Source organism: Eulemur rufifrons, chromosome 18 (genome assembly GCF_041146395.1).
Source record: "Eulemur rufifrons isolate Redbay chromosome 18, OSU_ERuf_1, whole genome shotgun sequence".
Classification (NCBI taxonomy): Eukaryota; Metazoa; Chordata; class Mammalia; order Primates; family Lemuridae; genus Eulemur; species Eulemur rufifrons.
The window spans coordinates 67,767,980-67,839,228 of NC_091000.1; the positions used below are offsets into that span (position 1 = coordinate 67,767,980).

General features: G+C 49.6%; 1 protein-coding gene across 1 annotated transcript; it reads left to right on the plus strand.

The window, feature by feature from the left end:
- Positions 1–19,291: 19,291 nt before the first annotated feature.
- PXDC1 (PX domain containing 1) lies at positions 19,292–49,266 on the plus strand. Its single transcript, XM_069493604.1, has 5 exons — positions 19,292–20,314; positions 32,955–33,046; positions 33,404–33,521; positions 43,094–43,205; positions 47,062–49,266. The coding sequence occupies exons 1-5, from the start codon at positions 20,059–20,061 to the stop codon at positions 47,177–47,179; spliced, it is 696 nt and encodes a 231-aa protein (XP_069349705.1). The 5' UTR covers positions 19,292–20,058; the 3' UTR covers positions 47,180–49,266.
- Positions 49,267–71,249: the final 21,983 nt, after the last annotated feature.

The following is a 71,249-nucleotide window of genomic DNA, read 5'->3' on the forward strand; positions in this document are numbered from 1 at the left end:
TTAAATGGCAGAGGCTGTGGGGGCTGGGAACCAGTGTTCCAAGTCCTAGTGCTGCCAGGGCGGCAGCGAGAACATCGCCACAGTCCACGGCAGGATCAATGCCACAGTCCACGGCAGGATGCCTTTCTGAGCCTTATATTGTCCGAATCTCAGCAGGTTTGCCAGGACAGGACAGCTGGCGTCCGCACCTGCGGGAAGCTTGACAGATAAAGTACCCTTGGCTGAATGAAGAATAAAGTACACAACACACACACACACACACACACACACGCACGCACACCATTTTATGGCAGGTAATTTTATGGCCTGATGTTGTATAAAAATAATGTGGTTTCAAAAATGGACAAGGATTTCAATTACGAGTAAAGAAATAAGAGTTGAAATGATTTTCCTGCTAGCGGCACTGAGATGACATAAACATATACTGCCTTTCTGGTCGAGAGGGGGCTGCGTTCTCAGCCGCGGGGACTCTCAGCGGCGGGGACTCTCAGCGGTTGGCCGGACACGCCGACACACGGCCCTGCTGCTTTCATCCCACTTTGCCTTCCTGGAAGGGACTTCATGCCGCTGCGAGAAAATTACACTTCAGTTGTGGGAAAAAGAAAACAACAACAAAAAAGTGGCTTTCTTGACTGGTTTTCAGTAGTGGGGAGGGTGCTGCGGGGTCGGAAACCGCGTCTTCCTGCATGGCTGGCAGTCGCCATGGACAGATCTATTTGTCTGGGAAGAAAAGAGCTGACACAAAGGCTGTCTCTGGAATTCCGCGCTGCGGCAGGCAGGCCCCTCGAGAGGCAGAATTCCATTAGAGGACGCCGGGCACCCACTGCCCCTCACAGCCACCGCCCCGCAGGCCCCTGAAAGGAAGTGTCAACCGCCCGCCGCCTTAGTGCTTGGCAGCCCGTCACCAGCAAGGAAAGACTTGGGCACAATGCAGTTCCCCGGGGTCTGCAGGACCCTCTCCTCCAGACACCCACAGTGGGGAGGCCACTCCGTATTGTCACCCCTTCCTGCCCTGCTGAAACATTTCTTCCTCCCATTCCTCTCTCTTAGACAATATTTTCACTAATGTTTCTTTGGTATTTTAAATAAACGTAATTAAATAAAGTCTTGAGTTTCAAGTTCCCTTAAGCAAAAAAGTTTAGCACCTCAAACTCAACTTAGCAAAAAACAAAGTAATCAAGCTCACGGGCATCCCCCCATTCCCTGCCATACTTCCTGCCTGGGACGGAGGTGTCATCACCATGAGGAACAAATCACGGCTGCTTTGATCCTTCCCCAGGTCGTCACATCTAGTTCATGCCAGATCATGGCATCAGTCCCTTTCCATGTGCCCGTGTGGGTCCCTCCTCCGTTTTCACAGGCACTTCCCCAGCCCGCAGCCCCAACTGCTCCTCTGCCTCCTCTCCTGGCCCAGCCAACCATGTCCCCACGGGCGCCTCCCCCACGCCCGCTAGGTATACACCAGGATGGGTCTGCTCATGCCACACCCATGCCCAACACAGGGTTGGATGCACACACACTCTACACACACAGCACACCCAACACATACAACACACACCACACACACAACACACCCAACACATACAACACACAGAACACACACACAACACACCTAACACACACACACCTCACACACAATACACCTAACACACACACAATACACACACATACTTACAGGCTCCTGTCAGCTTCTCTTTATATTCAGAGTAACGCTCCTAAACAGCCACCAGCCCGACATGCAAAGCTCCCACTGTTCCTCCAGCCCACTTCCCTAACCTTTTCTCCCTCAGTCCCCTGCTCCAAAGATGACACATTTGGCACTATTTGAAACAAACTTTTTCTTGCAGTGAAAAGAAGTTTTCAATGGAATATTTTCTGGTTGTGTTTATCTGTTCTGTAGGCAACCTATATGCACATAAGTACACATATATATACATGCATATGTAACATAACATATCTGTATATATGAAGAAAGGGAACTTGTCCAACTATGGACTCTCTGCCCTTGTAACTTTGGAGTGGAACAGGGGTGAGGCGCCTGTAGGATTTGGACCATGCCCTAGACCCACTAGCCCACTGTGGGCACCTCTGTTATAGCTCCTACCACAGCAGCTGTGATCCCTGATTACCTATCTGTGACTCCTTGGGGCCAGGGGTCACATCTTCATCTGCACATGTTCATTGGTCAGCACAGAGAGCAGACAGGGCTTGGATCCCCTATAGTCTCCTATGATGAAGTAGGATCTCAGAGCTCTTCTGTACTGGGGGCATGAGAGGGGTCAGCGTGTTATGGTGATGCTCAGGGATTTGGGTCCCAGCCACCATAAGCCTGCACTTGCAAATAGTTCTTAAAGGTAACTTGCAGGTAAGCTTCCAAAATGTTTCTTGAGTATATGTGGACTCCTTGAGCCAATCCACATCACTGTGGACTCTTTGAAAACATGAGGCAGGGGGAGGACTAGGGGACATGGCCAGGATCTTGTCATGGGATTTAAGGACTTAGGAAGGCCTAATTGCCCCCCAAATCCCTCCCCCTATTAAAGGGGGATCCCTTTGGCTGTGACTGTGGTTCTCAATGCCGGCTGCACGTTTGAATCATCTGGGCAGCTCCAGCTGCCACCTACATCTCTGGTCCTGTGGTCAGCGTTAGGGCCTGTGCATCGGTCTTTTGAAAGCTCCCTGGATGATTCTGTGAAGTAAAACGAAATCTAAGCCCCCCACTGACTGAAAAGACTCCCCTCTTGGGCAAGGGGACCCCAGAGAAACCAGAAAACCAAGTTCCCAGCCACGATGGGATGGGAGGTCAGACACGCCTCGTTACACCCCCTCCCTTGCTAACAGCCATCGGGCTATTTCCTGAGGGAGAAACAGAAACCAGTCTCCTGATCCAGACCAGCATTCTCTCCTGAGAGAGATCACCAACCACGGAGCAGTTTTAACCAGTCTACACAGCATGCACAGAGAGGATTTTTATGTCCTCTACTTCACCTTCTTCTTGTTTTCTTTTTTTCTAATTGTTTTTCTTTTTTCAGTGTTCTTTGGATATACTTCACCTTTTGAACATGGACCCAATAAAGGGGTATAAAGCTCGATCGCACAGGTGCATGTTTCTCCTTTTTTGAATATTCATGACTCCTCCTATAGCTTTTTAAATATGTATATTTGGCCATCCTGCTCAGTAGAAATTCCTGTTCCCGTTGTCCCTGCCTCAAAGCAGGTGTTCTGGCTTCTGTCTGGGCCTCTGCTTTCCAGGCAGTTGGAATGGCCACTTGTAGGCTGCAACTCTTTATGAGAAACAAAGTTCTTTCCAATTTAAGAACCTCATCATTTTTCAGTTACCAGTTCTAATGGGTGATAAGCGTTGAGAACCCTCGCTGACACACCAGGAGCCACGAAGCAGTCTCTCTCTTTTTGGTTCCCCACCAGCATTCACAAGATTGTTCTAAGAGAGTTCCTGTAACCAAGGTGCTAATGGTACCTGCTTCTATTTTCATTCTAAAATGATAAATAAATACAATAATTGTTTCAAGAGTGTCCCCTTAGAGCTTGTGGCTTCTGAGTATTCAGGAGTGAGCCCACATGGCCGCAGTGGCTCAGATTTTCCCACCCAATTTGCTGGGGACAGCTAGCCAGGGTGCGTCTGACAGCCACAAAATTTTGCATTCTTCTGGTTTTTTTTTTTGTGTGTATGTGTATATTTGATTTTTTTGTTTGTTTGTTTTGTCTTGCCCCCAAGATGAGGACTTGCTACATTGCCCAGGCTGGATTCAAACTCCTGGGCTCAAGTGATCCTCATGCCTCAGCCTCCTGAGTTGCTGGCATGCACCATGGCAACAGGCTTACATCATTCTTCATCTTAGTTTTATATAGTTTAACACACACCCAGAATCGGCCATTGGATAAGTAAACATGACATTTGGAATACTGACATTTAAGTCAAGTTTAAGAAGAAAATAACATAATTATTCTTCAAATAAGCCTCAAACATTTCACCAATTACATTCATTGAGTTGAAATTCTTAAAGGACACCAAAGTCTCTAGTATCTCAAAACCTTGTCTAAAAGAGAAAACACGCATGACTATTTTATCCAATTGCCATTATCCAGCAATGTTTATTGAAAATAAAACTTTACAAAAGAAACATTCTCTCTCTTATCATTTTCAAACAAAATGTAAAAATTAAAACCATTGAGTCCATGGTCCATTTTTGATGCCCTAAACATGATTCATTTCAAGTAGCATTTTAATATTTGCTGTTTTCCCAAACCAAATACAATATAACAGGGTGTTTTATGATCGGTTTTCCAATCAACTATGCTTCCTCATATAAAAGGAAGTAGTCAGAATCAACTTGGAGTCACTTATGTTAAACCTGACAAAATAGAGTCAGGGAAGGCCACGAAGGGAGGGTTCTCATGCATGATTGCCTGATAACAAGAAATATTACAAAAGACTCTGCCGAAACCACAACCTTGCACAAATGCCACCACAACCAAAAAATATCTCTATGAGGACATCTGCCCAGAAACTGCTTGTCCAACTTTGGACTGATGCCACCCTTGTTATTGATCCTTGTAGACAAGAATAATTATTTATTTCAAAAAAATTTATGTAACCTTCCTCATTTTACCTTTTAAAAATTTATGTTCCTTTGCCTCCCTGCATAAGTGTATCACGCACGTGTATTCTGCACTGCAATGCTTGTTCCTGAATAAACTCATTACCTTCAGAGGATCTTTGTTATTTAGGTTGACACTCAGATAAAATTAAAGTATGTTATAATAAATAGCACAAGCTACTCATTAAATGAGAAAAAGTGAAAATGCAGCAACCCAATTATGATCTTTAATATTAATATTATAGTAGAAACACTTCGTAAGACATCCTTTGATATATTGATTTAAAATAAGTTACTAAAATTAAAATGATGTTTAGTCAACAGCATGTAAAAATAATAACCTTTTTCACGTTAAAGGAGACTTTTCAGATCATACATTACATGAAAGGGGTGCATAGGTCAAAAACTTTTGGGAAATACTATCTTTTCCTTAACTTGGTTAGTTAACACAACCACACAGTAAGCTTGTTAAACAGAGAGACTTCTGGTTCCCACCCAGATCCACAAAACAGAGCCTCCAAGAAGGATACCAGCGTCTCTATTTTTAATAAGCACCCAGATGATTTTGATGATGAACCTGCTGTGGGAAACACCCAGCTTGTCAGAAAGCAGGTCTCGAGGCAAAAAGAAGTCAGAAAAGCAGGTTTGTTGGCTGGGAAAGGAAAGGGCTGGGCAGAGGGAGGCCAGATCTGAGCATGGTCCTTCCCTGGAAGAGCCTGGAAATCCGGGGTCAAGGTAGGAAGACTCGGAAGGGCTGGATCAAGGATCGGGAGAGGATTAAAGATGCACATTGCTGCAACATGGCGGCCCCAGTTACTGCATTACTTATCTCAGGTTTGTCTCTTCCTGTGTAGCCTCAGGCTCCTCATCTGTATAACGAGGGCTTAAAAAATCAGCCTTCTAGGATTGTGGTTAGGATTCTATGAAATCATCCAGGCACGCATTTAAACCCAAACCAGTTAAACATCAGTATAGAACCCAAAGAGAGGTTGAGAGTGGCTCGGAAGAGTGGCTTGACTCTGCTTTTGACCTGTCTCCGTGAAATTATTGTGTGTTTTGAGCTGTAACTTGTGTGTTGTCCAATTCTTTCAGGGATGGACAGTTGATTCATAAATCTCACCAATCTGGGATTCTGTGTCATTTCATTTGGCTGGTGTGTCAATAATTAAATACACTCTCCAAGCCTGGAAATTATTATTCTTTGAGGTGGCTAGTTGGTGAACTGGGTTAAACAATGCTGTTTTGAATGCAGTTTCTACGTGGTTTTCTGGGTGAAGATGAGTGTTCTAGAGAAAGGGAGTTTTATAACTCCAACTTCTACTGAGTAAGCACAGAACCCAGGTTGGGGGTTGGGGCTGCGTATGCCGAGATCGTTGATTTAATTCTCACCAAAAGCATTCTTTTGTTTAACATCTTTTGGCAATGTAATGTAATTGTTAGCTAGGCTTACAAATCGAAGGTACAGTTCTGAAGACCATAGAATAACTCGCTGGATGCAAACAGGCTGATAATGAGATTACAGGCTCAACTCAGACACCGCACAGGATAAAATACACATTCAAATACCCTCCCGTACCCTCAGGAAGCCAGAGATGGCCTCCCAGGGTGGCCCAAATAGATACTATGCAAATACAATGTGCATGTAGTAGGCAGGGAAGTGATGAAAAATAGAAAGAAAGTAATCTTGGAGACCTCCCTTTTCCTTAAAGAAAAGATGTGGCTGGATCTGAACTGCCCCGCTGAGAGGATGCCTCCTGGCTGGCTCTGCCCAGCATGCAGGGCTAGATCTCGAACATACTTGCTGCTGAGCCCTGCCCGACTGCTCACGATGCAAACACCAGAGATGCAGCAGCAAAGTCAAAAGGAAGGAGAAGAATGAAATGATTATTTTCATCTTTATCCCTTGTGGTTAGGCATGGGTACTCTCCACCTACTGTTAGACTTGGCTGTGTTTCTATATCTCTGCTTGCCTTGCATACACAGTGCTCTTTACTGCATAAAATTATTAGCATGTTATAGCAGAAATTCTTATAGCGGAAGTATGCTGCATGGTGATAATTCTTTTTATCAGAAGAATGACATTGGAAGTTGGGGGAATTCCTGTTCATGGAGTTGCATACCCATAGGTTCTCTCGTTGATGATTTCTTCCCTAGTCTATAGACTGACTAAAATCCAGAAATGTGTAAGTGAATTTTATAAAGAGAACATGAGATATCTGCTATGACAATCCAACATGCCATTCTAAATTTACTAGAAAGGTCTAAAACCAGTGCGTCTCAAATTGTGAACTCAATCTATAAGTGGGTTCATTGCCACAAAGAAAATATCTCTTAAAATGAGTGAGAACATCGAGGTAGTAATAAATGGTCTGATGTCTGGATGTGTAGAAGGAAACTCCAAACGTTATTGTCCAAGTGGCATTCCAAAGCAGGTACAGACAGCATGACCACCTGCTAAATGTTAAGCAACATTCAAAGAGGCTCCTGTGATTACAGTCGCTGTTGCTTACACTATGTTACAAATTTCTTCTACTTTGAAAACAAAACCGTGGTGGAATTAAAAATTGATATATGAACTTCTCAGAGGTACCAGATGATCAGCTTCTAGAATATCATCTTTCCTTTCCTGCAGTCCTCAAGAGCCTGGTAGTTCATGATCTCTTAGGCTAACAAATCTACATTTCAAAAAAAATAAACAAAATCCCTGACCACCCGGTCACTTTTCTAGGTAGAGAGTGATTGTTTACCTTTCATTAAGAAGCAGCCAAAGAGCACAGAAGAATTCTCCACTCATAGTGGTGCTTTCACTTGATTTGCTACCTGGTAATAAAAATCTGTTAATGAAGAAATGAATGTATCAGTGGTGAAAAGATGGGAAAAAAGTGAGCAAAGAGAGACTTTTACAGGGAGAGAAAGATGGTGTTGGATGAACATATTTTTTAAAAAATTAAATTGGAAAATAAAAAATTTACACATGCAAAAGAAAATATCTGCTTAAGTAAATAGTTACAGGTTTTACATCTAGATTTATAATCAGCAAACTGAGAAAGAAAAAAAAAAGACAACTTCTGTCAAGATGACTGATAAAGTCGCAGAGGCACGTAGGAGTTGCGTTTCCTTAGGAAGTGTGCTGGCTCAGAACATGTTGTCACAGGAACTTTTTTGAAGCATTGTTTTCCGGCCATGCTGTTGTTCCATGGAAAAGCCCGGGAGACCACCAGGCACTGGATCAGGAGGAGACAACAGCACCGTGCCCTGCACCTTCATGTCCCTCCTCCCAACTCTGCTCCAACCAAGAGGGCTGTGTGTTGTTCTCCCTTTGACACGAGGGTTCCGGAAATGCCTTCTGTTGGGAAGCATGGACTGCTCTTCCAAGCTGGAAGCCCATAAAGAGGAACCCGGCGACTGAGGAATAAAGGCTGGGAGGAAGAAGGGGTGGAAAGGCTTCCGGAAAACAGTGCTAGCTTCCTTGCAGTGAAGGGTCTGACTTGAGCTAATTTGGGATATGTGGAAGTATTTTACTCACGTTATTAAAATGCTTTTAATTCAATATTTATATGAAACTGTCAGATCGCTGGAAAAATGGCCTGAATAATATGCTCAGGCCTGTCTGTTTTTGTGTAAGTCTCTGATTTGAACCAGGAAATTCCCAGGCTCCGTGTTATGTTCCCCTCTCCAGTCTCCCTTCTTAGACCTCATGAAGAAAAAGGAACAGCCACAGAAATAGAGAAACAAAATCCATCAGATATGTCCAGTTCTGCTCAACATCCTTGGTCAGTAATTCCATTCATATTTTGGAAGCCACTTCAAATCAGCTTTGGAATGAAATAGTTACTAAAAATAATTGAACAGTTCACGTGTAGTTGCATTCCAGGAGGAATTACATTTCTTCGAACGTGGGACTCAAAATCATTGGAATTAATTCATTTGAAAACACTCTCTTCAATTCCATCTTCTCTCCATTTGAAATGTATGTACTACATGTCAAAACCTGTTTCTCTGAAAGGGGCCAAAAGCAGCAGAATTAATCACCAAGACCTATTATCATTGGATATAAAATTACATAAAGGCCTCTGAAGACTAGACAGTGCTCCGACTACATGAGGGTGTGGTCGCGGGCGTGAAGTACGTGGATGTCATGTGAGCCTTGGCTGCCTGCCCCAGGCATGCCCGCACGGCTGCCTGGGCGACCAGCTATCTCAGAGGGACTGTCTTTACGCAAAGCCACCTGACAATGTGGTCTGAGACAGGGCCATGTGGGTTCTGTCAAGGCAGCTACTTTGGGGTTGAGTTTGTCTCTTAAACGCAGCACAAGGGCAAACCAAGAAAACAGACTTACTTATTGTTAGACTAGGATTTGCTGACGCCGAACATGGAGTGGAGTTTTAAAAGCAGTATAATCAGAATCAAAAGAGATGCCAGTCTGCTGAACTTTAAAATAGGTTATTAACAAAAAGCAAAACCTGCAGAATAGTCTGCAAGTGCTTAGCTTCTAAACTACTTTGGCTTAGCCCAAAGTCTGTCATTAGAACCAGCATTGGTTTTCTAGATTATGTATTTTGAGGGGGTGGGGTAGTGGTATCAAGAAAGACCGTTAAACATAAACTTCCCCCCTCCCCCCCCACACGCTCCTCACTCCTCACTCAGAGGTCTAATATAAGCATCATAAGCAATTAAAAAATATTTTTAAAAAAGGAAGAAACAAATGTTCCAGCTATTCTTAGTTCTTTTTCAGTCATTGGCCTGAACTGGATGTTTTTGGAAAGCAATGTTTTCTCCATCTCCTTAAAAATTTGTTTACTTATTTTTTTCAATCTTGCCTTTGTGACTTTTGCTCTGGGCTGACTGAGGCCCGGTTGTTTTGCATGTTTGCATTAGAAAGGCCCTGGGAAAAGAAACTTCAATTATCCTCCTGTCCGGATAAGTGTCAGAACAATTCATCAGAACAACTGGTGCAAAGGTACTTAATTCTATAAAAGTCACTCCTGGAATCAAGACACTGGTGTTTGTCTCGCTGCCCAAGGCTTTTTCTGGTTTCAGTTCACCGCACCCTTTTCGCCTCAGCAGAATTTAAGCCCCGTGGGTGAAGTGTACACAGTCACAAGACAATGTATAGCAGAAATTTGACGATTAGCTGAAATACCTGGGAGGCGCAGACAGCTGGGGTAAGTAACTGGGGCTGTACTTGGGAATAAGCATTCAGACCAACTGGAGAGAAGGGAACATGAGAGCTGCCACTGATGCGGCCATGCCTGCCTTGAGTAAACCTGGGTGTGAAAATACTAATAGAATATAAAAGCCAAAAAGGAAATCAGGATGTGATTATCTGCTTTAGAAAGCAGGGTCACCTGAGACCCTAAAGTTCTCTTGGCTTGCGGTAAGATATCTTCAATACTACCTTGATGCAAATTTCCCCTCACTCCCTTAGACTGGCCCTCAGGAAGAATTGGAATTGTATCAGTCACCCAGAGAGAAATAAACCCAGGTTTCCCACCCCAGAATGATGCTCCTGCGATCCTAAAAGGAAGGCCACAGCAGGGTCAGGAAGCAAGAGGTATGCCCTGGAAAGAGAGGAAAAGGAAAGCCTAAAGTCACCTGGGGATGGGGGGAGGGTGGCAGGGAACATGGTGTCAGGGGTGCCCTTGACAGTGGTCAGGAAGGGACTTGGGCACGGAGAGGACTGACTGGCAGCCAGCGCGTACTGCTGTATGGCAGCCAAGCCAGGCCTGCTGCTGGCGCATCGTCGCAGGCGGTGAGAACCTGCTCTTCCTGTCTGTCCTCGCTGGGCCAGGACTCTCCATGCACACCTGCCTGTGGGTAGGATGCCGCTCTTTACCCAAACCCCTTCAGAGTGCCCCCCAATGGCCTCATATTACTGCCCCTGAGTAGCCCAACCCATTTATAATTGCCACCAAAGCAGAGTAGGTCCTTGCTTCTCAGCAACGCTGTTGGGGACAAATCCAAGCCCCTTTATGCAGGTGAGGTTAAGAAGTGAAATGCACCACTCATTACAAATTCATGTCCATGCTAATAAATGTATTGAAATGTAGTCCACCCACATGTTTTCAGGAAGGGAGGGGCAACGGAATCCAGCCTAGTCCTCTGAACCAAGGGCTCTTGCTCACCTACTCCTAAGTGGCTGACCGTGTGCTTAGACTGAGACTGCACAAAACGGCTGAGATGCTGGGCACACACATAGGAACAGACAGCAGACGGAGTGAACATTGGCCCAAGTCTCCCTCCACAACTCCCAGAACAGCCTGAAGGACCTCAACCCTCTTTTCGTTCACTCGTAGAATAAAGTGTTTACTGGGGCACAGTGGGGAAAATCTCTGTTACGTGACACGACTAATGCAAATACATTCGGGACGATCTCTCTGCCTGGCAGAGCATTAATGATTTTACAAGCAACATTCACTACAGTTAAATGATCACTAAAGTCCCTTTCAGCCAGAATGTTAAATGATTCTATTAAAGTTTAGTTGAATATCTAACTTAGGGGTTTGGGAATAAAATGCAATATTCTGGATTTAATCTGCTGGCAGTTCTTGTGTCCTCTGGTGAAGGGAGTGTGCAATGAGCCTGGTTTCTCAGGAATAAGGAGGATAAATGTGGCTGCTGCCACAGTCGTCATCTCCTTGCGGGTAACTCTCTGAAGTTATATTACAGACACTATGAACAGCCCATGAACGTGTATTGCAGACACCCAGGGTTGATTGATTTTTTTGTTTTTTCCTTGAACCTTGACTCAATGAGTAATAGCCAGTTTGGGATTAATTATAATGTGCTTGATAAAAACCTATGGCCATTAATGCTTATATAGAATGTGAGCCTTAATATTGCTGTAAGAATATCAGTAGAAATCAATGGACTCTCAAGGCAGACGATAGATCTTTTTCTCCTCTTTTCCTTTTCATTTGTAGCTTATTGATGTGAAACCATGTTTACATTATCTGGATACCAAAAGAAGTAGAAATATAAACATTATTCTCCCTCCCCAACTTTTTCTTGTGAAAATTTTCAAATAGTCAGAAAAGTTGAAAGAATAGAATAATATAATAAAGGCCTGAATCCCTTCTCTTAGATGCAACAGTTATTAACATTTTGCTACATTTACCTCATATATCTACCTAATTATTTATTTATTTATTGCAGAGCCAGGTGAAAGACAGTAAACATCACAGCACTTCACTACTAAGTACTTCAGCATGCAAGGCCTAAAAACAAGGACACTTACAATACAAAATACCATTATTACACTAAAGAAAATAAACAAAAATTCTGGAATGCCATCTAATATCCTGTTTATATTTAAGTTTTCCCAGTGCTCTAAGAATTATTCAGTTTTATTTTTATGTACTAGGAGTGACTTTATTAATGGTTGGCCTCACTCTTTTGTCAGAAAGCAGGACGTAAGAAACTGTTCTAATATCAAAATTATCATTTAGGTAGACGTACCCCTAAACTCAGTTACCTGGATGCATGTTTTATGTGATAAAGTGAACCAGGTGGGATCACCAGAAGTCCATGTCGGTTAACTGTTTATATGTGTAGCTACATAGCAACTGTCAGCAAATGTTACTTTGACATTTTTCCCAGGCCCAAATCCCCATGGACTAACTTTCAGGCAGACAACACCAGGGTCTCGATTGTTCTATTGTTCATGCGCTGGAGCAGCTCCTGGCCCGTGGAAATTTCAGTTGCAGATTCTCCCTGTCCCATCACCAAATACAGGTGAGATGCTCCTCAGACCATGCTGTGCAGATTAATCAGATTCAGACTAGAATTTTGACATGAAATGATGTTCATCCTATAAGCTGAATGCTCAGTTGGTATTTTTAAAAAGCACATGGATACGCCCTCGATCACTAAGGCAGAGACCTGCACTGCCCCGGCCAGAGCGCGCAGCCGCGGCCCGTCACTGCCGTTGGGATGCAGCAGGCCGCCCCGCAGGGAAAGGCCCTAGGCTCACAGGGCTTGGATGCGAGTGAGGGGAAAGTCATACATAGCCCTATAATGTCGTGTGCTCTGAGGAAGAGAAAACACAGTCGGGACACAGAATGATGGGCAGGAGTGGGCCCTTTCAGGCCGGTGGCCACGGAAGGCCTCTGTGACAGGTGTAGATCCCAGCAGAGAACAGGGAGGGAGCCATTGGAGGACACGGGAAAGAGTGTCAGGCCCTGCGGTGGGACCTGCTCAGCATATCTACAGCATATCTACGGAGGTGTAGACAGAGAGAGTGTCAGGGTGTCAGGGATAAGACGGAGCCCTAGGGCTGACGGTGGGAGGGGCGGCCGTGCAGAAGTGCCGCAGGCCAGACAGGAGGTCAGGGGGGAAGCCACTGCACCCACACTCAGTGACTGACCAGGCTGCTGTGGCTACTTGTCTGTATGCTAATTTCCTTCTGTTCCGTTTTTGTTTCCTGCATTTCCCTGGGCTTTAAATTCTAGTTTATGCAATTCTTATTGTATACATATTTTGGCAAGTTGCCTGAAGTCTTCTGTGGAATCTGACAAGACATACCTGTACCTGTATGTCTCTGTCCCTGCTGTCAGATCGCCACCTCCCTGTATCTATGTGGTGAAAACTGAAAAGTTGCATGACTTGTTTTGGGCTAACATTACTGGGTAATGTGAGGAGCTATGTTAGCTCAAAACAGGCGAGGACCAAGTTCAGGCATAGAAATTTTATTTCTATTCAGAATATAAGAAAATGCAGAATCCTGGTCGTAACAATGATCTCTTATTTAACCTAAAGAAACAAAAAGACCCAATGCCTGTCATAATGTAACAGGTAGTCCTAGTATAAATATTATGGGCAAGCACTGTGTCACTATGTCTCAAGTCACAATGTTGATCTCAAAATATTTCAAATCTGAACTTTAAACTTTCCATGTTTTTCCTACATAGTTTCCACAAACAAACTCACTGTTCATGGTAGCCCATTGAAAGTAGGTGGAGCAAATGTTTTAGTGTACTAACAAATTTTTTTTAAAAAGTTTAGCTTCAAACCAAAATGTAATGTTAAATCACTTAATATATTCAAGCATCCATATCATCAAGAAAAATCGAGTGGGTGTGAGGAGAAGATACAAATGCTTTGTCAGTCCATAGGCTGTTTACTGAATAATCTCATGGGTTATATATTATTTTTAAAATGTTTCCTGAAATGCCAATATGTGAAAAGTGTAAAACTCCAGCAGCCTTTCTGAATGGGATTATTTGTTGCTGTGACTAATGCTGATTGTCTGCTGATAGCTTTTTCTTTTCCTTTTTTTCTTTTTTAGAGACAGGGTCTTGCTATGCTGCCCAGGCTGATCTCAAACTCCTGGGCTCAAGGGATCATCCTGCCTCAGCCTCCTGAGTAGCTGAGGCTACAGGCATGCCTCCCTGCCCCCTGCTCTAATGCTGATAGTCTTAGATTTTCATTGATTTTTAGGAGTCTTAACATTCAAAAATAACAACTTAAATTTATGCAAACAGCTGGGTGGCAGCTTAGGCTTTAAGTCACAGACTCCATGCTCAGAAAGGAGACAGCATAAAACACCTTTCAGGTTGGCAAGAACATGCAGAAATGAGAGAGTCAGGAATCAGGCTGGGATTGCTTTGGGAGTATCAAGGCTGAGAAGGAATACACGGAGAATTCATGCTGGGGTGAGTCTCAGTGGGTATGTGCAGTCCACTTGACTTTGTAGTTGAGAAGACCAAGTCACAGTGAGCATAGAGATGAACTGTGGCCACACAGCTAGGTCACCATATGCAGTGACAAGGGACAAGTGACCATGGAGATGATAAGAGAAAGGATTTGCTTAGATGAACTTTCACATTACTTTTGAATTACTGCAGCAGTGCTTGCTCATTGCATTAAATTTGGAAAACAAAAAGTGCACAAAGGAAATTAAAAGTCTGTAATCCCATTCTAGAGAGACAGTCACCATAAACATTTTGGGTTGTCCCCTTTGAAGATGATTTGATGCCTGGGATTTGGGGTCTCCAGTAAAATCTGGATTTGATGATGGGTTGTGAAATTTTCCCCAATGTCCCATCCTTGGAAATCGAGAGGTAGCGTTTTCTATGGGAAGACGAGGGTTAGCTTTCTAGCTCATTTGGTCACTCATGCCACTCAGCCACTCACTCACTTACTCACTCAACAGACATGTGGTGAGCATTTACCATGTGCCAGGCTCTGTGTTAGGCACTGGGAATACAAATACGAAGGAGACAGTTGGTCCCTGCCCTCGAGGAGATTCCATAGCAGCCAGGGGACACAGTGAACACTTCGTTGTAACTATGAACCTATGCAGGGTATCACGAGACTGTCCCACAGCGTCTCCCGACGCTTTCCAGACCAAGTGAGGCTTATGCCAGCATCAGCCTTGCTACTCAGAGTGGCTCTCAGATAGAAGATGAGCTCCGGGCACTTGTCGGAAATGCAGAATCTCAGGCCCCACACAGATCTACTAAACCAAACTCTGCTTTTTAACAAGATCCCAGGGGATTCACAGGCGCATAAGGATGAGTAGCAATCAGCAGGCCAGGGCAGGGGTGGGGGGCATTGCACACTGAGGGTCTGTCAGGCCCGAGCAGGCTCTGGGTGGGAAGGTGTGTGGCACTGTGGGACGGTGAAGGAAGGCCAGTGTGTTGGGCCCGGCCAGGTGGGGCCAGTAGATTGGCAGAGGCCAGTCCAGCAGGGCCTTAGAGGCCTCCAGACCCTCCACAAGCCCTCGGTTTCCTCATCTGCAGGGGAATAATGATCTTCTCCTCCCCATCCCTAACAGCTGTTGTGAGGATCCCACCAGTGAATGTGTCTGAAAATGCTCACAACTGTGAGGTCTCATCACTGCTATTTCGAGGAGAAACAGAGATCAGCTGCGGTTTGTAGGATGCTCACTGGACTACCTTACTGTCTATGAGGTGACACTCAAAATGCAAATCAGGGTGCCCTTATGAATATCTTCTCAATCAAGTGAGGTTCCAAAGTGTGGGCGTGGGGTTACAAACAGCGGGACCCATGGGGTCAGGGCCACCCTGGGGCCTGCATGTCCTCTCTCACCCTGCTGTCACCCCCTGGCTCTAGGCGGTCAGTCTTACTTTTCAGACTCCAGCAGTGACAGGCTTCCTACTGTGCTGTCAGATGCCAGAGGAGTGGGTCCCCTAGGTGACCTGGAGGAATGACTCCAACCTTTGCATTGTCTTTCTCTTCACTTTGAGGGCTAGGGAAAAAGGACAGAACTTAAAAAAAAATCTCTACCAAAACAAAACCACCACCAAGGAAAAATAAACAAGACACCCAAGCATCCCCTCAAAAGTAAGGCCTTGAATTTCCTGAAGTCTTTTATTCCCATTGTTTACTCGTATTGATCAGACTGAAGTGTCTGGTTTCCAGAGCTCTTACTTACTTACAGCCAGGGCTCCTCCTCAGATTCACCTTTGTAATCCTAGACCGGCTGGGAGGATGGGACAGGTGACCCAGAGAGCGTCTCTTTGTTTCGCTTTCACAGTCTACTGTGGAGCCTCTGGCCCTGGACGAGCTGATCCGCTTGGGGTACAACATGAAACCGCCCCACCTCCTCAGTGCCTGTTACTGACATTTATGTAACACGGGTCCTCAAAGGTGTTTACAGCACACCTTCTGCCATATACCATTTTATTTGTCCTCCCAACAGCTGGGAGCTTCTTCAATTTTTGTTTTAAATTCCGGATTCACAGAAAGACAAAAGTGAGCAGTTTGAGATTACGATTGGAATTCTTCAGTGGCTGGGTAGGACAGGTAGTCAGAAGTTCTAATACTTACATCAGAGATTCTTTTATCATCATCATCATCATCATCATCAGAAAACATTCAAATAACAGAAAAATACTAAGAAGAAAATATTAATAGCACTTATCCCTACCAGCTAAGCACTGGCTATTTCCTTACAGCCTTTATTCCCTTAGAAAAAATTATACTAGTAATATATGCATTCATTTAATTTAAAATGTATACAAGAACGTTATAGATAAAGCAAAAGTCCCTCTTGACACTCTCCTATCTTGACACCACCCCAGAAGCACCTTTATGTGTTTGGTAGGTATCTTTCCAAATTTACTATTGTTTTGTCATATGCATCTATATTACCATCTGTAGTACCCATCAGCCATTTCCACTGACATCTTATTTCTGAGATCTGTCCATATTTGTACAACTGATTCATTTGTTGTGGCTGCATAAAATTCCATTATACTTATATGTCTTTAACTTATTCATTCCCCTTTTGATGAACATTTAAGTTATTTTTGATTTCTCACTTTAGCAAACAGTGCACCAGTGAATGTCCTTGTACATTTCTTAGTGCATATATGGAAATGTTTCTAGGATTGAATTCTAGAAGAGGGAATTGTTGGGTCACAAGTTATGCACATTTTCAGTATTAACAACTACTGCTAACCTGCCTTCCAAAGAGCCTATTCCAACTGTTACACCCAAAATCAATCTGTAAGGGTATGTGCTGCTTCATAACCTTGCAAAAGTTATTGTTCTTGTCAAATTCATCCAACTATAAATTTCACAGGTTAAAAATATGCCTCTTAAATGTTTCTACAATTATGGAACGCATGTGATAAAAAATTTATTCAACATATTAGTAACAAGAAAATTTTTAAGATGAAAAAGCTGATTCAAAGACCATTTACAGGACTGGGTTTATATCGTCCTTAAAAAGAGTCTTAAAATAAGATTGCTATTGAGACCAGCCTGAGCAAGAGCTAGACCCCATCTCTACTAAAAATAGAAAAGTTAGCTGGGCGCAGTGGTGCCCATCTGTAGTCCCAGCTACACAGGAGGCTGAGGCAGGAGGATCACTTTTGCCTAAGAGTTTGGGAGTTGCCATGAGCTATGATGATGCCATTGCATTCTAGCCTGGGCAACACAGCAAGACTTTGTCTCAAAAAAAAAAAAAAGATTGCTAGGCTAGATACAAGAATGATTAATGTTCTACAGGGCAATAAATCATAACCTTTGTGATTATCATTTCTTTGGGACAGAAATTATTTGCATCTCTCCCAGACACAAATCTACAATTAATATACAACTTCATAGAGTCTGCCTTGGCCCTTCATTATTAGTAAACAGCAACATTAAACAATGGTATGTTGTACTAGAAAATTAAGTAATCTTCGGGCCTTTAAATGATGCTTCGATGTGTCACTGAAAGGACATACACTGGAAGGATGACTATTCTATTGGCCCTATTTCCAGATTTTGGATAATTTTTATTTAATGGATTCTAAAAGTTTGTATCAATCCAATGGACTAAAAACTGGCAGTTCATTGTGTTCTAGTCTGCATTTCTGTAATTATTAGTGGCTTTTGGGCACTTGTTATTTTTCCTTGGCCATCTAGTTTTCTCTAGTTCCAGGTCTCCTTAGACAAACAAACATCACGAATATGAAAAACACTTTCTCCTCTTCAGTGACCAGGAACGCCTGGCACAAACTGAAAGCGTCACAAAGTTAGGCCTCTTAGCCAACAGGAGAATGAAGACCAGACTGTTCCTAGCCAAGATGGGACACAGTAAGGGCTGCTCCCCAAACAGGAGTCAAAAAAGCGCCATAATTCTGGCCCTCAAAGTCCTGGGGATGCTGCTCAGCTGGGGCAGCCCCAGAAAAGTGGAGTGTCCGGAGGGGATGGGGTGGCGGGTAGGATGCCTCGCAGGGCTGCCCAGCTCCCTCAGCGCCTCGCCCTCCGCCCTCCGGCCCCCCCCCCCACCCTGGCGACTCCTTTGCTCAGTCAGTCACGCAGCACTCACAGGAGGCCCACCGCGGGGCGGGGTGGGGGGACACCAGACTGTGGAAATCACCCTCTCCTCCCAGTTTACACCGGAAAAGGGGAAGCTGACCAACACAGGGAGGTGAAGGTAAACCCAAATGAAGGACTTTGAAGATATGACATCTACAAGTCATTGACGCAGTCTTAATAAAACGCGGCAGTGGTGGTAGGGGACACATCTGGGTCTCGGCTGAGCCAAGGGACAGGCCACCTGCCGTCAGCCTCTGTTTCGGCCTGCACTGGGGCTTTGGAGACTTTCCAGAACGCTGCACGGGCTGCGGGGCTCGCCCTCGCCCTCCCACCCGTGCCTACGGTGATGTGAGGTCGCACGAGTCACTTCTGGAACGAACTTCCAATGCTTAAACTACCGCTAGAAATGACCTTTCAATTAGGCACAGCGAAGTAACGGTGGCTGCGAATCCGTTCTCAGTGTGGGCCGTTTCCCCAGTTCGGCTCAAGCTCCCAAAGGGCGTGCGGCTCACCCGGGACGCCCTTTCCAAGGAGACCTCCTTCCCCGCCACCGTTTTGTCCCACCTCCCTTCTCAGAGGGCGACCCCGGCGGAGCTCGTGAGGACTCCTGCCCTGCCCGGCCGGCCCTGCCCCAGGTCTGCGCGTCCCGCCGCGTCCTGGGCCTTGGCCCATCTGAGGCACGACCGGAATGCTCGGGAGGACGCGGGGCGGGGACGCCGGGCACTGGGGGACGCGGGGCGGGCCGGCCCAGCTCGGGGCGAGCGCGGGCGGCGGGGACACGAAGGCGAGGCCACCCCTCTGACGCCTGGCGCTCGGCCAGGCCCTCGCCCCCGCCTCGGCACACGGGGCCCCCCCTCTGGACCCCCGGCGACTTGCAGTCTCCCCCCGCTCCCGGGCCAGGCGGAGCGCGCCGCCCCCAGACCGCAGAGGTCCCGAGGACAGCAAAACAGAAAGAGAAAAAAGTCTCCACTTAGCGCCCCCGTGAGCGCAGGGCCCGCCTGCCCCGCCCTCCCTTCCCGGCTTCTCGTCCAGTCACCGACCGGCGGCTCAGGGGCCGAGCAGGGAGGAAGCGGCGGGCGGCGCGGGGGGCGCGGAGGCGGGGGCGCACTCGGCTTTCCGCCCCGCTCCCGGCGCCGGGGTCCCCGCGGCCGCAGCGGCGCGGGCTCCGGGGAGGCGACGTGGGGCGCGGCCGGCCAGGAAAGACCCTCCGCGCGCGGTCCGCGGCGGCCGATCACCGGGAGGCCGGAGGGAGGCGGACGCGGCCAGGCCCCGACGTCGACGACCGCGCCGCCCGCGGTGGGAAGCGCCTTATAAAGCCGCCGCCCGGCCCGGCCTGAGCGACTCGGCCCCGGGCGGCTCGCAGCATCCGGGCAGTTCCAGGAGGGACCTCGGCCCCGGAGCGACCCGGACGGACCCCAACCCTGCACAGACCCGGCCCCCGGGCAGACCCGGCCGGCCTCCGGACCCGGACAGACCCCGGACGGACCGCAGCTCTGCACAGACCCGGCCGGCCCCCAGCCCCGGGTAGACCCCGGACGTACTCCGGACCCGGGGAGACCCGGACGGACCCCAGCCCTGCACAGACCCTCCCCCGGGCAGACCCCGGCGGGGCGGGCGGGGGCCGAGGGCGCCCCCGGCGGCGGGGGCATGCGCGGCGCGCGGCATGGCCTCGGCGGTGTTTGAGGGCACGTCGCTCGTGAACATGTTCGTGCGCGGCTGCTGGGTGAACGGCATCCGCAGGCTCATCGTGAGCCGGCGCGGCGACGAGGAGGAGTTCTTCGAGATCCGCACGGAGTGGTCCGACCGCAGCGTGCTCTACCTGCACCGCAGCTTCGCCGACCTGCGCCGCCTGTGGCAGCGCCTCCGCGACGCCTTCCCCGAGGACCGGCCCGAGCTGGCGCGCGGGCCGCTGCGGCAAGGTGCGGGGCACGGGGGCGCCAAGGACTGGGGTCCCGAGAGTTAGGGATGTGGGGGCGCGAGAGCTTTGAAGTGCAGCGGAGGAGGCTGGGAAGAGTTACTTAAACGGAGACTGCGACTTCTCTGTGCTCCCCCACCCCTGGCCGGGGCACGGACGGGGACACTTATACCCTGTGCCCCCAAATGATGGGAGGATTGAGAGCCGGTCTGTGAAGCCCGAAGGCTTCACAGGGGGTGGGAAAGGGGCTGAGGCCGGCAGGACAGGCGCCCTGACCGTCCCCAAGGGCGAGCTACTTCTCAGGAAGGCGCGGCCCGGAGAGAGGGCACCCAGGCTGACCAGTGCAAGTGCGGCGGCCAGCTAGGCGCGTCCCCACCCTCGGGAGGGCTGGCGGGGGGGGGGATACTGGGGAAGCGTTTGGGGCCCGTTGACTACGATGTCTGAATTGGGGGTAGCATTGGGTCTGCCGCCGCCCAGAGTTCTCCCCTGGGAGGGGCCGCGCCTCTGGTCTACTCTGGCGACAGCCGAGCCTGGGTGCGAGGTGCCACGCAGCCCTTCCGTCCCTCCTCCGAGGGGGGGAGCTGCCCCGCCTGCGGCTACAGCGGACAGCCCAGGGTCCCCACCCCAGGGCTGGGTCCTCATTCGGGTTTGATTAGCGTCAGCCGCCTCCTCCTTGGCCGTGTGAGTGGTCCTGGCTCAGGGGCTCTTGTGCTCAGAAACTGCGGTGGCTTCTCATTTCTTACCGCCCTGCCCGCAGCGGCCCTTTGGAGCTGGGCAGAGAGGGGCTGGAAGAGCGGAGAAGAGAGAGAGGACCGAACTGGAGACAGGAAGGTTTGGGGTGGGGTGGCAAGCTGGAGAGAGGGTCCCCCAGCGAGGGCCAGGCGAGGAGAAGGGGCAGAGGACTGTAGGGCTTCTGAGCAGAGACCCTCCTCCTGGTGTGTGACCACCTGCAGCCCAGAGAATCAGGGACACTCACACAGAGGCCTTCCTTTCTGCAGTCCTCTAAGCAGAGACCCCTATAAGCTTGGGTGGAAGATACTGAATGGGAGGGTGGCTGTCCAAGTCTCCTTAGCGGCCAGTCTGGCTGAGGTCTGAGATAACCTCTGCTTTCCCCTGGGGACAGGCCCCCACCCCAGTGTGTGAACTATATGGATAATTAGCTCAGTTCTCATGACACATCCTCTGGCAGACACATCCTCTGGAAAGGCTCCCAAAGCCATCGAGTTGGGCCCCAAGTGAGAAGGCCTGCCTTTTGCTTCCTCCGGCTCCCTCCCCACCTTCACAGGTTTATAGTTGTTGCAGAGATAGTTTGGTGTTATTTCAAGCATGGAAGCAGTTTTTCTTGGATTCACTATTTGTTATGATATTTTAAATCTAACAAATGAATGCCCAAATCAGGAAAGCATCATGAAGGAACACAGTTTATTCAGTAACTTCTTCCGGAATAGGGCAGGCCACAAACACATTGGAGGCCCTGGGCCTCACTCTGGTCTGGTGTCCCGGCTGAGCTCCCCATTTGGCTCATCCCCGTGTGGCACCTCACCTGTAACATCGTACCTGTTGCCTCTGCCGTTTGTGGGGAGGGTCTAGCCATAAGCCCTCCACAAGTGCCACTTGTCAGTGCTATTGCCAGCATCAGCTGCTTCTGGCTGGGGTTGTTGGCAGGTGATGAGAAGAGGGGTGTGGGTGCAGTTCCTTGGGATGCCCAGGTGAAAATGCCATACGTGGAGCAGAAGGGAGGGCAGAGTGAGGCACCCTCTGCACGTGCCCTGGGTCTGTCTCTGGCACTCATGCAAGTCGTGCAGGGTCGAGGTGTGTGGATACACTGAGAGCGTGGAAGTGGGTGATTACCACGGAGAAAAGAAGACTCAGAGCGATATGACAGCTGCCGTCAAGTACCTAAAGGGGAACAAAAATCAGAAGTAGGGAGGAGATGGGCGAGTGGTAGGGCTGGCAGGGGCGGTCGGCGTGAGGACCAGTGGGTGGGTGTAAAGGACTTTCTGACAGCCCGGGATGGAACTCTTGGAACTGTTCCTCGGCTAGTGGTGCATCCTGTCCTGTGGAGGCCTCTTGCAAGGGCCTGCCCAGCACCCTCTGGAGGGGTAAGGAAGGGAGCCTGGGACCAGAGGAGGGTGACCTCAAGCCCTGTCTCCATTCTGGCCTTGGTTCTCTGTGTGGAGGCAAGCTGGTCCCTGCCCGGCACCACCTGAGTTTTGTCGTGTAATGCCAGGAAAGTCCTTTCCTTCCCTGATCCTTTCAAGTCCAGGGAAATTGTTTGCTAAATAAAATACATCATATAATGTAAAAAAGGCTTCCACCTTATTTCCATGCAGATTTATTATTTGCATGAAAAGATTGTGTGGATATATAAACTATAAACACAAAAGGCAACCAGATGTGTGTATTGTACTGTCTTGGTGATGCCAGCTTTTCTCAGCATAATTCCCCATCAGATTCCCTAGTTTACATTTATGGAACTGTATTTCTGGGCTGGGTTAGATTTGCACTCTGGTTTCATTGAAAAGCATTGTGAGGGAATAAATCTGGGTTTCTGAGCTTCTGCTGACAGTGGGCTGGCAGCTCTTGTAAGTGTCTGCGAACCCTTCCAGGGTGTGCAAGCCTTGGCCCCCCTTGCATTTTTGAATCTGAATGCAATTAAAGGGATGCTGAGCCCTTTTTCTTGGTCCCCCGAGTATTGCAGTGGGGGAGAATATTTATATGGAGAGAATTGTGCTTTTTCTGTGGTGTTATGCTTGGCAGCCACCCATGGGCCTTGTATGTGTCATGGTGACACATCTGCAGGGATATTTAAACCCCTGTCTGGGGTAGAGGCACAGTGTTCACTCACATACCTTCCTGGCCTTCCCTTTGGGTGAGGTAAGGGCGAGGCTCACCTAAGGGCTGTCTAGCTTCTGTCCTCCAGCCTCTTTGGCTGCAATCTCTGCTCCCACCTGACCCACTTCTTGATGGGGATCTGATACGCCACCTCTTCCTTTCTTGTCCCACTGCCCTACAGGAGGGAGCTCCCTGCTTCCTGGGGGTTACCAAGGTGTTTCTTTCTTGCGTTTTCTGCACTTTAACACCAGTGGGCCTAAGTCTTACATTTAAATCCCCTCTATGCAATACCTAACCTGGTTCAGGGTTACTCTTTATTTATATCTCTCACATCTAGAAAGGTTTACAGTTTAAAACATAAACATGCAGAATTTCCCCCCTGACTGCTTGAGGCTCCTGGATTTTTCTGATCCTTTTTTTAAAGCACCTATTTCAGGTCTTCTGATGTCTAAGCCGGGCTGGTCACTGTAGCAACAGATTCTACTTCCACAAGTAGTCAGATGATCTTTGATTCTTAGTTACTGTGCAATCAGTGTTTTGGTTTTATATTCATTTGTTCCACCAAATAGCCAATGAATGCCTGCCATGTGCCAGACACCATTCAAGGTGCTAAGGACACAGCAGTGAACAAAACAGACCAAGAACATTCCTGTCCTCATGAGTCTTGTAGTCTGATTGGGAGAAATCCAATAATAAACAAGATAAATGAGTAAAAGAAAAATGTTAGACAGTGATAAATGTTTAGAAGGAAAATAAGAAAGCAAAGAAAGGGGTTATGACTTGTTAGGGGCAAAGGAGGGGTTTCTCTCTTAGATAAGGTGGCCAGGGATGGTCTCATTGACAAGTGACCTTTGAGTAGAAACCGGAAGGAAAGGAGGAAGCAAGCTAGTGAGTACCTAGGGAAGAGGATTCTGGGCAGAAGGAAGAGCAAGTGCAAAGGCCCTGGGGCCAGCGTGTGCCTGATGGGTTTGAGGAATGAGGAGACTGTAAAGGCTAGAGTGGGGAGTGCTGGGCAGGGAGGTGATGGTCGTCATCCCTGGAGGGCTCTGAGCAGAGGAGTGATTTGATCTGACTCAAACTCAGCTGCTGTGGTGAGAGAGATCAGAGGAGGATGGGGAGCCATGGAGGCAGGTGCCAGGTGCAGCAGAGCAGGTTGATTTGTCTTGAGGGAGAACTGAGAGGCCAGATGTGGGCTCTGAAGGAACAATGAGGAGGACACCACAATTTTGAACCTGAGGTGCAGCATTTTCTGCGAGAGGGAAGATTTCAGGAGATGGCGTGCTGCGGGAGCGGGTTCAGGAGCCTGGCTCAGAACGGGGCATTTTAGCACTTTCTCCAGGTGAGGCCCACGATGGCCAGCCTGTGCGTGGTGCAGAGGTACCTGTCTGTGTTCACCTTCACCAGCAAGGACACGGATCTACGTGTGTCTAGGAGACTGTCTCTTAGAGTTGACATCTGAGTACCAGGAGATTCAGACTTCGGGGGTGTCAGCAGAAAGGACTGGACACAGATGTGACTGCCGGACTCCCACAGCCAGACAACTCTGCGAAAATGTGCATTCCATTCCCAAGACCTGAACCTGCTCGCATTTTTCTCATGTGGACAGTCAGGGGAGAAGCTCTGTGTAAACTCGAAACACGAGGGGAGAACCCTGCCTGATGGCCACCAACTGCAGGGCCACCGAATTCACTTTCTTAGTGACAGTGGCTAAAAAGCGATTGGCAGGAGTGCCGGTCCCAGGCAGCAGAGCAGGGCACAGAGATGCCATCTCTGCCCTGCCAGGAGGGCCCTTGCGGGCGGAGTGCTGGGGCGGCCTGTGCTTCACCTATGACTGGGCCCCACACCACACAGACGCCACCTGGGACATCCTGCTCCTCCCTTTGGGTGGCGTTCCCTTCTCGGGGAATTTGGTGGTCTTTTCAGACTCACAGGCTGTTTCTGACTCTTCCTGCTGTCCCAGTCCTGGGCTGGGGACGCCCTGCTGGGGCTGCTGACGGGGCCACCTACCAGCACACAGCCTCCTCTTCCTCTCTCTTCCTTCTGGTCTGTTTTTTTTTCCCAAACCCACACCTGCTGCCTACCCCAGACTCCATTCTGATTTCCTCTCCCGCAGCTCCTGGGGTCCTCTTCTCTCTCCATAAATGATCACCTGGCTGCGTTGGGTTTGTGGCCCTCTGATTCCATGCCAACAGATCTCAGACTGTGCCTGAGGGCCCAGGTGACACCTGAGTTAACCTCCCATTGGGAGCCAGAGACTTACTCGGGTGGTTCAGTGGCCTGCTCCGAGGGCACGTTACTTCCCACCACATTTGGTTGTTGCCGCTGAAAAGATCACTCCTTTGTCACAGAGCAGGCCCGAGAAGCCCCTCAGAGCACCTCGTCTGAGTCCTCTCCTTGGCGGTGTGAGGAGGAGGGAGGACGTTTGAGGAAGGGGTTCTGTGCTCTGTTCTGTTCTTTGAGGCTGTGCATCCCTTAAACGGTAGTGGTCGCGCCATGCTGAGCACACCCCAGGTGGGGTGACAGCATCCCCCAGACAGACACCTCCAGCCCATGCCCCGCGCACCCCACCCTGGCGTGAGAGGATGGTGGACACGCCACAGAGCTCTCTTGCTGGCTTACACCTGCGTGGCAGGGCTGTGGCGAGTACTGAATCTGTAGTGTCCTTAAAGTGCTCAGCACCAAACTGGGCACATGTGAGTTGCTGGCTCTAGACGCAGGGCTGTCTGCTCCTTGCCTGGGCACACACAGCGTCCCTAGATAAGAGTGAGCCAGGCGGGAGAGCACGGGGGCTGCCTCATGGGACTGGCCTGCCCAAGGGTCCGCCCACAGGCCCAAACAGTGTCCTCTCCAGGTGTAGCCCCCATCCCCCTGGGGACACCCCCTGTCCTGGCCAGAAAGCAAGCCCACAGGGGGGCTCGACCCCATACTGCAGTGGGAGCCCCACAGACCAGGCCTGTGGCTTTGTTGTTTGGAAAACCAGAACTGGGTGCTTAGTGTGGGTCAGGCTTGGATCCCATGGAATCCTGGGGCCAGAGTCTGTATTACCCTGAGAAATAGAATTGCCAGGTGCCCAGAGCTCCTGTGGCCGGGACCTTCATGGGAAGCCATGGCCCCCTTGCCCCTCGTGGGCAAACCCTTGGCCATCACTGTCTGTCTGTCTAGTGTTGGCTTCCCCCACCCCACCCTCGCCTGCCAGCGGGGCCTCCCCACGCCCCATCCCTTTCCCTCTCTCCCCCTTATTTCTGCTCACCCTTCAGGCCCCCTCCTGCCCTGGGGTGGGTAGGGCCCCCAGCTGTATGTCTTCCTAGTCCCTAGACTTTGCCTGGCAGGTGACACTTTCTGGTCAGTGTTTGCTCCTGCCAGCCCTCCCCGCTAGCATGAAGGCACTGGGAGGCCGGGGTCCTGCCCCCAGTGTCCCCTGACACGTGGCTCGCACAGAGGAGGAGGTCCGCGGGGCGTGGGGCAGAGTGAATGAGGAAGTGCTCACTCTCTGCTGTGACAGCCTCGGGCTGGTACCCTGGGTACCTTTGGTGCTTTCGGACAGACTGGCTAAGTGAGCAGCCGTTGAAGTGTAGGAAGGGGATTTGGCGTTTAGTGGGGAGAATAATGAAGGGGCCTAGAGAAGGAAGCACTAGGGGAAGAGCAGAACGAAGATCAGTAAGTCGAAGTGGAACACTTCTTCCCCACTCTGGAAAAAGGCACCTGCCAGGCGGAGGAAGCAGACGGCTTCCCTCGGCCCCTTCCTGGTCCGCAGAGTGTTTGTTCTCTTTCTCCCTCCTCCGTCTCTTCCTCCCGCATTTTCTGCACGGCTTTTCACTCTTAGAAAGGTGCAGAGGAGGAAGACTGTGGATGCCTTCCCGACCCTTGCAACCGCTGTGGGCGCCACCGTGCAGGGGCACTGACGGGGCAGGGGCTGAACCCACCCGCTAGAGCCCTGGTATATCACCAGGGGGAGTGTGGGCCGAGAGGTGTTCTGTCCCGACACCAGCACGGCCCACTGTCGCTCCTGTCATCCAGCTATACCGTGCGACGCCGCACAGGTGGAAACATGCAAGTCTCAAAGAGTAGCCTCGGTTTCCCAGGAGTTAGAATTTCCATCAGATTGCTTAATTATGCAAAAGCAACAGGCTTGTCATTTCTTACTTTCTTCTTCAGGATTTCTATTTAGAAAACCGGTACTTAGGAAGTAAGCATTGAAAGTTTCCCTAAAAAATAGAAAATATTTTGTTTCCAAAATGAGTATTACACTCAGCCTTGAAAGCGTGTGTTTCTCCGGCAGCACACAATGAGGCACATCCCACCCTCAACCCGCAGCGTGCATCTATCTGTGTGCAGCTGGGGATGGACACATCTGTTAAATGGAAAGGAAACAATTTAAATGTGGTTTGTTACTTGACTCAGTTTGAAAGTTCACTTCCTAGAAAATGTCCCCAGGGCTGTCTATCGTGTGGGGGTTGTGCAGCTGCCTCTCTCCTCCCGAGAGACGCCTGTTCTCTGGGTAATGGACATTCCCGAATGTGCTTCCGCCCCAGTGGACCCAACAGCATCCAGTCTTTATTCCCAGAATGACAGCGGCGAGAACCACTTGAGTAAGAGTCAGACCACCAGAGCCCTCTGTGGAGGAAGCGTGGGACAGTTATCAGAAGCGTTCAGCCCAAAGCCTCCACTTGCCAAAGAGCAGGACTCTGGACCCGGGTTTCTGAGGTGACGAAACTGCATTTGTTTGTGTTTGCTCTCACGACACGTCCTGTGACGATACCGGCATGTCATGTTCAGTCGGGGTTCTAGGAATAAATCAGGTGTTTGTGTTTGCAGAAACCAGCTAATCCAAAACTGACAGAAACATTTGGTGTTCTCGGTTTTCAAGGCCAAACTCCTTTAGGGGGCACGCAAGGGCGCCCTGGCTGCTCCAGGCTGACGCTTAGCCCCAGACGTCTGGACAGTTGGCCCGCGGGATTCACGTGCACTTGGGTCACCAGTTTTTCACTTTCAAATTCTTAACTGTTTGGGCTAAATCTGGACAACATTCTCATGTCACAGATTGTGTACAGTGGAGTTTTTTAAGTTGAGGTTATAGTAGTGATTGTACCTTATCAGAAATTAGGGTAATTTCTGAGGGCTGTGAATTCTTCTGAGTTAATTACCATAAATGTGCGTTGTGGTGAACCAAATCTTGCGGCTTCCACAGAGTGCTCCCGCCCCCTGCTGGCATATCTAGGAACGACAGCCTCCTGCTCAAGAGGCTTTGATTTCTTTTTAATGTTCATCCCAGAGAATTCACAGCCTTATCACCCGCCTGCAGTATTTATCCTTACAACCTCAGAGAGTAAATCCGAGTTAGACAAGAACCCCACAGAATTATGTCATCAACAATATTTCGAATGTAAAAGCCAAGAGCTTTAGATGATCCTAAATTATTTAAGCACATTTTTTAAAATGAGGTTTAAAATTGGTGCTTATGGTAAACAAGTGACATTTGGACAAGCTATGGCAGCCATTAAAAGCCAAAGCACTTGAGTCACAAAGGAAGACTACAACAGGTAGGATAGAAAGGAACTCAAATGCACACAGTTTGTTCTGGAGGTAGCAGAACGTCCTGGACTCATATCTCTTGTTGTCTGTCCCTGAGAAGCAAAGCAGTATCTCAAGCGAGGGTTCTGCTCAGAACTTCACCTTTCAGTGCTGTATCACTTTGAGAATTTATCATTTTGGGCATTGGCAGCAAGTGTTTGAGGTTTCCACCAGCTGTGAAATTGAGAAACCCCAATTTCTTAGTGTGAAATAATTAGAAATTTCACAGTGAAGATTTATTTCATTTCTGCACTGTGGCTCCAGAGTGTAGTTTTTCTTTTTAAGTGTTTTCCTTCCACATGAAAGATACCCACCAGTTTGGTGGAAAACATTTTTAAAACAATTGAGGGAGAATGACGTCCAGGAGCCTGGAGAGAAGGGAAATGTGAACTTTGGTGTTTTCAAAAGGCCAGGTTGTCTGAAGCCTCTTGGCTGGTGCCTCCTCCGTGCCCTGATTGGAGTGGGGGTGCTTTGCTGGAGCAAGGCTACTTTGGGGGTTCATGCCATTCTCATCACCGTCTGTAGTGCTGGTGGTGGCAGCTGAAACAACAGCAGCCCAGCTGTGCTGCTGTTAATCAGGTGGGTTCAGTGAATTCAACAGAATCTGCCACTTCATGGGTCAGCTGCGGCCCCTCCTGGGGAAGGGGCCAGTGTACCTTGTCATTCAGGTGGACGGGGTTCTCAGAGACAGCACCTTAATAAAGCTGATCCAGACTGCCAGCCTGATTGTCCTGGCTCCAGGATGGGGAATTATTTATTAATTTTTGAGACAGGGTCTTGCTCTGTCACCCAAGCTCGAGTGCAGTGGTGTCATCATAGCTCACTGCAACCTCAAGCTCCTGGGCTCAAGCGATCCTCCTGCCTCAGCCTCCCGAGTAGCTGGGACTACAGGCTGCACCACCACACCAGGCTAATTTTTAATTTTTTTTTTTTGTAGAGATAGGGACTTGCCATGTTTCCCAGGCTGGTCCCGAACTCCTGGGCTCAAGCAAGCCTCCTGCTGCAATTTCCCAAAGTGCTGGGATTACAGGCGTGAGCCACTGCACCTGGCCCAGGATGGGATGTTAAATGATAAACATACCCCTAACTAAAAGTCCAGAGCTTAAAAAATAATGAGCTGTCACTTTTGTGCTTGCAGGGAGGGATTCCAGCATCATCTCTTTCCCTATGTAAGTTTTCTCAGCCCCCTTTTGTTCAGTTTTTAAGCACGTTTACATTTCCAAGGAGCACTATTTGCCTTCCAGTTAGACATATAAAAACAGGAGAAAGGAGGCAATGTGGTTCTGCACATTTCCATAAATGAAATCAAACCAGAAGGGCTCAGTAGTCTCAGTGCCACTTGGCCCTCAGGCAGCTCTCTCCTGCGAGGCCTGGAACCCAGCCTGGGGTCAGGCTGAGGCTGCTACCCCAGGGCAAGCTGGGGTAGCAGCCTGGAGCACACCCCCAGGAAGGTGACTGATGCTTGTCGACTTCGACTTCTGTCTTCTCTGATGCTAGCTTGTTCCGTAGACAGCCAGCGAACATTGGATCCCTTGCGTGGGGCAGGCACCGTGCTGGTTGCTGGCGATAGGGAGATGAGCCCAAGGTGCCTCTTATCCTCAGGTTTCCACGGGGGACCTGGGGAGACCCACAGGTGACTGTGCAGTTATTGTGCAGAATGGCGAAGGCTGCAGAGATCAGGATGGGTTCTCTGGGGGCCCAGAGGTAGGACCAGGTCCCACTGTTGAAGAGCAGGTGGGCTTCACCTGGGTGGGCTTTTCTACACGCAAGCCCGGAGGTGGGCAGTGCTGTGTGGGGGTTGTGTTGGCCAGTGGGGCTGGCACGAGGGTGTGTTTCACAGGGCACAGAGCTGGAAAGGTGAGCCGGGGTCAGATCCAGGAGGGTCTGTGCGTCCAGCTAAAATACTCACACTGTTTCCAGAGGTCTGACCAGGTACTCTCGCCTGTCTCTCTCTGCTTCAATCTGGAAAATGGGTCACGAAGAAGAGAGTGTTGCCAGATAAATAGAATATAGGACATGCAGTTAAGTTTGAATTTCAAATAAACAGCAAATAAGTTTTTAGTGTAAGTCTGTCTCTACGATTGCATTGTTTATTGTTTATCTGAAGTTCATATTTAACTACGCATGCTGGATTTTATTTGCTAAATTTGGCCAAACTGAAAGAAGATACAGAAGAATGTATTTATCTTGATAAATGTTACCCTTGGAGGTTATAAACCTGACCAAGAGCAGAACATTAATTAAAATCAAAGATGTGGCCAAAGATATGTCATCAAAGCAAAGATAAAAAAATTATAAACCTCTATATTTGTAAGTTGTTAAATTATGCTTTACATGCTAGGAAATGGGTATAAATACGCTGTATGTGTTGACTTATCTTCCTGTAAGTTGTACCTACAGAACATGACAGTACAACTGCTGTGTCATAAATTTGATCAATTTGAAACTAGTATTCTAGTTGTAATAAAAGTTGAAATATACCAGTAGTTTTGCTTGTTTTATAATAAAGAAGCACTTTATGGGGATGAGTTATGTAACTGTCTTTGCTTTAAAAACAACTGAGACTTTTGAATTGGCTATCTTTTCCTCTGTAGACTTCTTTGTAGCAAGCAGAGGAGCAAAGCATTTTGGTGCAAGGAGTGGTGCATATATATAAAGAGAGAGAGAGAGAGAGAGACATATATAAATTGCAGTATATAGATATTTGAAATGCAAGGAATTCAGGGCTTGGGGACAAGGCATCCAGAGAATCTGACACTCCGGCATTTTCATTCTGTTTGTCTTCCTGCTCCTCCTTCCCCTGGCATGCAGGGTGGTGGGGCAGGGCTGGGGCAGAGGGGCAGAGGGTGGCCTGGTGAGGGCCAGGGCATCTAGCTCGGATGGGTGCACAAGCCCCGAGGACAGAGGCCTGGGGGTTTCCAGTGGGCAGGTCACAGCCCACCCTGCCACCTCTTGGACTCTTGCTGCCTGGGTGGCTGGTTGCTTGGGCCTTGTGTGGCTGAGGAGGGTGCAGTGGGCTGGAACAGTCAGCCCTGCTGGCAAAGAGGGACACCTGGGCACCAGGTGGGCCGGGCGAAGGGGGCACCTGGCACGTGCTTGAGGAAGTGGAGAGAAGAGTTTCGCCTCGACTCCTGCGGACAGACGCCCACTGTAAAGGACCCCCAACTATAACCCAGGCTTTCAGAAATACCTTTGCCCTGTGTCCGGGAGCCCCTAGTGGAGTTTCCATGGGCCATATGCTCTGTGGCTTCTTAATTTCAATCAGTTTGGGAAATCATTTTTATTTCTTTTGTAGACCTAGTCAATGAATTACCCGAAAACTGAACACCCTTCCCACTGTCAAACAAAACTAAACCAGAACTTCTGAAAAAATTCAGTTCCATGACTGGTAATAGTACTGAGGTTTGATTGTAGCTCACAGACTTGGTGACATCCTAGGTCACATGAAGTGTAGGGGAGAGGCCAGTGTCCTTGGGAACCTAACTTCCCCCATCCCTGGGAAGCTGAGGGAGAGAAACTGTGGCGGGAAGGGTTAAGTTATGCACGGCTCACGAGGAGACAGAAAAGCACTCCGAATCCTCACGCCTTGAGCTATAGCATTTTAAAAATAAAATATTGCACCGCCCAACAGACACTGAGACTCAGGGCTCCTGGTGACTGTCACAAGCACAGATGCTTAGGTTCCTGGAAAGTGCCGAGAGTCATGCCCACTTTGATTTTCTCTAGGCAAGGATCTGACATTTTTCCTTCCAAACATGGCGTTTAAATGGCTTATCTAAACAGGGGCTCCGTTTACACGGGCCTTGTGGTCTGGGCAGCTGTGGCCGGCAAAGCAAGTCCTTCCCCATGTCACTGCGGGGTGGATCCCGGGCCAGCCTCCCCTCGCTGCAGCCGCCATGCTGGCAGGGGCTGAGTGGTCCCGGGCTAGGCTCTGGCCCAGACTGTCCCCTCGGAGGGGTCTTACACCTCCCTGCCCCTTGGTCCACCGCCCGCTTTTCAGATCGACAGCATCGACTCCAGCACAGACGTCCATCACTGGGTAGCTGAAACTTCAAACGGGGTTTAGAGCAGGACTTTCGGAATAGGGCTGTATGTCCGTGAGGCTGAGACGGTGTCCCCAGACATCTCCGTAAGGAGGAGTACACCAGGGGGTCGTGGGCGCCTGTGGTTGTGTGTTTAACTGGGAGCACATTTCCTGGCCTGCGTTTTTGATTTTGTCATTTCTGTCTCAATTCTAGGACTGGTGGCCATAAAGGATGCCCAGGACATAGAGACGCGGCTTAATGAGGTGGAGAAGCTGCTGAAGACCATCATAAGCCTGCCCTGGAAAGTACGGCGGCGAGCGGGCCGGCCGGGGCTGGCGTCTTTCGGGTTCAAAGGGCGCCCACTCCCCCAAGTAACTGGCCTGCTCGCTCCATCTCACAGAGCCGTTGTTTCCACTGGCCACCCCGTCCCTGAGGCCTTACATCGCAGCCTCCCGAGAGCATGAGAGCGTGAGATGTGCGCAGTGACTGCGGCCTGGCCAGTGCAGTCAGATTCAGAGCGTCTGCACGGCCCCCTGGGTGTCAGCGTCGGGGGGGGGGGGGGGAGGTCGCCACTGCAGAGGAGCAGCGTCCCCTTCTAGGCAAACAGACGGGGCCACTGGTGGGAGCCCTTCGTTTTTCGTAATGACTATATTTCTTCCCAGTATTCTAGGTCAGAAGTTGTGCTCACCTTCTTTGAAAGGTCTCCTCTGGATCAAGTGTTAAAAAATGATAATGTACATAAAATTCAACCCAGCTTCCAAAGTCCGGTCAAAATATCAGGTAAGAGCTGCTGTAAAGGTGTTGGGGGGCGGACTGCTGTTGGTGGCTGTGGTCCGCAGAAATCTCCCCATTGGATGTCTACACTGTTGGCCACACCCACCACTGGGCTCCAGAAAGATAATCCAGCAGAACTGTGAACACAGAGGGAGAGAGACTGTTGTCTGAATTCTGCTAAGCAGCGTGCTTTCGACCTGCAGTTCATACGTTTCCTACTTCCAAAGGGATTTATTTGGCGTGTAGTTGGAACTTACTTAAGAAGTAGTATGACGATGGAAACATTGACAAGCCATTCTGAAGCGAATTACTAGAATCAGTAGTCCAGACTGCTGAAGCGAGAGTTCATATCATGGGGCCCTGAATTTGGTTCTTGGTTTTAGAGCAGCCATGACCAAAAGGGACGTGCACACTTTAAGTCTCGTTAGTGTTGACATGCGACTGTGCCTTCTAGTGCTGAAGAGGCAAAGGTCAGCAGCATAAGATGGACTTGTCCACAGAGGACCTGCCGCCGGCCACCCGCAGGCTGGATGGAAAGGAAGGAAGGGGAAGGCTGGACTTCGTGGCCAGTCCGAGTTGGGTGACTTCTGGAGATCTGGGTTGCCCGTGTCCCAAGAACACCAGACTTGCTTTTTGCAGTGCTATCTTGGTGAAGGCTGCTCAGGAGCATTTTGTAGGAGAAAGAGCTCTGTCCTGAGAGTCTCTAGGACTGGGTTTCCCCAAGTGAGGGGCAGTCACCTTGTGACCTGGAGGTGACATTTGAGTGAGGTCTTGCTAGAGTTTGACGTTGGACAGGGAGGGGAGGCAGCTGTGAGAGGAGACACAGCTTGGCCAAAGGAGAGCTCCTAAGTAACCACGTGGTCAGGAGTGGGGTGGGGGGAGCCTGCGTCCACCCTTCCATGTCTGAGTGGAGGAGGAAGGAGGGACTTGGAAGATGGCGGGGAAAAGTCAGCAGCGGAGAAGGGCTCTGAGCCCAGAGCTGTCTACTAGGAAGGAACTAGGGAGACAGAGGAGGACAGTGGGGACGGAGTGACTGATGCTATGGGGTGTGAAAGAGTCCTTGCTGAGTTACGTGCCACAGCAGGGAGAGATTCCTAATTGTGTGCTTGGGAGAACTGGACTGGGTGGCCGGTTCTGGAGCCTGGAATGGAAAAGGTGTTTGTAGAAGTGACTGTGTGTGTGCAACGCAGGTGGTACCAATGCCCGGGCTTGCCTGTGGCTATTGCCGTTTTTTTTTTTTTTTTTTTTTTTTTAACTCTTTTTTTGGTTTTGTTTTTATTGACCCGTAATTTTTGTACATACTTATGGGGGACAGTGTGATGTTTCAATGCATGTATATGTTGTGTAAAAATCAAATCAGGACATTTAGCATATCCATCACCGTATACATGAATATTTCCCTGTGGTGAGCACATTCAGAATCCTTTCTTCTAGCTATTTGGACATGCTCCATGCAGCATTGTTAACCACAGTCACCCTCCTGTGCAGTAGAACACCAGGACTTACTCCTCTTGTCTGTGACTTAGTACCTATTGTCCAACCTCTCACTGTGCCCCCTCCCCTCCCAGGCCTCCAAGAGCCACTATTCTGTCCACTTTCATGAGATCAGCTTCTTTTGATTCCACACATGAGTGAGATCATGTGGCATTTCTGTTTCTGTGCCTGGCACGTGTCACTCAACATAATGTCCTCTAGGTTCATCCATGTTGCCCCAAATGGTAGGATTTCATTCTTTTTTATGGCTGAATAGTATTCCATCGTGTGTATGTATGTATATATATATCACATTTTCTTTATCCAATCACCTGTTGATGGGCACTTACGTTAATTCCGTATCTTGGCTTCAGTAAACTTGGGAGTGCAGACAACCCTTTGACATACTGATTTCATTTCCTTCGGACATATACCCGGCAGTGAGATTGCTGGATCATATGGTAGTTCTGTTTCTAATTTTTTGAGGAACCTCCATACTGTTAATGGTTACGATAATTTACATTCCCACCAACCATGTATAAGAGTTACACTTTCTCCACATTTGTGCCCATATTTATTTTTATCTTTTTGATGATAGCTGTTTTAACAGGTACGAGGTAATATGTCATTATAGTTTTGATTTGCATTTCCCTGATGATTAGTGATATTGAGCATTTTTTCATAGACCTGTAGGCCATTTATATGTCTTCTTTTGGAAATGTCTATTTAGGTATTTTGCCTATTTCTTAAAAGGATTACTTGAGTTTTTTTACTGTTGAGTTGCTTGAGTTCCTTATATATTCTGGGTATTAGCCCCCGTCAGGTACATAGTTTGCAAATATTTTCTCCCATTCTATAGGTTGTCTTTGCATTGTGTTGGTTGTTTCCTTTGCTGAGCAGAAGCTTTTTAATCCTGTTTGTCTATTTTTGCTTTTGTTGCCTGTGCTTTTGGGTTATAAAAAAATATTTGCCCAGACCAATGTCATGAAGCATTTCATGTTTTCTTCTGGCAGTCTTATTGTTTCAAGTCTTACATTTAGGTCTTTATTCCATTTTCAGTCGATTTTCATATTGGTGAGAGAGAGGGATCTAGCTCCATCTTTTGCACATGGATATCCAGTTTTCTCAGCACCACTTATTGAAGGTGTCCTTTCTCCATCATCTGTTCTTGGCACCTTTGTTGAAAATCAGTTAGCTGCAAGTGTGTGGATTTATTTTTGTGTTCTCTACTCTGTTCCATTGGTTCATGTCTCTATTTTTATGCCGGTACCACGCCAGTACACTACCATAGCTTTGTAGTGTATTTTGAAGTCAGGTCGTGTGATGGCTCCAGCTTTGTTCTTTTTGCTCAAGATGGCTTTGGCTATTCAGCATCCTTTGTGGGGCCACGTGAATTTTAGGATTGTTTTCTCTATTTCTGTGAAGAATGTTACTGGTATTTTGATAGGGATTGCGTTGAATCTGCAGATGGCCTTGTGTAGTATGCTGCTTTTGATAGCTATCCAAGGTAGCTTCTGGTGTCTGGTGTCGTCGTAGAGACAAGAGCAGGGAGTACAGGAGCCCCTCCTTGGCTGGCACCTGGTCTCCAGAACCTTCTTTATAGGTTAGGCTAGGTCATTTATCCTGGTCTATGGGTCCTAACTTCACAGGGTTCACTGAAGGTTCTGTAATCCCAACTGTAGTGTTGAATTTCACATTTCATAACCTGGAGCGTGGGGAAGCCTCTGCTCTTTAGTCTCAGTGGGAAGAGTTCTGGCATCCACAGCTCTATTTTGGGCAAATGAAAGAGCAAAGAGCAGAGGAATCCTCTTAGTCCTTGTATTACGGGAGGGGCTGGACCATTGCTCTGGGATGACCAGGAGGCCCCGAAGCGTGAGAGGGACAGACTAGAGCTGCATGGAGTTGCCTCTGATCCAGTAACTCCTTATGGTGAAACAACCCAGAACATTCCCCAGTCCTCTGCCGGCATGTCCTGTTTTTATTCATACCTTACATGAACCCTTGGCCTGTGTGTATCCTAAATGGTTGCAAGTAATGAGATGGAATTTAACAGGGATAAATGGAGAGTCCCATGTTGCAGTTTTAAGTATGTTCTCTTTGCCTTTTTTCAAGGGCTGAGGACAGGTGTTGGCCTGCTGCTGTCATTGGCCTTCTGTTGTGACTGGGGCACTGTGTTCAGGTCTAGGAGAGCAGGGGTCCTGACCTCCTGTGCAAGTCGGGACCCCAAGTCATGCGGGGTGTGGTGCCTGCCCCGGGAACATGGCAAGAGGGTCACTACATCCAGAGAAAAGGCCTGCGATGGGGAGGGTTCGGAAGGGCTGGTGGATGCACTCGTGGAAGGGCAGCTGGAAGAGGATGCTGCCCTCAGGCGTTGGCAACTGCCACTGGAAGGGGGTCAGGGTGGGCTGGTGCAGGGCCTGTGGGTAGAGTGACGGTGGCTGACTTTGGCTCAGCATAGAACCTTCTAACAACCGTGGAGCCTCTACGTGGCCTGTGGCTGAGAGCTGCAGTGCAGAGGCTGGGAGCTGCCAGAGCTGTTGCTGCAGGAGGCGTAGGCAGGGGACAGCCCCTGGCCTCCCAGAGCTGACTATCCCCGACTCCTCTGGGTGTTTTCTTCTCTGTTGTGCTCTGCCGGTCGCTGAGTCTGGGGGGGTTCCCGCTCTGAGCCCCGCCCACCCGGCCATCTCCGCTCCGAGGCTCGGGGTCCTCAGCAGTCGAAGGCATGGCTTCCTAGCCTACAGCCGGGCCCGCCCACCGGGTGGAGTATGACCGCCTCAGGGATGCTTTTTAATGAAACTGCTGTCTACAGTAGCACCGACATCCCTTTGAGAAACAGTTCGTGCACGGGCACATTGTGCTATGGGTCATGGTCCGCGCTGGTGTTTGTGGATTCCCGGGTCCGGCGTCACCTGCGTGTGTCCGCACGGCTTTCTCTCTTGTCTTCCCCTCCCCAGAGCGCAAACCTGAGGGCCGATGGCAGTCATCCCCAGATTCGGACTCCTGAGGTCGTTAATTTTCTTAAAACCTTATCCTCAGGATAAAGCCCGGTCCCTTGGTCTTTCCGTGTGCGCCCGAGTCTGGCCCGTGCTATGGCCTCTTGATTTTGTCACCTCCGCTGCAAACCCTCAGCCTCCCGGGGGACTGCGGCCAGCCTTAGCCTGTGCTGTGGCCCTGCGACCCTGCCAGTGCACTTCTGCTCCGGTGGCGCCAGGCGTTCCTGACGGCGCCCTGTGCGGCCGAGCCCCACCCCCACCCCCACCCCTCCTCCGTGTCTTTTGCTGCTGACACGTGGCGTTTAGGGAGGTGGGCGCGGTGGCCGGACACTGGCCTCTTCCCTGCGCCCGTGACGTGGGCGTGCACGCGCTACACGCGCCGCTCCCCGTGCCCGATGTCTCTTTTCCGAGGCCACACAGGTGGGTGTCAGGGCGCCCACCAGGTGGCGCCGGGCACCAGCCGCGCGGGAGTCCCGCCGCTGGGGCCACAGCAAGGACAGTCCAAGGACTGGGGCCTGTCAGGCTGTGGACCAGCCGGCCCTGACCACGCCTCGCCCTTGTTCATCCAAATGCCTGTGCAGTGTGAGAAATGTGACCGTGGCTTGTGCGTCGCGCTGCGACTGTGCCCCGCAAGAGGAAATGCAAACCTCAGCCTCGGCTGGCTGCTCGACTCCCGGATTTCAGTCACAGAATCCGATCGTTCGGGTTTAGGGGGCTGGGAATGAACTATAATTTTATTTTTCATTAATCCAGTATCTGTACAATCTCAACCTTAACTTACCACATAGGGATAGCCCAGTTAGCCACTTTGGGTTTCGTTCTCCTGCGGAAGTACTTTGAAAATACGTAGAAAAGAGGGTTTGAAAGGGAGAAAGCTGCGTAATGAATGCTTTCAAGGCTGAGGCTAAACGTGTGCTGAGAAAAGGAGGAGATGAATTACCGACGTGGAGGGCTGGGAGCGTGCATGGGGCAAGTGAAGATATGGCTGCGGTCGGAAAAAGAGAAAAGTCACCGTCAGGCAAACAGGCACACTGGTAATTGTTGCCCCCCAAAAGGATCCATGGATTGATAGATGCTGAGACTAGCAGGTGAAAGTTTGAGGTGTAACAGGATTCGCACAGTCTCAAGGCGTCTTCCTCCAAGAAGGGTATTCGCCGCCAAGGGAAGGATAGTCATCTTTCCGGGAGAGAGCCGGCAGAAGCCTCCTTACCCCAGTGATGCAGGCCGACCCCCCCAGAAGTAGGACCCCCGACATCACATACTCCCCCAGCATGCCGTGCTGAGCACACTGCAGCATTGCTGCGTGGGGTCCCTGCCAAAAATGTATCACCTCCGTCCAGTCACTCGGAAACCTCAGACTAACCTAAACTGAGGAATGTTTGCTAAAATAGCTGCGCAGTCCTCGCTGAAAGTATTCCCGTCGAGAGAGACGAGGAAAGACAGAGGAACTGTCAGAGGTCGTAGGAGACCAAGGCACAACCGCTGACTACAGTGAGGGACCCTGGAGCATGTCCAGAGCAGAAAAAAGGGATGCTAGTGGGAAAAACATGAGTAACGGAGGTCTATAATGAACAGTACTGTGCCAGTGTTAATTTCCTGGATGTGATCAAGGTAAAATACCATAGTCGTAGAAAATGATAACATTAGGAGAAGTGGGTGTGGGGTATACAAGGTCTCTCTCTCCCCACTGCTTTTGCAACTTTTCTGTAATTCTAAAATTAGCTCAACATGAAAAGTTAAAAAAGGTGAGACATGTAAAGCAGGGCTCTTGTTTGGGTGAAAAATAGAGATGTAAAAAGGTGACTTGGAAATGGGCTATTTCATGGAATCAGTTATGTATGCAGCTAAAGAATTAAATTGGCCAGCAATTTTTGCTATAGGTACTAAACTGACTTCTGAGAAATTCACATTTGAAGTGTGTTTGAAGAGAGGCTTTGGACACTCTAATTTTTCTTCAGTCATAACATTTTCTTCATTTATTTTTTATTCATGTCACAACAGATACGGAGACGTTACCAATAATGATTGTAATAACTGCTGTTTATCAAGTACTGAGCCTGCAGCATTTGTCAGATTCTTTACGCATAGCATCTCATTTAGTCTACTGCCACGCCCTGTAGGAAAATACCGTTATCCCCGTCTTACAGATGAAGGAGCTGAGCAGGAAGTAACCTGCTCCCCAGACATAAGTGGCAGAGCCCTCCCTAGGTGGCCGAGTCTGTGTGCTTTTCCATCCGTGTGTGCCTGAGTGAGTCACACTCCACACTGCAGACCCTCCACACCTGCTAGTGCTGTGGCTAAAGGCACATGGCAGAGTTACCAAACGGAGCTCGCTGCGAGTCCCTCTCCCTCAGGAAGATCATCCGCTTAAACCGGTGGTCCCTACGTTTAGAGGCTGGCTAGGGCTAAATGCTTTTTACCTCTTTTTAAACTTTGGGCCGCCACTAATTTGTACAGCTTTGTGATTAAGAAATTAAGACTTTTTTCTTAAAGTGACCAAATAAATAAAAATAATAAACTGTGGCAGATCGTGTGCTCCCTTTTTAACTGGCACAGGCAGATAAAAGCCGTGCCTGTTTCCCCGGTTTTAAGTGTGCCGTGGTCTGATACTTGCCTATGTATTCAAGGACAACGTGCTGTTCACTAAACCATCCCTTTCCAAACCAATTTGGAATGAATATTGGGAAGATCATTCCAAAGCTGCCAGCTACATAGCCTGGCTTGCCCAGAAGTTATTCGAGGCCCTGGGGCTGACGGAGGTCAGAGGTGGGACCCCGGAGGGACCCAGAGCTTCTGGGGACCCTCTTTAGTGAAATGTACTGCGTCTGAGTGAGGCCTTCTCGGACTGGGCCTGAGATAGCGAGGGCCACACAGGAGGCACCAGACATACCTCAGTGTCCTCCTGGGCCCAGCCAGACTTGCAAACAATTAAGCCACGTTTATGTGCACAAAGGCTTCTTGTCATAGGCAATTAAGTAATGATTTCTGACAAATCTATTGGGGGGGCTGATTCCATTTTCTAGGGCTTCAAAGTTCATATCTAAGAAAAATTAGGTATGCAAAGTAACTCTTAAGAATTTTGTTCAGAAATGATTTGCAGCGGTGACATTTGTTTTAACTCGTGGCCCTCCCCCCAGATTTTCTTGGCAAAGGGGTGGGAGAAAGGGGACGGGGGCTGTCAGCTAGCTGTACGGGGGTTACTTTGAGGTTTTATGCGCTTCCTGAGAAAGACAGATTTGGGTCAGAGTTAATAAAAACAATAAAGAAAGTGGTTCTGTGCTGACACCCATTTTAAATTGAGAGGTGAGAGAATCTTAATCTACCTCATTAAGATTTAGTAATTTCCAAAGTCTCGCCTGTTCAGCCAGACTTTGGTAAGCGTCTTCTTTCTGCCCTTCTTGCACCTGGAGATGGAGCGGCCGGGACCCAGCACCGACTCCTCATGGGTTTGCAGAGCTCCTTCTCGGGCCCTGCGGCCCCTGCCAGGTGGTCCCGGGAGGAAGGGAGGGACAGCCAGGAACTGACGCTCCTGTGCAACACGAGCGGCCCCTTCTCCAAAACGTTAGGCAGAAATTTTATCAATTACTGAGCACATCTGATTGATGAATTGTCACTTTGATCTCACAAGGGAGAGGAGGAGATCTGTTTTTCTTTCTTCATTTTTGTGTATTAATGGTTTCTTTCCCTAATTCTCTTCATGTGGAAGGAAGTTCAAAGAACTGAGAATTAAATACCTAGAAAGAGTAAAAATAAGCAGAAAATGACAATTTCAATTATTAAAAAAAGCAATTCCATACTTAGAAATAAACCAATCTAAATTGTGTTAAGATGTAAAAAAAAAAAAAAAAAAGAAAGAAAGAAAACAATCCCCCAAGCAACTAAGGCACCAGATGCCCAACAACACTGGGTGGCGAGCCGTGTTCCTGCCGGGCGTGCCGTGCCAGGAGGCGGCCCAGCGCTGTGTGCAGCTGCTTCGTGTGTTGGGCCCCAGAAGGGAAGCTGATAACACCTTGGGCTGGAGAAGGCACCAGGAATTTGCAGTGTATTTTAAGCATGACTTTTACAATGAGGTCAATAGAGGGCCTGATTTATGAGGACAGAAGTAGTCCTGAGCTTGGAGCTCAGCTGGCTCCGAGCTGAGGCTGGGCGGAGCCAGCTTCACAGGGAGCTGGAGGACGTCTACGCCGGGAGAGATGGTCGTGGTGACCAGACCTGCTCATCCATGGAGGGAAGGGATGGAAACGCAGTCCCTCGGGATCTGGGAATAAAGCTACAGCAGATAGTAGGAAGAAGAGAATCAAGCCACGCTTGCTTTTTATGCTTGAACAGATCAGATGATGTAATGGAATCCAAGAGTTCGTGGAACTTTAGAGTTAGAAGGACCCTCAGGGATTTTCTAATAAATTTTGAGATCTTTCAGTGGAAGAAACTGAGTCTTAAGGGCACAGAGCTCTTGTCAGGCTCCACGTCATCTGTTCCAACCCTTCCAGCCTTGGACGAGCACCAGACTTCCTCCCTCCAAAGCTAACGCCATACGGCCGATGTAGACATAGGAAGTTGTTTTTCTTTATTGGCTTTTCTAAATTTCCAAAATCTGTGCTTACTGGGAAGAAATCCATTTAGTTACAGAATTATATAAAGCAAAACAGTGAAAGTCACCCACTTTCACTGGAGTTTAAAATGCACGCTGATCTCAATCCATCTGCACAACCACCCAAGGTGGTAGATATCGTTCCTACCTAGCCACAGGTGAGAGCCCGGAAAGGTGGATAACCTGCACAGGGTCCACGTGTCTGCGATAGATCTGGTCTCAGACGCAGGCTCACAGATGTGAGTCCGGTGCTCTTTCTACCCCAGCTTTAAGCCCATGGGGAAGGGTGTGTGGGGAGGGTGCTCAGCCAGCCAGGGCGTCGTTGTGTGGGGAGTGACCTGCCTCCCGGCTCACACAGGGTCAGCAGGCGGCCCCCATGGGCTTGGCCTCTGCATGGCAGAGGGGTCTCTTGAAGCGTGGGGGAGAGAGGGAGGCAGTAGGTGGAGGAGAAGGAGGATGATCTCTGTAAACGTGAAACTCAGACCCCTCCTGAACACTTACCTTATTGCTTTGGTTTTCAGAAATCATGAGGTCCAATGGATTTTGTTTAGCAAATACAGAAACAATAGTCATTGACCACAGTATACCGAACGGAAAAGACCAGCACCTGGGTGTGGATCCTGCGGAGCACTTGTAAGTACACTGATTTGAATATCATTTTGTAGAAGAATCTCTGAGCCACCAGCCCGTGCGGGGCTGGGCTCACTGCCCATGAGGAAGGGGTGGAAGTGCCCAGAGCCCCCAGTAGTCCTGCCCGTATTTGGATACTGGTTTTAAAGTTTGCCTTTTCCAGAGTCTGGTGAGATCTTGATTCTTAAACCTTGTGGGAAGACCGAGTTGCTGGCTGTGAGGGGCATTTAGGAGAAGTTGCAGGCTCCAGGGCCCGGTTCGTGCTGGGCCATGAGGGGTGTGATGGCTCCATGCCCAGGGCCCAGTGCCGGGAGGGCCTCACTCCCCACGCTCAAAGGGCCTGGTCTGGTCCCCTGGGCCTGAGACGTGTTCGCCTCATGTCCTTGCGGCTCACAGGGTGGAGTCTGGCCCTCGGGCCTGCTCTGAGAAGCGGGGAGTGTGTCTGATTACTGAAGGTTGGACAGCCGAAGGTTGGACGCCCGTCTTTTCTGTTCTTTCTACCTCTGATAAGAGAACTTTTGGCCGTAATGTGTGTTCTAGATGGCACCCGGAGCACCATGAGGCGCAGCTGCCTTCAGCCGTGGCTCTGGTCCAGGCAGCTCCTTGGTGCATTACCGGGGGGCAGGGTCCCCAGACAGCATCAGAGGAAGTCACAACTTGGCTTCTATCCGTGCCACAGCCAAATGCAGGCTGCTTCTTAGTTGTGTGAGCTCAGGAAGTTGTCTAACCTCTCCTAGCTTCTCTTACCCTCAAGGGGGACCATTCTGCTCTCTCAGGGTGGGCCACTTTGAAGACCACAGATGATGAATGTACAACGCTGGCCTGGGAGCCCCTGCAGAGGCAGCTGTGGCTGCAGCCTTGCCGTGGGCCCAGGAGCCGCACAGCCAGTGACGGCTCAGGTCCAGTCCTCCCACGTGTTAGCCTGCCACCATCGCAGAGGAAAACTAGGACTAGGCCAGGCACACATGCCAAGACCCACCTCTGGGCCACTGGCCGCAGGAGACAGTGTGACCCCAGGATGAGGTCCTCTGCTGGGCCCCTGCCCTGTGCCTGAGCATAGGGACCCCTGTCAGGCTTGTGGGACTGGCACCGGCCAGCAGCCCCCACTTTCTCAGTTCTCAGAGTGTCTCTTGGGTGATGGTGTAAGAACCCTTCACGATGGAGGTGTCACGGGCTGCTGGAGAGGCTGTGCCGCAGGCTGAGGCGAGGGCCCTCCCGCCTGCCCCGGCGCCCTGCCTTGCCCCACGCGGTGTGGCTCCCACATGTACAGCTCGTGCGTTCGGCACCTGTGGGACCCCTGCTGCCAGGGCTGGCGCCGTGGGGTGCAAGGCTGTGTATATTCATGGAGGGAGGAGGGAGGGTCTGTTAGCTTGGCGGGGTGTTACTAGCCAGGGAGTGTTGGGTGGAGAAGACAGATGGACGCCCCTCCTCACCCCCAGTTGGGCAGGTCCTAGCTCTGACCCCGCCGTGGTCCCCAGGGGGACCCTGTCTGTCCCTGAGAGGCCCTTAGCACCCTGGAACAGGGCCAGATGTAAGCAGTGGCTTCAACTCTGAGCAGTTCTGAGCTGAGGAGAAAGGGCAGAAATGTGGCTTTCCCGGCTGCCCAGGGCTCTGTCTGGACAGGAATGACAAATCTCGCATAGGGGGCCACCTCACCTGCTCCAGGACGCCTGGCTCCCGGGGAACAGAGCCAGCGAACATCTCCGTGATCCCAGGAAAGCCTAAGGAAGCAGCGCGCGCCTCCGAGCTGCTCAGGGGAGCGTTTAGAGGGAGTTCCGGACTCAGGCTGGCCGGCGTCTCTCTGGCCGCCTGCTCTGGGGCCGCGCGGCTGAGCGGATGGTCTAGCGCAGGTGCGTCTCTCGGGAGCCATGTTTCAACCCTCCACGGGCTGTCAGGCAGGCCGGGTGGGTGACCGGGCTGGAGGTCATGGAGAGGTGCCATTTGTGGAGCTGGAGGCCTCACTCCCCGCTGCGGCCACCACAGAGGCACTCAGGGCTCCGTCTGCCCCAGGCCTGTGAATCCAGAGCAGGACAGTGGCTGGGTCGCACGACGGAGCCACAGCAGGCAGCCCTCACTGTGGCCCAGGGTCGAGTGGGCACCAGTGCCCGAGTCACAGACTCAACTGCACTCAGGGAGCGGGTGTGCACAGTGGGCACAGGATTGGCGGGGACAGCTGGGCCTCTGCTGGTGACATTCCTGGTTGGCTAAAGGGATGCCCAGCTCTGGGAGGTCACCAGGTCTGAGGCATGTGGTAGTTCTGCTGGGGGCGTGGAGGGCAGGTGGATCCAGGCCTCAGACCCGTGACTTATTCTTCCCAAGCATCCCAGCTCTCCTCCCTCCTCATGTCCTCGGGGTCATCCTCTGACCTGGGTGGGGAGGGCAGGTCAGGTGGTGGGACGCTGTCTAGGTGCCCTGCACCTCGCCTGGCTTGAGCCCTGCCCACATGGCCAGGACTCTGCCTTGGGTTTCGGTGCAGCACTGGTTTGGGGGAAGAGATTTAATTCATGAGGACGCAGTTGGAGAGTTGCCCTCATCTCCGTGAGCCCCGCCTGCCTCAGGAGCCACGGCTGCACGGCTTCCTGTCCACAGCTAGGGCCGCGGCCTCATGCCCCCAGGGCGGTGGGCCACAGGGAGGCCTGGGCAGGGGCTGGGCACCGAGAGCCAGGCCTCGCGGCTGTTTGAGGAAAGCCCACCTTTTCAGCCTGTTCTATCCAAACGTTTTAAAGCTGTCATCCCAGCCCCGTTGTTTGAGGTCAGCAGGATTCTGTACAACGTACTCCGTGGGGGACACGCCTCCACCCAACCCCACTGTGCTTCAGCGTCTCCAAGCCAGAGGCCCGGGGCTGTGGGGTCTGGTCAGCCTGTGCCCTTCCTGGTCACCCCAAAGCTGTCCAGGTGCAACTGAGGTCTTACAGCTGTCCGCTGGGCGAGGCCCTGGGGACTGACACAGGAACGCGGCGTGCGGGGCGGGCTCCTGGGGCAGCAGAGGGAGGCGGCCTGCCACTGCCCACGCGTCCACGTGGCCTGCCGGCTCGGCTGCCTCGTAGGTTGGGGAGAATGGAAATAGCACAGCAACACCTCTCGTCTCCCTTCCTGGAGGGAATGTCCTTCGTAGGATTTTTTTCTCAGTTCTGCATTTTTAAAACTTCGGAGTCTTTTTCTAGCCTAGGAGGCTGCGTCTGGGTGGACGGGGAGTGGAGGCAGCTCCAGCTCACGGAGAGTCCACGTCAGGAGGCTTTCACGTCCCCTTACACCCGGGCACCACGAGAGCGCCCCACATTCCAACACTCCCCGTCCTTCAGAGCCGGAATCAAACACGACCACCCCCCGCCGCCCCACCCCCAGCCCCCACCGTCCCCGTCACCTCCACGGGCCTCGCAGGCTCCTCTCTGGCCTCCTGCCCTGCCCAGCCTCCTTAGCGCTTGCGTCTCGGCCACAGTCAGGCTGGGAGCCGGGGCCACGCGGGCGCTTCTCACCTGTCTCTGTGCTGTCTGTGCCGCCCGCTCCCTGAGGACAGGCCCTGCCCGCCGCGCCCGCCGCTGATGCCAGGGCTTGGCACACGGCAGGAGAGGGAGGGTGGTGGCTCCGTAACGGAGTGAATGGAGGCCAAGTGCGGAGAGCAGTCCCCAGGGCAGTCTCAGCGGGAGCGCTGGCGGTGGCCACGTAGGATCCGTTTCACCAGCTGATTCGCACCCATGGCTCCTCGCACCCACCCTTGTGGGCGCCAACAGCCCGCACCACGGGCCTGCTGGGCTCCCACGGGGGGTGGGGGGGTCGGCGTCGATCCCTCGGCCAGCTGGGGTCGATGAGCTGGCCATCGACCAATCGATGAGCTCACCTCTGTTCTTTCCAATTTCAGGTTTGAGAACGGCAGCGAGTTCCCCTCAGAGCTGGAGGACGGGGACGACCCAGCAGCGTACGTCACCAACCTGTCCTATTACCACCTCGTCCCCTTCGAGACGGACATTTTGGACTGAGCATTGCCGTGGGGCCTCCCGCACCTCAGCCTGGACTGCAGCTCTGACGCTGGCCACCGCACCGGCCCCGCCCTGGACCTCCGGGAGGTCCCAGGCCCCACCGGCCATCCACACGCACAAGCTGGGGGTCTTGCAAGTGGAGTAGCAGGGGCTTCTGGTGGCTCCGGCTGACCACAAGGGACTAGGGGTCGGGTCACAGAGGTCATGGGGCCTGTGCGCGGCGGGGTCTTCTCTCTCCATGTGACCGCACCAGCTTGCTCCTCTGTCCCTGGGCCTTGCTCCCTGCACTCGGTGCTGCCAGGGTGGGGACGGGCCCTGCCGGGCTCTGCTCTCGCTGTCACTGCCTCCTAGGGGGAGCGTCCCTCTTGGCCAGGGGGCCCAGGGCCGCTGACCACCCAGCTCCTCCCCATTCCCTCACACGTCCAGTGCACAAAACGTTTCAAGGGGGATTTTGACGAGCTGCCACGCTCTGGACCACACAGGATTCCTGGGAACCGGGATTCGAGGCCTTTCTATTTTGCTTTGCATCTTCCATCTGGAAACTGGGTTTGGGTCAACCCAGAGAGGTGTTTACGGAAGGTCACGCTCAAACAGGGAGTGCCGGCTGCAGGGAGAGCGGCAGTCAGTGAGATCGGTCCCACCTGAGCTAGGACCAACAGGTGACGATTGTCCTCAACAGGGAAGGAGGCCCGCGGGCATCTCGCGGCTCAGGCTGGGTGCCCAGTGCTGCAGCCACAGTGACCCTGAAAGGATGGGAGTCTAGGGGGAAACTGAGGCTTCACTGTCCGCCGGGTGGGTCTGGGTTCTGTGAGCTTCTCTCCTCAGTTTTACTAACGACCAACATTTGCTAATGTAAATAATAGTAAATTATTGAGAATTCTAATTCTTTTACACAGTCTTTTTAATCTATTTTAATTAAATAAAATCTGTCGCTCTACTTTGGTCTCTTTAAGATGCTTATGTGTAAAGGTGTGGTTCCTTTTGCCCCTGCCCAGGGCAGGGGTAGAAACCAAACACTGACCCCTGGGGCTGGGCCCCTGTGCTCGCCTTGTAAGGTGGTGGTTTAGGAGGTGTGTGTGTCTCACCCTAGGGAATGATCTGTTCAGATTGAAAAATGGAAAAACAGCCTGGTTTTTCGTTTTGTTTAGTTTTTGACTTAGGGTTTCCCCTCTTCTCCGGTTTCCTCTTTGGCAGCCACAGGAAGCCTCTTTGATGATCCAGCTGCAAAGCATGTGGGATTTCTGTGGATTTTGCATTTCCCCTTCTGCCGTGCAGCTGCGCTCAGTTTAATCCTGATTTCAAATAGGCTAGTAGGTGGCTGACCGGGGCTGACCAGTTGCCAAATTGACCAGAGCCAAATTCATTTCTGTACAAGGATAAGGCTTCTTGCTCAGCAGTTAAGTTTAGAGTTGATCAACATGTTCAGTTAATTCCCATCTACCTTTCAACGACTGATTTGTGGATTGTCCTCACTGTCCACGTTCCACAGAGGTGGAACTGTCCACGTTCTCACCAGCCCTGCAGCCACCACGATGGCAGCTGCCTTTGCTCAGGTTGTATTTTTCTGTTAAGACCTGAGTTTGACTCCCCAGGTCCCCCTCTCAGCCTTTACTGAAGGAGCTGCACTATCCCCACTCACCGTACAATGAGGACTCTCAAATTGGGGTCAAATGTGTGGACGTTTGTTGTCCTGTTAAATATATCAGAGCAGTCTCTGGCTTCTGTTCTTTCTTAGAAAAACCTGGTCTTCTAAGCCCATTCTTCATGTTCCCATATTTGAAAGAGCCATAATACAAATAAATATTTCTTTAAGCGCAATGATACATAGTTAGTGGTGTAAGGCTGGTGGCAGGCACCCCTCCCTTCCCTAATGAAAAAAGAAGCGGCTCCTCCTGTCCCTTAATACCCGCCCCAAAGCTGAAACAAAGAAATTCCTCACTCCTCGCACCGACATCTCCTGGCCGAAGAAACTCCCATCCCCCAGCCCTAAAAACCTATATAAACCCACTCAGACTTCTGGGCGGAGCAGCTTCTCTTGGTCCCGTGGGTCCCGTGAGGCTCGCCCGGGTCCCTCTCTCGGGAACTCGTTACCCCCACCGGGGAGCGCTCCAATAAAGCCTCTTTACTTATCCCTTTCAACTCTGCTCGTCTGTCTTTCTCTGGTGCTGGCTACTTGTAAGAAACCTTACAAGTGGCACTTAGCATCACTGTGGGAATACAGTGCGGAGCGGTGGGGCCTGCGGCAAGCGGGAGAGCTCATGCACCACGTGACGGGAACAGCCCTGCTGCCCAGTTTAGTGGATTGTTTTGCCTGGAGTATGGACCCCATGTGGCCAGGTCTCCTGCTTTTTTGATAGAAGCTAGAAATCTGATTTTTATGTGAAATATCCCAATTTTGAAGTGTTGGCAAAAAGAAGAAAAGAAGGAACTTGACCAAGTAAAAGAATGAAGAATTTCCAGCCTCTAAACTGTCAGAGAATCAACAGCAGAGTAGTTCAAGCTCACACATGAATTTTCACTCCGGCCACATATTCCTCCAGAGATCTGCTTCTCCTTATTTGGTCTCGCGTCCCTCCTGCTGCCGTGGCAACCAGGAGAGCCCGGGCAGTTGGGTGATGGCTACTGTCATGAGCCTCGTTTACTACATGAGACAGGCCCCTGCAAAGTGGGGTGCAATTAAACCAAATTCTTTTTGGCAAATCAAATCATTTAAGTCACCTAAATATCCTTTTTGAAAAGAACCTTCAGCAAACATTATTGAAGTTTCCTCTTTGTCTGTTTTGTTAATAAATGCTGGATTTTACATATGAGGCTTGCTAACGTGAAAAATTCGCAGGGTAAACATTCCCTGGACCCATCCTCTGATGACACGCCGTCCAGCACCTGCCCTCACTGTGGGGGGCAGACAAGCACAAGCTACCTGGTAACTGAGCAGACTGTGGGCTCATTAATAAACGCACAGTTCTCCTGGATATAACATTGATTAATACAAATATATGCAGAGGTGTTGGCAGCCAAACTGCCCTGAGCGATGTGTCCTAACCGTCACCACATTCTTCTCCTTGGGATAGAACATGTTCTTAGCTTTCATTTAAAAGAGTATTCTGCCAAATCATAAGCATTTTTATTGCATCTGGAATGTCTGTCTCATGTCCACGGTGCCTCCTGCAGACCAATATTCCACTCTAGGCTCAAGGTTTTAAAATGTAGATTTTATTACTCAGGGATGGCGAGGCCAACAGGCCAGGTGGCCACTGCCATTGAAAAGACAGTTGTTACACCGGCAGATCACAGGAGGAGGGGCGTGCCATGCCGTGGAAGTCACTCGGGAAGTGCCAGGGCGGGTCAGAAGGCAGAGGAAGAGGGCAAAACATAGCACCAGCCTCTGTTGTGGTTTGTGCAGGAAGGAACAGGAGAGGCAGGTAAACAGGGTTAGGATTGACCAGTTTGAATCACTTCAGCAGACTCTGGGATGTAGGACTGTCCCTAGTTGTCTGGGACCTGGTCCTGGGGTGATCGGGGCAAGTAGATAGTCTCCCAGAGTATGAGAGCTCGGTAAAGGAGGTGGTGGGGGTGTGGGCTCTGGGGTGGTTGTTTGCATGTGCAGGACAAGCCAGCAGCTCGGTGCTTTGCTATCTCTAAGAACTGGCTAACTCTTGGGGGTAGTCCAGGGAGAGCACGTCCCTGAGATGTCAAAGCATCAAATGCAGAAACTTCAAAACATGGTTGTTACGCATAATCCCTGCGAACCCCTAGTCGATGGAGGGATCTGATTTTATCCTTTGCAGGGGCCCAGAGCAAACCAAAAATGTGGCATGCCTGTACCTTCATGCAAAAACCTTCCGACAGGAACACGGCTCCGTATAGATACCAATGTTGCTTTTATAAAAATTTGAATGGGTGATACATTCCTGTGGTCCAAAAATTAAAATGATTTGAAAGGTTTTCAGCAGAAAGTTTTACTACCATTCCTGTCCCCAATGTACCCCACCCCCCAACAATATTGACTAGTTTCTGGTGTATCCATTCTATATTTCTCTATGCAAATACCAAAAAAATATGTTTTTAGACAATAACTAAGAAAATTCCACTGTTGTCTGTATAATTTAGCATTCATAGTCAATAATAATATATCTTAAAGCCATATCTGTGTATATTTATGAGAAACACTTCAAAAATATTAATATATGATCTAGTTCAAACTTGTTAGTGTTGCCTCTAATAAAAAGGTGTGAATGGCTAAAGGGCTTGGCCGGTGTGCGTGCAGCATATCCTGTCTTAAATAAGTTCAGTTTTATTAGCCTCTGGGCAAAGCATTAGACTTCTGTTATTCACTCCTGTCTGTTTTGGGGGCGGAGGTGAGGATGGGGGTGAAGGGGAGGTGAAGGATGGTGAATTTGCCGCAGGCCAAGGGGATGCTCTTGGTCTTACACATGGCGCCCTTGAGAGCAGGCCTGTCTCCGTGGGCACACTCACGTAGAACAATCTGGAAGCAGATGCCCAAACATCATACCGGCTACCTATTTATTTATTTACAATAGAAACAACCAGCCCCAAATCAAAGTACTTAGCAGTCACGGCCAACCAGCGCATTCACTCCTTGCAAATGGGAAAAGTCAAATAACGATCTAAACCTGGCTCTGTCAATATTGAAATTGTAAGAGAGGGAATTAATTAGATTAACATCACTGGAAATATCACTGGTACCAGACTTTGGAGTTTTCATAGAAGGCATTTCCATGTGACAAAAATTCAATAAATGAGCATTAAAAAAAAAAAGTAACCATACTGTGCTTTTTTTCCCCTTGTGGACAAGTGAAAGCATGACACAGGCAATGAATGCATTGGAAACCTCTGAGTTGAATTAAGAGACAATAGAACCACTTCACCAATGCAAGCCATGACATCCGCTGAGTCAGCATGGCCTTGCCCATAGACAATTGGACTGAAATGTCAGATGGGGCTGTGGAGACGACCCCTTCTTGATCCTGAAGCATCGTGCTCACCAGGGAAATGTTCCTCCAGCGGGAGCCTGTTGGCAGGAGGACGGCATTTCTGTCTCTGTGCTCTAGCTCGTCCTCTTGGATCAGACACTCGAAGTCAGTCCAGCTAGTCAAGATTTGCTCCCCACCAGATGGTACTTACAGACACTGAACAAGTTTGCTTCTGCAGCGCTTCTGGGGCTGCCTGCCCTTCCTGGACACCTCGACACGCCAGACAGGTCTTACTGCTGAGTCTCGAGATCCATTCTTTCTAAAGTAAGAGAATTTGCACATCTCATTTCTAATCAATTAAGTATTAATTTTGGAGTATGACTTCCAAACGGCAATCTTCTATTATGATTTTAGTTTTTGGACAGATATTGTTTCTATTAATACATGGTACAAAATTCAAGGAGCGCAAGGGTTGCTCATTGAAAAGCTAGTTTCTGCCCACCCTGGTCCCCTAGCCACCCAGTTCCCTTACCTGGGGTCAGCCACCATTACCGATTTCCTGGGTAACACCCCAGGAGCATATATGAATATAATTTTTTTAAGCTAGCATACTTTGTCACCTGACTTTTTCACTTACTGATTTGACTGGAGATTATTCATAGAGTTATCTCATTCTTTTTATCCAAGTGCATTTATTTAGCTAAGATACACTTTTCTTTTTATTTCCCCATAAAACTTTCTATTTTTTCTCTTTTAATTTAATTTTGAAAATAGGTAAAGCTCTCACATATTTCAACGTATTAGTCCGTCCATTAGTCCAGTGAGGAAGGCCAGGGAGCATGAGGAAAGCCCAGAGAACGTGGAGTCCTGGAAGCCAAATGAAGGCAGTGTGTCAAGGAGCAGTCACTGAAGGATCAACATGGCAGATGCTCCTGATCATCACGTACCAGGAAGGTGGAGAAAAAGACACTGGATTTGAGCACAGCCGAGTCACTGTCCACCTGAACAAGAGCAGTTTTAGTAGAATGACAAGGGCAGCAAACAAACGATTGGAATACAAAGGTTTATAGTAAAAATTCTCCTTCCCCCTCCATCAACCATCTGCCCATTTCCCAGAACTCCCTACCCCCATCCAAGTAACCACTTTTACTAATTTCTTATTCATAGATCAAGCATTTTTATGCAAACATAAGCATACGTGAAAATATATTTCTCATTCTCCACTTTCTTACATAAAAGTTATCCTACTGTGCACACTTCTCTACACCTAGCTGTTTTTCCTTCAGCCGTGCTGAAGATCCTTAATTGCCTGTTCTTAAAGAGCTCTCGCATTTTCAGTTGGGACCTGCACGATGCTTCACGGTGGCTGTGCCCTGCCCGGGTCCCTACTGATAGATGTGTGTTTCCAGTGCTCTGTTATTATTGTTTGATTGTACAAATGATACTTCAGTGAATGACCTTTTCACAGTACATATGTAGGTATATCTGTAGGACAATTCCCTCAAAGTGGATTTTTGGGTCTGGGAGTAGATTAATTTATAATGGGTAGATATTGCCAAATTTCCTTCCATGCAGGTCATACCAGTTTGTAGCCCATCAGCAATGTATGTGAATCTAGTTAGGCCTCTGTTGATGGAAAGAGAGATGATTTCAAATATTTTGCCATTGCAAAGTATGAAGCCAAGGATAAAAGTGACATACAAAAATGCTTGTGAATGAGAATGTATTTGTAGAATAAAGTTCTTTATTAATTCTTAAGTGTTCTTTGTATGAGAAAGATAGGTAGGAGTTCTTTGTATTTGCAGGAAACTGGCCGTCGTATCAGTTAGCTTTTGCTACATAACACAAGCTCCAACCTTGATGGCTGAAGAGCTGTTGATTTAGCTCCTGGTTCTGTGGGCCTCCAATGTGGGTTGGGCTTCACTGGGAGGTTCTGCTATTTGGGGCCAGGCTTGGCCGACCTTGGCTGCGCTCACTGAGGAATAGCTGGGGCAGGAGAGCTCGGCTGCGACAGCTCGTCCTTTCTGCTCCATGTGATCGCTCATCCTCCACCTGGCCAGCCTAGGTCATGGTTCCTAGAGCAGTTAGAGGGCGGACCCCCACGTGCAAGTGCTTTTCAAGTCTGTTTGCATCACCTTTGTGTCGTCCCATTGGCTTGAGCCAGTCCAGTAGCCCAGTCCAGTGTCAATGGGCTAAGACACTACCCAGGGGCACGGAGACAGGGAGGTGTGAACAAATCGGGGGCCATTATTGCAATCAGTCCAAGACAGCCCATAAAGGCCCAATCTTAATTCTCTGTTTTAAGTATTTTGGGTTATCATTCTAGTCCCCTTTATTGATAAAACAAGGCACTGTGCCAGGATTGGCAATAATCTTTGAAGCGGCTGATCATAACAGTATCAGTTCCAGAATATGAACTTCTTTACGCTGACACTCTATTCTTATGCAGAGAGACGGCATGCGTGATGGTGACAGAGCCCGCAAGTACCAGGTGCAGGACTACTGCAGGATGGGGACGGACCTCATTTTTGCGGTTTCCAAAACAGACTTCTATTTTCCAACACAGTTTGTTTTCTTTCACTCAAAAGGAGCTTAATGACCAGGTATCCCTCTGGCATGCCACACAACCGGCCAGCGGGTTTGATCTTTGCTGATTTCAGCTGCTAATGTGTTTCAGTGGAAACAGACACCATGCAAACCTGGGCTTTCAGAACACTCCGGAACCCTTGACGATTGGCTTGAAAAGTTCCCCAGTGACTTGCAATTTGGGCTTATTGAAAACAGTCTTCCTTACTCTGCCCCCGCCCAATGTGCTTTTTTTATTTCATAGGCGGAGTTGACGTGACTGAGTCGGCCCAGGAGCCTGCTGTCGGGGGAGACCTGTCTGTGATAAAATCCATGAAATTCGTCCCCTGAGAGTTTGGGTAGACAGGTGACAGTGACGATGTAGCCTTTGAGGCACGAGCATTGCTGTGACACAATGTTGTCACCCATCCAGGCCTAAGAAGCCAAGGAGGGTCCTTGACAGGGACAGGAAGAGAGAAGAGGAGTGACCTCTCTTGAGCACCTACTGCATGCAAGCCCTGTGGCACAAGGCACCGAGTGCTCGGGGACACGTGAGACTCTGTGGCAGCCCTGGACAGAGATCGGCTCGAGTGTAAAAAACCCACAAAAACATGGTATGAAGGAGGAAGAGGAGGGGGTGGGGGAGACAGGGAAGATGGAAAACACGAGAATAAAAGTAATTCCAGTTAAACAAGGACGGTGAGAAGGTGTGGTAAGGACTAACTCCCTGGTGGGGCCCTGGAAGGTTCTTTAGCCATAGTTGAAACAGGCTCTGACTATTTCAGTCTCTTGTTAGCCTCAGTCAACTTAGAGAGTCCGAGCTTTACACCCCGGCCCTGGCTGTCGTGGCAGGACACACCCGCCTGTGTGGCCTTTGTCCCACCGTCTGGCCTGCACTCCCAGCTCAGATTTGGGAGTCAGAGTTGTGTGGCCCAGAAACTTCTTTCTTTCAAGGTCAACTCTGGTGTGTGATTGGCACCCAGGCAAGAGCCGAGCAGTGCGGAAGTCCAGGAACGCCTTCCGGGCCCTTGGATCTGGTGAGACGGGAGCGGAGACCTAGCGTGCCTGGCTCCCCCCCCCCCCAACCCGCGCTCCAGGCCCTGGAGAGACTCTGCACACGGAAGGCGCCACACAAGCACGCGCTGAGCCAGCGCGTCGCCGTGGCTTGGACAGGCTCATGCCTTTTCCCGAAGCACCCGAAGCACCCCGGGGAGTCTTTCCTGTCCCTGGGAACCTGGCTCGGCTTCATCTCCAGTAGTCCCGAGGCCGGGGGGCTCCTCACCTGTCCGTCAGCAGGGTGAATTTCTCCTCTTACTCACCAGAGAGAAAAGAAGGAAGCGTGAGGGAGTGTGCATGACCCGTTCTCTGGGTCTGGCTTCCCTGTCGGAGGAAAGCAGCTGGGGCTGCACCCGAGGGTGGCGGGGCCCGGCTCATCTCCTGGGGGCCGTGGTGAGGGGCTGTTTGGCGTCTGGGCTCGTCAGAAGCAAGGTGGAAGCTGAGGTCTGGAAGGTCCCGCTCGTCCAGCAGGCAGCAGCCAGGCGTCAGGGGCTCCGCTGCCCCGCAGGTGGGCTGGGCGTCCAGGGGCCACCGGGGCGGGAGCGGCTGGCTCTGCTCCGGCCCCGCCACGTGCGCTGCAGTCACCTCTCGGCGGGGGCACGGGGTCCCTTCCCGAATCTACCTTGTCCTGTGTGGCGCCCCAGTACCCTGCCTTCCTCCCGACAGGCACCCTGCTCCTGGAAATCGCACTGGTGCTCGCGGCCCTCTGCAAGCCCGCCGCCCCAAACCACTGCCCCGACATCCTCCAGCCACCGTGCTGCGTGACCAGGAGTGGGTGCCCGATCTCCAGCACCTTCGTTACTTCACACGCTTCGTTTATAAACTCGGGCCTCCCTCACCCTCTGTCTGTCTGTCTGTCTGTCTGTCTGTCTCTCAGAGCCCCCAGTGCGCAAAACCCATTCCGTGTGGCTGGCTCTGTCGCAGTGCGGTAGAAGCCAGTTTTGGAGCTGAATTGACTGGAACATCTCTAAGAAAGTTCTGTTTTCACAAATCTTCTATAAGCACCTAAGAAGCTTGAGTGGACTTCATCGCTGACTTCACGGTCTTGCTAATCGGTTTGAGAAAAGCACACAGGGCAGGGCCTGCGCTGCGCTGCGCTGGTCCAGGGGGTCTGCGGGAGCACAGCCCGCCCTTCCCGGAGCCCGCAGTGTCCCTCTCGTGCGCACAGTTGTCGGGCCGCTCTGGGAACCCTGGTGTAGCACTGTCACGCTCTTCCCGATTATCCCCGCAGAGTAGGTTCAAGTGCCGCTCTGTGGTGACTTGCTGTTAATGACTGTTACACTTCAGTAATGAAGTGGCGATTACTATGATTCTGCTCTTTTATGTGTTACAACGTGTCAAAGTTGCTATGAGAAATCAGAAAGGCAACAGTAGAGCACAGTCACTGTACGGTCTCTGGAGTCACACTGACCTGAGTTCAAATCCTGGCTACACCACTGAGCGGCCAGGTGACTCTGAGCCAATCACGTGACCTCTCTGAGCCGCAGTTTATCGGTCGGAAACAGGGGTGATCATAACTACTTCTCAGGGTTGCTGTGGGAATTAAATGAAATAAGGGACGCAAAACTGTTAGCCCAGTGTCTAGAAAATACGGTGAATCAGTGATAGGTTCTGTTACCAGATATCTATTCTTAGAGCAATTTTTATTAGAGTTTGGTCTGGAACAAATTATATTTAATTCCTTAAAGATGAAATGAGCTGTTCATATTTATAAACACACATTTATATTTCTAAACGAGTATAACAAGGGTTAGAATGATTCACAGTTTGCGTATCTACAGCTGGTTTCAGAGGGAAGCTGAAAAAATGGGTGCGAGGGGCCTATCTGTTTCTGAGGTTGGAGCAACCCTTGCCCTGCCGCGGGCACCTGTGCTCTGGTTTGGCTGCCGTAAGCTGGTGCACCGCCGGTCAGACCCAGTGAGGTTTTATCTTGTGTCTTCAGGACAAAGCAGCAGGCATCTGAGAAAGGTGTTCCAGGAACAGGACAGGGAGAAACAGGGTGAAGAAAGTGAATAAAGGACAGTTTGAATTTAACCAGCTCTTGTTCCTCCCCGTTCAAACACAGGGAAGAAAGGCCCTGGGCCCCGTACAGCCTTGCAGCCTCCCCGGGAGATGCCGGCCGGGCCGTTGCTCCTCCCCAGGGCGTGCTGAGGTGCTGTCTGCCCCCCACGTCCCCACACATACGCACTCACACCAGAGTCACTTGTCATCAGAGCCTCCTCACTGCCCATGGCCTGGGCGCCCTCTGCTGTCACACTGTTCATTTACCCTGACACACAGGAGTCCAACGACCATACAGGCAGTCATCCCTCCCTCCCCGGGTATTAGAGCCTTTGTCAGGATGACAATCTCAGACACAAAGGAAGAGGCTCTGACAGTAGGATTTTGGTGCTCAGCCTCTGGGCAGGGAAGGACTGGGGACGCAGTGTCACGATAAAGGTGAAGCCCCGTCCTACCCAGACATTCACCCTGAAACACAGTGTTGAGTATGGATGGTGAATTGTCTTAGCAAAGCTATGATGCAGTGACAAGCTTTGCCTCTGGACTAAGTGACCTGTCAACCTCCCTGAGGACTGGACTTGAAGGCAGGGCAGGTGTGTTAGGACAGCCCTCGCTCTGCCACGTCATCTCCTCACAGCTTCCAGACACTGAGTTTATTCAAGGGCCGTGCTGTGGCTGTGAACATGACCTCAAAAGTCCTTCCTCCTCCTCCTCCTCTCTTCCTTCAGCAGTTTGGTGTGGTCAAACGTGCCTAGGTTTTGGAGTCTGAGAGATGTGGGTTTAAACCCTCCTTCCTGCCTGCAATCAAACATTCGTCATAAGCAGGTGTAGGACAGCTGCTCTGTGTGGGCCCTGCAGTTCATAACAAGGCAGACGAGGCCCCTGACCCTGAGGGAGCCCGTGTTCTCGCTGGAGAGACAAACCATGCAGTATTTAGCTACAACTGGGGTCCCTGTCCAGGCAGGTGCATGTACAACAGAGGAACCTGATATGCCTTGGGGGTTTGTGGGGGCTTTCCTCAGTGACTCTTAAGCTGAAATGTGGAGGGAAGATAAGTGAGGAGTTGTGTGGTGGCTAAGAGCAGCTCAAGAGAGAGACCGGCATGTGCAAAGGCCCTGAGGCAAGAAGGAGCTCAACCCTGAGTGTGGGCATACCACTGTACCACCTGCTTCCCAAATGGTTCAAGAAGAGTGAGTTAAAGGAACAAACAATGAATATGAAGTGCCTTGCCCAGTGCTGGCCTGTAGTAGGTCTTCTCCTTTGCCCAAAGACTACCAAAGTCCATCCCTTTCTTATTAAAGCCCTAGAAAATTTGGCTCTCCTCGAAAAGAGTGAATGTCCTGGAATTAGATGATTTTGCAACAAGCAGGATCCAGGAAGCCAGAAGCCCCACACAGCCGGCTCCAGGACTGGCCTGTAAAATGATAAGGAGGTGGAACTGTGTTGCTTGAACAGGGAGGTGGCAGGTGGCTATTGTCTCAGTTAGTTCCCAATGCAGTTGGCTGCAAGAGTGAGTGTTTTCTACTCTGTCACCCACCTTCTGGTTCCTTCCTTCATACTGCATGAAAAAGCCAAATGACTGTAGGATTTCTCAGCAATAGGTCCCAGCTGAGCCTTAATTATTCATATGAGCTGGATTAATTATTCAACTTGATGAATTAGAGTGTGCAGCATGTGGGTTCACCAGTAAAACTGGAGCCCGTGTGAACAGCATTTGGCCTGAGAGACAGGACCTGCTGTCACCCTTAAGGATTCAATGGGTGCCTGGCAGAAGGGCTCATTCAGCCCTGACTTACCCCCACCCCCACCCCACTTCCAGGCAGTGCTCTCTGCAGGTGTCAGCAGTGACTCCATCACCCTCTCTGCAGGTGTCAGCAGTGACTCCATCATCCTCTCCCGACCAAGAGGAGAAGCATTTCTAGGGCCCACCCCGGGAGGCGTGGCTCAGGCCCTGGGGCCAGGCTGTGTTAATTTCAAGTTGATAGTAGCTCTGCCAAGATTCCCTTTGTGTTTGCACTGTGATCACTGGTTGTGAAATGTGTTCGGTAGCAGTCATGAAGCAGATCTTTGGCATAAATTTTTGTCCCAGCAGGGAGTGCATGAAATTGAAAATTGGCAGAGCTGAGGAGAGGGAGTCCAACCTCAAGACAAACGTGGACTCCTCGGAGATGCCCCACCAGCATGGCAGGGCCACCTCTCTGGGCCTCTGCACCCTTTCTCTGCCCGACATCACCTCCTCCCCCTGGCAGAGTCTGGTTCTCTCCTGGGGCCCCACTTTCTTTGCACCCCTCCCAGGGAGGCTGTTCATTCTCCTACAGCCCGTCTACCCCGAGGTTTGCACATGGCCACTTGCGGACCGTGAGCTCGCTCCCCAGGCAAACTCTGGCGTCTCGGAGGCTCCCACTCCTCCACTGCCCTCCTGACCTCAGCACCCTGCGCTGTCCTCACTGGCAGGCTCGCTGCCCCTGCAGCTTCAGCACCTTGCTCCCCTGCCCTCGCAAGGCACTGCATTGTGCTCGCCTCAAACGATGCCACCGTCACAGGCTGGACTCTGATGAGCTAGAATTGTGCAACCTCCAAAAGAATAAAACGAAATATACCACCCTCTGGCTACAACCTCCTGTCCTCTTGCGCTTACTATCTTACTGATTCTAACTGCAATCAAATATCTGTGTGTACATTTATATAATTGTGATAAAATATGCATAAACTTGTCATTTAAACCATTTGTAAGTGTACAGTTCAGTGCCACTTAAATACATTCACAATGTCAGTGACGTGCAACCATTTCCATCACCCGTCACCAGAACTCTTCCATCGTTCCAAACTGAAACTCTGTCCCCATTAAACACCACTCCCCTTCTCCCTGCCCCAGCCCCTGGCACCCCCATTCTATTTTCTGTTGCTATGAGTTTGCCTATTCTGGCCATTTCATATAAATGAAAATCAAACAATATTTGTCTTTAGTGTTTGGCTTATTCTTTTTTAGTATAACTTTTTGTTGTTGTTTTTTTGGGTTTTTTTGGGGGGTTTTTTTGTTTTTTTTTTTTGAGACAGAGTCTCACTTTGTTGCCCAGGCTAGAGTGAGTGCTGTGGCGTCAGCCTAGCTCACAGCAACCTCAAACTCCTGGGCTCAAGGGATCCTCCTGTCTCAGCCTCCCGAGTAGTTGGGACTACAGGCATGCACCACCATGCCCGGCTAATTTTTTCTATATATATTTTTAGCTGTCCATATAATTTCTTTCTATTTTTTAGTAGAGATGGGGTCTCGCTCTTGCTCAGGCTGGTCTCGAACTCCTGAGCTCAAACGATCCGCCCACCTCGGCCTCCCAGAGTGCTAGGATTACAGGCGTGAGCCACCGCGCCCGGCCAAGTATAACGTTTTTAAGTTTGTCAATGTTGTATCATGTGTCAGAATTTCCTTCCTTTTAAAGGCTGAATGGTATTTATTATATGGATAGACCACATTTCTCTTATCCACTCATCCACCTATGGACACTGGGTTGTTTCTTTCTACCTTTTGGCTACTGTGAATAATACTGCCATGAGTATCGGCACACAAACCTCTGTTTGAGTCCTTGTTTCAGTTCTTTGGAGTGGGATTGTTGAACCATATGGTAACTCTAGTTTAACTGTTGCAGAACCATCAAACCGTTTTCCAGAGCAGCCGCACCGGTCTCCAGTCCCACCACGAGTGAATGCGTGAGGGCTCCGATTTCTCCACATCCTCTCCAACACTTGGTAGTTCCCATTTTGCCTGTTTGTTTTTAACTGATAGCCACCCTAATGGATATGAAGTGGTGTCTTATTATGGTTTTGATTTGCATTTCCCTGATGACAGTGATGCTGAGCGTCTTTTCAAGTGCTTATCGGCCATTTGTGTATCTTCTTTGGAGAAACGCCTATTCAAGCCCTTTGCCCATTTGTAAACTGGGTTGTTTGGTTCCATGCTGTTGAGTTGAGTGACTTCTCTACGAATTGTGGATATTTATCTCTCGCCAGAGACGTGGCTGCCAAATATTTTCTCCCATTACATGGGTTGCCTTGTCACTTGTGTCCTTCGGTGCACAAAAGTTTTTAATTTTGCTGAAGTCCAAGTGATCTATTTTTTCTTTTGTCACCTGTACTTTTGGTGTCATAGCTGAGAAATCATTGCCAAAGCCAATGTGGTGGAGCTTTTCCCCTATGTTTTCTTGTAAGTGTTTTATAATTTTAGCTCTTATGTTTAGATCTTTGATCCATTTTGAGTTAATTTTTGTATATGGTATGAGGTTAGGGTCCAACTTCATTCTTTTTCATGTTGACATCCAGTTTTCCCAGCACAAGTTGTTAAAAAGACTGTCCTTTCCCCATTGAATGGCTTGGCCCCTTGTTGTGAATCATTTTGCCATACATGTGAGGATTTATTTCTGGGCTCTCTATTCTGTTCCATTGGACGATTTGTCTGCCTTTATGCCAGGACCACACTGTTCTGATTTCTGTAGCTTCGTAGTAAGCTATCAGGGAATCTGAGACATTGAATTTTGTTCTTTTTGTTTTTCAAGTTTGCCTTGGCTACTGGGGGTCCTTTGAGACGCCATGTGAATTTTAAAATGGGTTTTTCTATGTGTAAAACCCTTGTACTTACAGAGTCCTTCCAATCTATTTAATCTCACTCACTTCTATGATCTGCCCTCTTACTCAAGTTCTCTTCCACAGTCCGTCATTATCACCACTTGCTTGTAAACATCCTCAACTTTCTCGCCCCTCTCCCCGCATGCACGAGCTCGGAGCTCGAGTACTAGGCTGCCTGCCTTCTCCCGCCTGACTCAGGCACAGCTGCCTCCGCTGCTGCGGCTGTGGCTGTCGGATAGCAGCAGCTAACACAGGTTGAGTGACTGCTAGAAGCCAGACCCAGTTCTACTTTATGCGAATCAACTCCTTTAATTCTCTTAGTTCAGTAGACTATTTCGGGAGAATACAAGAGACACTAATGTCATTGTAAGTTCATAATTATCGACTCAGCACTGGCCTACAATCCTGTTTTTCTAGTAAACTGACTTTTCCACTGTCCAAAATGATTATTTCTTACCTTATTTGTGTTTTCCAAACCTCCACCTATCCACATTCCTTCTCAGCGGGTGACCTTGCTTCATGCACCAGTGAAACAACAGAGGCCAAGGGCGGGATCTCCTGCCGCCACGGCCAGACCTGTGTGCAGCGCCCGTTACCGCATTCGGTGGGCTGGGACTTCGCTCTGATGATCCCTCTGCGGAGAGAGCCTCATCCCAGCCCTTCTCAGTCTCAGAGGAATTTCATTCCCTTTACAGTTTCCTCTCTCATCTTCTTCAGTCTCTCCCTCTGTTGGATACAATGTTTACTACCACCAAAAAAAAAAAAATTCTTCCTTGATTCCGGCTCTTCCTGTGGTTTGACACATCCCAACAGCTGACCTCTTCTTTCCTTCCTTCCACAAACCTGCTTCTCCCTGGAGATCCTTGTTGGTGAATGGCAGCTTCATCTCCCAGTTTGCTCCATCCAGAAACGGGTGCCCCTCCTCACCCACCCCATGTTCATGCCATCATGAAATCCTGTGCATTCGACCTCCAGATCATCTCACCTCCAGCCACTTCTCCATCCTCACTGCCCCCGCCCGTCCCAGTCACTGCCCTCTCTTTTCTGGATATTTTGTGACTGTCTCACCAATCTCCCTCCTCAGGCCCCTCTTCAAGCCATTCTCCAGACAGTAGCCACAGTTATCTTCTGAAACCCCAGATGGAATCAGGTCATTTTCCTGCTCAAAATCCTGTGCTCTCTTCCCATTGCATCTGCAGTGAATCCAAACTCCTCTGCCTGGCCGTGCCCAGCCCAGCCTCCCCTGGCCACTGCCGGCTCCTCCTCCGTCACCTCCCACCCTCTTTCTCCAGCTCCTTGTCTCAGTTCCTCAGAGATGTCCCTGTCCCAGCTCAGGGACTTGGCACGCAACATTCCCTCTACCTAAAGTGTACCTACCCCACCCCACATCCGTGGACCCCCCGACGTCTTCTTGTTCTGCAGGTCTTCAGAGAAGTCTTCCCTGACCACAAAGTCTCAGATCTCCATTCTTCTTTCTCAGAGTGCACTGTTCTTTTTCCTTCACAGCATTTAGCACAATTTGAGGTTGCATATCTATTTCTTTGTCCCTTGTTTACTGCTTGTTTGCTTGCCTACAAGACTAAACATTATGACATTGGTCCTCGTTTTGTATCTGTTTGGGCTCACGGCTAGACTCCTGCATCCAGCACAGGGCTTGGCTGTATAATGTGTGCTCAATAAATCTGTAACTCTGAGCAAGATGAATCGGCTCTCAGGTGTTTTAAGGTGAGCTACAGTGTTGATACCTAGCCTATGTATTTACTTCCAGCAAACTGGTGGCCCACTGCATTTCACAAAGGGAAAGCACGGCTGCAGCAGGGCCCCAGCAGAGGTCTGTCCCAGGGCCAGAGGGGAGGCGGGGACCAGGGTGGAGACTGGCCCTGTAAACTATTATACAGAAGAATTCTCTTTGCTGGGAACCTACGGATTATTGTACCTGAATGAAACCAAGTTTTTAACCAAAGGTTCCATAAGTACTTCCAAACCCGTGTACTCTTGATCTGAGAGCAGAGGTTCCCTGGGTTTCTGTTTCCCTAACAGTGTGGATGAAAGGAGAGACCGAGAAGGAGCAGGAAGGCCCTGATCTGACAGGCCGGTGAGCTGCAGGCCCTGCTCAGCGTCACTAACCGCCCACAGCCTGCTGTCCCTGCACACCTGTGGTCAGTGCACCCTCTCTCCAGGGACAGTCACTCCTGAGATGGCTGGAGAAAAATGTGCATCCAACTAAATGGCTTCCACCTCATTTCTATGTGTGTTTCTATGCACACACACAGAGACACACACAGACACACATGTACTCAAATGTACAGACACACACACAGAGACACACACCGACACACATGTACTCAAATGTACAGACACACACACACAGGGACACACAGAGACACAGACACAGACACACATGTACTCAAATGTACAGGCACACACAGAGACACACACAGACACACATGTTCTCAGACAAACACGCAGACACATGCAGAGACACACATAGGCACGCACTCAGGCACACACACTCAGGTGTGCACACACAGGTATGCACTTACACACATAACTGCGCACACACAGAAACACTCAGACACACACAGGAACACGTAGACATGCACACAGAGAGGCGCACACACTCATACACAAGCACATACACACTCAGTAGATATGTCATTGGAGTCTTTCTCTGTCTTTTTAATTCAGAAAAATGCCAGGGAAGGAGGCTGAGTGAGTCCTTCCCGTACGAACACCGAGGGCACAGCGGCCAAGAGGAAGGGTGGGCCTGGGCTCTCTCTGCCCGGCTGCTCCGGGCCCAGCAGCTTTGGCCTCACCCAGGGAGCTCCGGCTGAGCTCACTGCTGGTGTGGGAGCCTTAAGAATGCAGGCGGTGTGCTGTGCTGGGCACCAGAAGGGGATGGATCGAACTCGCAGCAGTCTTGGAAGAAAAAACGGCAGGCCTGGGGCTCCCTCCCTTCCTGGACAGGCCTGGGCTGCAGCGAGCAGCTGCAGCCGGCAGAGGTGGGCAGGGCCTGCTGCCGCAGACACCGCCGGGGACGGCCTCGGCCGAGCCGGTCAGACTCCCCTTTCACTCTGGCCCCGTTATTTTCCTGAGTGTCCTTCCTGTGTCATCCATCAGGTCTCAGTGTATTAGAAACGACAAGAACTAATGTTGATTAAGAGAGTGCTCTGTGCCCAGGGCTTTATAACCATTTCCTCACTGAATTCCCAAAACACTCAACCCTGTGAGTTGGGCAACATCATCAGCAGCAGCATCTTTTTCTTCTTTTTCATTTTTAGGCAAAGAAAATGAGCTCAGTATTGAATTTGTGTGCTCCAGCTCGCTCAGATGGCAGGCTCTGAGCCCAAGTCCAGCTCTGACTCCACATCTCTCCGGGACCGCCTTGGCCAGTCTGGTCCCAGCCACCTCCCGAGCTGCAGAACGGGTGCTCAGCGCCAGCGCTCAGGCATGGAGGCAGGGGCAGCCCGGTGGCGACAGTCAGGCCTGTGCTCTGCAGCCCCGGGCGGAGGAGGGGGCGGGGCGCCTCTTCACCCCACAAGTCCTGCCTGTCAGGCTCGGGGCCACTCAGGGACGGCACCTGCTCCCGTACAAAGGTGGCGATTACCGCTGGGTCTGTACTCTATCATGTGCTTGTCACGCTCTCCCACCAGACTGCTAGCTCCGTGGGAGCAGAGGCTGTGCTTTGTCCCGCTGCCTTTCCAGTCCCCAGCACCCGGAAGGCACTTCCTGCGTATTTGCTGAAGGGAGAAGGGGTTTAGCACCGGTGTAGGTGGCTCCCCGGCCCCTGGCGCACAGCGGGTGACTCACTCCTGCAGGGCCCACCGGGCTCCTGCTGTGCGGTCGGAGCTTCGCCCTCCAGATGCTTAAGAGCTTCTTTTCCTGCTACCTCTGTGACCCGGAGAGAAAAGTTTTAGATTTTCATGGAGTGCCTTCCGGCAACTTTCGTGGTCAAGCAAAGTGCCACAAGGATGATAAAAAGAACAGTTATCTCTCCTGCCAGCGCAGCCCTCCCCTCTTAACAAATACGCACAGGCCCCGGCGTGGTCGTGGCCCCGCACAGACACACCGCGTGGATTAACGGGGGGCAGCCGTGGGAAGCGCCTCGTCGGACGAGGTGCACGGGTGCCTGCCCGCTCTGCGTGCAACTGCGCTGCCGTCACTCGCGCGGTGCGGAGGGCAGGGCCTTGGATTCTATGTGCTCTGTGGCCTCCAGTGTTTCCAGAACTTCTTCAATTCCGTCTCAGTAACTGCTGGGAGTCTGTAAAATCACCTGGGCCTGCTCTGGCTCCGCGGAAGCTGCTCCGCGACGGGAGTGCCCTGAAGTCTGGGAAGGCGGGTGGGCGCTAGAGGAACAGATGACTCAACATTAAACTGCAGTGAGGGGTGTGAACTCATCTCTAAGTGGAGGGAAAGGGGCCAAAAATACAAAATGTGGTAAGACTTGTCTCTCTCATGTTTAACAGCTTGTGAAGTGAAAAAGAGAGAGAGAGCCCAGGAGACACGGAGGTGGGCAGACAAGCCCTGGAGCTGCTGAGCAGCGGCAGACGTGGGACCAGGAGGAGGAGGGCGTCTGCCGAGAGGAATCAGCTTCTCCAAAGGACGCTGAGCGACGCCTTAAAGCCTCGGTGTGTAAATTTCCATTGTCCTCTGCTGATGACCAAGTCAAAGAAAAATTGATGTCTATACATACAAATAGCAAACAGTGGAGGGGAGGTGATGATGTCGCGGTGTGCCGACGGCCACCGGTCTAATTCAGACCACTGAACACATCCCCGCCCTTTCCAGGCTCTAAGGATTCAGATAAAAGTCTCCAATCTTCACCTCATCTACGTGTGTGGTCCTAGCTTTGTTGTCTAGAAAGCATATAATCACAGAATATTAGATTTGGAGGAAACCTCACAGGCCATCATTTGTAACCCTAGTAAATGGCCAGGGCCCCTGAGGTCCGGTCTCTGCCGGGAGTGGACGTCAAAGGAACATAAGCCCAGAGGAATAGGGAAGAACTATGCTGTAGGCTTTTTTTTTTTTTTTTTTTTTAATGAGGTCCCCGCAAGGGTTTTGCATGGGATACCACAGAGTGAGCTTCTTAGAACCTTCTCTGGATGTTATTTCCCTCCAAAATTCCACACTGGGGCTAGGTCAGCCACTGTAGCGCTCTCTCTTTCTGCATCCTGTGATTTCTCACTGCCACGATGCTCTCCCCATTCCCTTCCTGTTTTCCTTCCATCTCACCTTCTAATTCTGGAAGAAAGTCTCAAGACTTCTGCTGTGGGCTGTGTTGGGGAAGCGCCCTGCGGTGTGTCAGCCTTCACTAGCACTGAAAACTTTTCTCCAAGAAATTCGTATTGAAGGTTTCTGGTGAACAAAACTCGCCCTCTGGTGATTGTCCCGGGCAGCTGTTCCAGACTGCATCTGTAGTGCTGCCTAGACCCTGGCTGGCTGCAGGACTGGAAGGTCTCTTGAATAACATTCTATTCTTCCAAAATCACCAGGAGCCTGTCTGCATTCCATAGGCACAAGGAATTATTTATTTTATTCTGGATTAAAAAAAACAAGCCATTTTTGTGTACTGAGGGGTCCCGGTTTGAGTTTCTTGATTGTTCTCCCTTTGGGCCCATTTTTTCTGAGGTTAGAGGGAGGATCAACTACCTATAGATGTACTTGTCTTACTTGGGGGAAAACCCTCTCTAGGATCTCAGGGGTTGAAGAGCCTGGCCCCAAGAATCCCCCGTGAAGCAGGGAATTCTGTGCAGGCTCCACCCTCCCGGGCCACCAATGCCAGGGAGAGAGGACTGGACTTCCCGTGGCTTCCTTTCCTCGGGATTCTGTGCCTTCAGCAGTGTGAACCAGCAGAATTGCATAAGCCGAGAAAGCAGAACATTTCCCATGACTAAATGGACAACAAACTCCCCTTTCTGCTCAGGCTCCCGGTCTGTATAATTTGTTGTCTTTTTTAGTTGTGGGTTTGCAAAACCAATACGCATGAAATTGTCCGTTTTCTACAATTTTCCCTGCCCTTAGGGCAAGCCACCACCAGGTGGATGGTGAGAAGACCTTGGGTGTATTGTCACAAAAGCAAGGTGCAGTTAACTAAGCTTAGGGTGCTTTTTGGGTCAACAAGTATTTTTTCACAAACTAAAACCAGAAGCTTTTGGTACAATAATTAAACATAAACATTTTATGCTGCCAAATAAAAACATAGTATTCAATTTAAAGCAAGATTTTAAAAGACCTGAATACTAAAATAGAAACAGTAAACTTAAAACCCTAAGTTATCATCTATACTTTTAAAATTATAAATGAGTTTTATAATTTTAACTTTGCACATAACTTTGACTCCCCTCAACTTAACTTCTGGTCACACATCAACACTCAGCACAACTTACTGTTGACTAGAAGCCTTACTGATAACATAAATAGTCGAGGAATACTTATTTTGTATGTTGCATGCATTATATGCCATATTCTTACCATGAAGTAAGCTAGAGAAAAGAAAATATTACTAAGAAAATCATAAGGAAGAGAAAATGCATATACTATTCATGAAGTGGGAGCGGATCATCCTAAAGGTCTGTATCCGCATTGTCTCCATGTTGAGTACGCTGAGGGGGAGGAGGAAGCCAAGAGGTTGGTCTTGCTGTCTCGGGGTGGCAGAGGTGGAAGAAAATCCTCACATAAGTGGACCCATGTAGTTCAAACCAGTATTGCCCAGGAGTCTATGGTATATTTCAAAATAACTGGAAGAGAAAACTTAGAATGTTCCCAACACTGAAAAAAAAACTTTCTAGTTTGAGATAATTTTAGACTTACAGAAAAGTCTCAAAAATAGTTCTGAGAATTCCTGTGCACCCTTCACCCAAACTCCCCTAATATTAACATCTCTGTAACCAGAGTTGAGTGGTCAAAATTAAGAAATTAGGGCGGGGCATGGTGGCTCACGCCTGTAATCCTAGCACTCTGGGAGGCCGAGGCGGGTGGATCGCTCGAGGTCAGGAGTTCGAGACCAGCCTGAGCAAGAGCGAGACCCCGTCTCTACTAAAAATAGAAAGAAATTATATGGACAACTAAAATATATATATACAAAAAATTAGCCGGGCATGGTGGCGCATGCCTGTAGTCCCAGCTACTCGGGAGGCTGAGGCAGTAGGATCGCTTAAGCCCAGGAGTTTGAGGTTGCTGTGAGCTAGACTGACACCACGGCACTCACTCTAGCCCGGGCAACAGAGCGAGACTCTGTCTCAAAAAAAAAAAAAAAAAAGAAAAAGAAATTAGCATTGACACAACACAGTACTAAACTACAGTCTTTATTCATATTTTCCCTCCAATGCCCTTTTTCTGATCCAGGATCCAAGCCAAGTTTGTGCCCTGTGCTTAGTCATCTTGTGCCCATCGTCTCCTTCAGTCTCCAGGAGCTCCTCGGTGTTTCCTTGTCTGTCATGACTTTGGCACTTTTGAAGAACATTAATTAGTTACTTTTGTAGATTGTCCCCTCAATTTGGGTTTGTTTGATGTTTTTGCATAATTAGATTTAGGTTATGCCTTTTTGGAAAGAGCATCACAGAAGCTATATGCCCTCCTCAGTGTGTCCTATCAAAGAGTACATGATGTCACCATGTCACTAAGTCTTATTATTGATGTCAACTTTGCTAACTTAGCCAAGGTGGTATCTGCTGGGTTTCTCCATTCTAAAATTACTGTCTTTTCCTTTGTAATTAATAATATTTGGGGGACGATACTTTGAAGCTGTGAAAATATCCCATTTACCCTCAAACTTTGGCTCACTAATGTTAGCATCCATCAGCAGGTCTTGTCTGTAATAATTAATGTGGTGTTCAAAGGATGATTTTCTATCTCCTTCATTCCTTCTACATTTACTACTTGGAGTTCTTCTGTAAGGAAGAGCTGTCTCTTCTCCTTCTAATATTCATTTATTCAATTATATATTTATCAGTATGGACTCATGAATATTGACTTTATTCTATGGGTTATAATTCAAGACTATTATTATTCCTTTTGTTGCTGAAATTGTTTCAGCTGTGGCCATTGTTTTCTCCCTGGAGTAATTCTAGTGTTCTTTTGAGAAACTCCATCCTTTTTTGAGCATTTCTTTACTTTCTGGCATTTCAAGATGCTCCAGGCACTTTTTATTGTATTTTCCCTGCCCCACCCCTGGAATCAACCACATCTCCACAGAGTCCTGGTTCTTTTTATTGAAGAGTGGTATTTAGAAACCAAGATCTGGACACTAGGTGTGTTCATTGCTACTGAGGTATCAATGTTTCTGGGCCATTTAAGCAGACAGAGCTAGAAATAAATGTATGTACACTAACCTATATATACACACATCTATATTTCTCATCTATCTATCATTCCATTGAAAACCCATGAGTTCATACTGATACTGCCTATAAATCCAACGCCATAAGGTTTATTCTAGCTTTTCCTCTTTCCCTACTTATAATCTTTTTAAAAATTATTGTTGTTATAACTGATCAATGTTGCCTCTCCTTCCAGTTCAGCAGTTTAGATTTGCCTTGTGTTGGGTAAATATGCACCCAGTCATTTTCTTTATAATCATCATATTACTCCTATGTTCTTCTTTTAAGATGGAGTTATAAAATTATAGAATTCAAGTTTATTAAGAACATAAACTTTAAGATATATTTGAAAAAGCATAAAATATAAAGAGTATCAAAATAATTTTATCATACCTCTTTGGTGTATATTTGGCCCTAAAATCACATTTTATAGCACAATGATAAAGAGGACAGGAAAAATAATCTGATATAACATATTGGTCATGTCCTTCTCTGATCTTTTCTGTCTCAGTCCTAAGCAAGCTACCAATAGTGGCAGCCCAAAGGAGCAATTTGGTGAGACTTTAATTTTCCCTCATG

What these genes read in the sequence shown, in the direction of transcription:
- PXDC1 (XM_069493604.1), top strand. Translation starts at nt 20,059, where the DNA reads ATGGCCTCGGCGGTGTTTGAGGGCACGTCGCTCGTGAACATGTTCGTG. An exon ending in GCGCGGGCCGCTGCGGCAAG is followed by an intron (nt 20,315 to 32,954) that starts GTGCGGGGCACG and finishes TCTCAATTCTAG; the next exon opens with GACTGGTGGCCATAAAGGAT. An exon ending in GTGGATCCTGCGGAGCACTT is followed by an intron (nt 43,206 to 47,061) that starts GTAAGTACACTG and finishes TTCCAATTTCAG; the next exon opens with GTTTGAGAACGGCAGCGAGT.